Source organism: Emys orbicularis, chromosome 22, assembly GCF_028017835.1.
Source record: "Emys orbicularis isolate rEmyOrb1 chromosome 22, rEmyOrb1.hap1, whole genome shotgun sequence".
NCBI classification, from domain to species: domain Eukaryota; kingdom Metazoa; phylum Chordata; order Testudines; family Emydidae; genus Emys; species Emys orbicularis.
This window is the reverse complement of record NC_088704.1, coordinates 1,538,071-1,609,925: the sequence shown is the minus strand read 5'-3', so window position 1 is coordinate 1,609,925 and position 71,855 is coordinate 1,538,071. Positions and strand designations below refer to the sequence as shown.

The window sequence follows — 71,855 nt, the reverse complement described above, 5'->3', positions numbered from 1 at the left end:
GCTGCTGCTGCTATGTGTTTGTAACATGTTTAAAAACAAACCTGCTTTTTATTACTTTTTTGGCCATGTGCCCAGAACGGGTAAAGACAGAAAACTTTCCCATTCTTTTTGCCGCTTGCTCATTTACTCAAATTGTGAAAGTGTGGCAGTTAAATTTGCTTAGCTGGCAAATGTCGTGGCCTGATGGCACCTTTAGCCCAAGTGTGTTGCTGTCTTTGTCAAAGCAGCAGCGAGATGATGATGATCCCTTTTGGAACCAGCTTGGCACTGAACCATTTGAAACACGCAAAGGTGATAAAAGTTTTCAGGCATTTTTAGGCTCTGTCTACACTACCACTTATGGCAGTATAATGTATGTTGCTCAGGGGTGTGAACCGCCTAAGTGCTGGTGTGGACAGTGCTATCACTGTTCGTTGGGGGTGGATTAATTAAGTCAACAAGAGTGTCTTAGTTTTAAAACCCAGAGAAGCCCCTACAAGAGAATTCTGGTGTTTGAAAAGAAAATGACACGGAGCAATGCAGCCCACCTGGAGCTGGTAACATTGAAAATTTGCAAGCAGAAGGAAAGGCTGTAGAAATAGAGCAGTGTGTGACTACACTCAAAGCTGTGCAAGAAGAAAAAAGCTAAAGATAACGCAAGAGATCTACCACTAACCAAATTCCTTCAGATCCTGCACTGAGGAGAAAATATGATGAAAATGGCAGTCACAGTTTGGGGTTGCTGTAGGTTTGGCTGTGTGTTGAAATGTGGCTGTAGAACACTTCCTGAATTCTACACGGGTAATTGCAGGGAAGCAACAAATGTTTTCTAAAGAACTTTTTTTTAATTTCATCTGCACAACGGTGAAGTTGTTGTGTAAAACTGATTTATTTACTCTCCATCTACTGGAAATGTTTACTGCCTTCTATGTAAGCTTTTTCCAATGGATCGCATGCTTTTACAGAAAGATTTAGCAGTTGGAAAAATCCCAATTGATTCTCTGGTGGTGAGAGAGACAAGCTTTCAAACTACACAGAGCTGCTCTTCAAGTCTGGGAAAGACATTCAGAGTGTCACAGATCTGTGCAGCTCAAAAGCCTATGTCTCTCACCAACAAAAGTTGGTCCAGTAAAAGATATTAGCTCATCCACCTTGTCTGTCTCATATCCTGGGACCAACACAGCTACCACAACACTGCAAACATATTACAGAATCATAGAACTGGAAGGGACGTCGAGAGGTCATCTAGTCCAGTCCCCTGCACTCATGGCAGGACTCAGTATTATCTAGACCATCCCTGACAGGTGTTTGTCTAACCTGCTTTTAAAAATCTCCAATGATGGAGATTCCACAACCTCGCTAGGCAATTTATTCCAGTGCTTAACTACCCTGACAGTTATAATGTATTAAAAACATTTAAATACAAAGAAGCAATATTAATTAGTTCATATTTACTGCCAAGTTTTAAAGAAAGAGAAACCACTGACATGATGGAAGTCACTGGCAAAACACCTGGAACCAGAGTTTGTTGACAAGCTAAACCAGCGGAAGCCTCCTCTGCTGCTACAGAGAGGATATTTTCTTCATTTCAGTTTAGTCAACTAGTTCAGTTCAAGGTTAAGAAACTGATTGGGAGTTGAAAAAGCAGGAAATCTTGTTTTCCACTTCCAATCTATGAGTAAAATGTAGGTGTGAGAGGACAAGATCTACTAGTTCTAAAATCTTGAAAGACATGGGGACCAGAAACAGTGAGTTCAATTTACTAACTACAGATAATACATACTTGCTTAATAAAGCAGTTAGTTTTAAATGCAAAACATGTTTTGATAAACTTTTTATTCATCACTTAAGATAGATAAAACTAACTAATAAAAAAAGATTTTAAAATAGCATTTCTGTGCATTTTTAATTGAACTTGAATTTCCATACAAATAAAGCTGGATAAAAATCACAAGTCAAAAATTAATCATCTAGTAAATAAGCAATGCATAATTCATTATTTTCTAACATCATAAAAATGTAAAAATTAAGAATCTGAATAGGTGTATGTTAAGCTATATCATTGCTTAAATGTGTACAGCTAGCGTATCCTCCTACTTAGCAAAAAGTAATACCAAATGTAATATCAAGACTATATTTAGCTGCAAAACATGTTTTAATGTTTACCAAACAATGAGAATCAGCCTCTCTTTAGGAAAATAACTAAAAAGTACAAATACAAAACATGATTATAATCAATGATTTAAGCTCAATTTAAATCAATCAACCTTGGCTTCAGCCCTGGCACTCTCCCCTTTAGCCCCAGGCCCTCTGTTTATCTATCGCAGCATACATGCAGCCACCCAGCTTTCCCAGTTACAATATCCTTCCCACCCAGGCAACGGAACCAGCTGCCAGGCCTGGCAAAAGCTCAGAAACCGAGGGCTTAGCTTGACCAGTGGCCATTTGTCAGCACATCATCACCCGCCTGGAATGAAGCCAGGCAGGCAGATGGGAGCCCACACATGGAGCGAGGACATCGGCTTTGCTGGAAAGTTTTATGGCGGGGCTGGCACCAGCTCCCGTCTGGGATTTATCCAGCGGAGAACCATAACTGCTCACTTCTGTGGCATTAGCAGTGCTTCCCCAGTCCAAGTCCAGGCAGAGCCATCACTCCACAGATGAACTGCCGAATTGTGAATGCTGGCCCTGGCCCTGGACTGGCAGGGCTATGAGCATGCTGGGTTGGGTAGAGACGGCAGGAATTCCTGCCCAGAGCTCCTGTTGCAGCTCTCCTGGGAAGAGGTAAGGATGTCACGGGCAGCAGTTGCTGCTGCTGCAGGGACACAGCAGGCCAATAGTCTGAGCTCAGGCTTGGGGCCCAGGCCCAAGGCATAGGCTGAGAGTGTGGCTCAGCCAGAGCCCAGAGGGAAAAGGCCCCAGATCAGGGACTAAGGGGGCTAATGCTGGGGTTGCTTGGTGCTGACCAAGCTGGTTGTTTGCCAGCAATAATGATGTTGGGTGAAGCCCTCCCTCCCCAAAATTAGGAGGATGGGGCAGCACCCCATGGTGAGGGAGGAGTGGTTGGAACCCACTGTTAGCAAGGAGAGGAGACCCCATGGTTAGTTAGGCTCCTTCTGAAGGACAAAGAAGTTCTCCACCAGAAGCTCGGGAAATCAGGAATACAGGCACAGCCAAAAATACAGCCCAGCAGTGCACCTTTCCCACCCACACCAATTGTCCCCACCAGTACCTGTGAAGTCTGTCCAAGGTGGGCTCCAGCTTCTCCCCCCACTGCCTTATTCTGCAGCTTATGCAAAATTTATCTTGTGGACAAAAGCAAACAAGAGGCTCAACCTGGAGTGACAGCCCCATCCCAGGGCACTTGCATGATCAATCCCCCCAAAGCAAACCCTCAGGGCCATACACTGCTCACAGGCCAGCAAAGCTGAGCTCTGCAGACAAGCAGGACTAAGGAGCAGTCACAGCTAAGAATGTCCAGTCTGCCGCAGAAGCTGAGCTCAGGCATCGCTATGACAACCAGGACCCAAGCAATCCTCTTGGAGTATCCATGATTCTAGGGGCAGCCCAGTGACCTGGCTCCAGAAAGCCATGTCCAGCCCAAGAGAGGCAGCAGCAGCACACAGCATCAAACACCAAGCTCTCCCCCACTACGTAGGGCCTCCTGGCCGTAAATCTGCAAGGACGATGACATGCCAGGGCGGAGCGGAGAAGATCAGGCAGAGGTTCGAGGGGTATTGGCCTGGCTTGCAATGGGCAGCTCACTGAGAACACACAGCCCTGTGTCACAGAGTGATAACACAAGTCCGAGCCTTGGGACCAAGTAGGGCAGACTCCCAGCAAACCCCAGTATGGGAGTGAGGGAAGAGAGCAGCCTAGGGTTTCTTCTTCACTGGAAAGCTTGTCTCCATAGGATGCAAGCATGACAGTGGAGACTAGTGTCACTGCCTCCTGCTGGGCGACCCAGGCACCTACATGGGTGCAGCTCTTCCCTGACCCTTTGATGGGAGCAGGGAGCACCTAGTTGTGGTGTCGCAATCTTGGAGAGACTCTGGGCCTGATTTTCTTGTACTTACACCGATGCAGATCAGCAGTAACTCCACTCAAGGCCATGGAGTCCAGTGATGTAAAAGAGAAGAAGGATCAGGTCCATCAAAGGGTCGACATGGCAGCCCCCAGAATAAAGAGGGGTGGGTGGGGGTTTCCATGACACTATCAGGCGCTGCTGTCAATGGAAAGAAGTGATAGTGGGATACCTAAACAGTGTGTGGGGTCTCTACTCTCCTGCATCCAATCCATTCCAACCCCAGATCCAGTCCAGGTTTTGTAACCTCCCCCATCTCATCTTGGACCATAACAGGAGCTGGACCAACTTTTGTTGCCAGGCAGAGAGAAGGTCAGGGGTCTGCACCAGGCGTCCTGCACCTACCAACAGGTCAAAGCAGAGATCCAGGGCCCTCTCTCTCTCTCTCTCACACACACACACACAACTGTAGCCACTCCAAACGCCATGTGCCCAGCCAACCACTCCCACACCAACAGCTACATCGGAGCAGCAGTGATTAGCAAGCAGCTTGTCGGTTTTTTCCACCCGTTCCTTGCGTGCTGTATGCAGATGGGCTGGTTTGATTTTATTGACTGATTAGGGGATTATTAGACACAAACAGAAAGAACTGCATAAATAAATATCTGCAAGCAATGGACTAGGGCACTTGGACATTCCGATCCACTTCAGCAATCGCCAGAACTTCTCCTCCTGATTACAGAAAGAAAACCCCCAAACTGCTTCCACATGAAAGATGAGTTTTGATCAAGACCCACAGAGGTATGAGCCACCCACAGACTCTGCCCGCACGTGGTCAGAGCTTAGTAGTGCTTCAGTCGAGAGGCAGCAAGTTTGCACTGGAATGGGCTCTCTAGGGAGATGGTGGAATCTCCTTCCTTAGAGGTTTTTAAGGGCAGGCTTGACAAAGCCCTGGCTGGGATGATTTAGTTGGTGTTGGTCCTGCTTTGAGCAGGAGGTTGGACTAGATGACCTCCTGAGCAGGGCCGGCTCCAGGCACCAGGCAACCAAGCACATGCTTGGGGCAGCACCTGGTAAGGGGCGGCCAATCTTGGGGTGGCGGGGGGCAGCGCAGCGCGGCGCTCGGCGGGGGGGCAGCGCTCGGGGGGGGTTTCCGGCGGCGCTCGGTGGGGGGGGGCGGGCTCCGGCGGCGCGGCGCTCGGCGCTCGGGGGGGGTTCCGGCAGCGCGGCGCTCGGCGGGGGGGGCGGCGCGGGGCGCAGCGCTGGGGGGGGGTTCCGTCGGCGCGGCGCTCGGCGGGCGGTGCTTTTTTTTGCTGCTTGGGGCAGCAAAAAAGTTAGAGCCAGCCCTGCTCCTGAGGTCCCTTCCAACCCTCATATTCTATGATTCTATGCTGCCAGGCCACCTACTTAATCAATCCCCCCCTTCTGTTCCCTCCTTCTGCCCATTTTCAAAGTTGCTCTTCCCTTGGAATGTATTTTTGAAGCCACCCAACTCAAATATGCCAAGATTCCAGGTCTGAACTGTCGGGCTACACAAGGAGCCTAGCAAAAGCCCTGGATCCAAACTCTCTAGTGGGCCAAATTGTAAATGTTCACAGTTTGGACTGTTCTACTGTGAATATTTACAATTTAGCCCATTAGAGAAACAGATATTCAAGTGATGAGCTAGGATCCAAATCCAGGGCTCTTGGCTCAAGGTCCATCTTCCTCACCCACAAAAAACATCTCAGTGATAATAAATAAAACCCCCTTTAACTACAGCTGCAAACAAAGGCTTTCATGTATCAAAATGCAACCCTAAACATGGGCAGGAAAACAAAGAAGGCAACTTTGGGGGGGGAGGGGGAAGTGTCTGGGAAGAGAAGGTCCTTGGGACAGTGACCATCATTTTGTTCTGTATTTGTACAGCACCTAGCACAATGGTGTCCATGACGGGGTCTCTTAGTCACCCCTCCAGCACAAATAAATAAATAAATAAATAGATAGAGGGTTGTGGCACAGGGCAATAGCAAGAATGTCTAATTCTGGGGTGGACAAACTACGGCCCGTGGGCTGGATCCGGCCCGTCAGGGCTTTGCATCCGGCCCGTGGGATTGACAGCCCTGCGCCACTCCCAGGAGCGGCTGGCACCACGTCCCTGCAGCCCCTGGGGGATGTGGAGAGAGGGCTCCGCGCGCTGCCCTCACCTGCAGGCACCACCCCCCACAGCTCCCATTGGCTGGGAACGGGAATTGGCAATGGGAGCTTCAGGGGAGGTACCCTCAGGCAAGGGCAGCGCACAGAGCCCTCTGCCCTCCCCCCATCCTCCAGGGGCTGCAGGGACGTGCTGCCGGCCACTTCTGGGAGTGGTGCGGGGCTAGGGCAGGCAGGGAGCCTGCCTGAGCCGTGCGCTGCTGCCACCCCGGAGCCGCTCAAGGTAAGCGGCGCTGGGCTGGAGCCCGCACCCCGAACCCCTACCCTGAGCCCCCTCCTGAACTCTGCACCCCTCCCGCACCCCAACCCCCTGCCCCAGACCTACATTCATGGCCCTGCATGCAATTTCCCCACACAGATGTGGCCCTCAGGCCAAAAAGTTTGTCCACCCCTTGTCTAATTTAACAGCAAGACCCAGTTTGGAGGGTTTTAAAAAAAAAATGCCCAGATTTATTTTAAATAATAAATAATAATAAAAATAAAAACCCAAGCAGGAATACCTGCCACAACAGGCATCCGACAGGCCCATGGGGACCTCCAGGGGACCTTCCTCTTGCAATGCTGATTCTCAACACCAAACCAGGGAGTTCTACAGAGGACTTCCCAGGACCCTTTGGGGGAGGAGGGGAAGTCTTGCCCCATCTCTCTGGGTGACTGACAGCCCAACCAACCAGGTCTTTTTCCCACCCTCCAGGCTCTAAAGAGCTTCACCCCCATTCCAAGGGTCATAAATGAAAGTGAGCAGGTGGAGAGCAATAATCTCAGGAAGCCATTGAGCTGTAGTGCACTGAGTTGTGCAAGTTACTCTAGAATCCCGTGGGGAGCAGCACATGTGAGCAACCAGAGCTGAACCCTCAGCAGCTGTACATAAGAACATAAGAACGGCCGTACCGGGTCAGACCAAAGGTCCATCTAGTCCAGTATCCTGTCTACCGACAGTGGCCAATGCCAGGTGCCCCAGAGGGAGTGAACCTAACAGGTAATGATCACGTGATCTCTCTCCTGCCATCCATCTCCATCCTCTGACAAACAGAGGCTAGGGACACCATTCCTTACCCATCCTGGCTAATAGCCATTAATGGACTTAACCAGCATGAATGTATCCAGTTCTCTTTTAAACGCTGTTATAGTCCTAGCCTTCACAACCTCCTCAGGTAAGGAGTTCCACAAGTTGACTGTGCACTGCATGAAGAAGAACTTCCTTGTATTTGTTTTAAACCTGCTGCCTATTAATTTCATTTGGTGGCCCCTAGTTCTTGTATTATGGGAATAAGTAAATAACTTTTCCTTATCCACTTTCTCCACATCGCTCATGATTTTATATACCTCTATCATATCCCCCCTTAGTCTCCTCTTTTCCAAGCCGAAGAGTCCTAGCCTCTTTAATCTCTCCTCATATGGGACCCGTTCCAAACCCCTACTCATTTTAGTTGCCCTTTTCTGAACCTTTTCTAATGCCAGTATAGCTTTTTTGAAATGAGGAGACCACATCTGTATGCAGTATTCGAGATGTGGGAGTACCATCGATTTATATAAGGGCAATAATATATTCTCAGTCTTATTCTCTATCCCCTTTTTAATGATTCCTAACATCCAGTTTGCTTTTTTGACCGCCTCTGCACACTGCGTGGACATCTTCAGAGAACTATCCACGATGACTCCAAGATCTTTTTCCTGACTTGTTGTCGCTAAATTAGCCCCCATCATATTGTATGTATAGTTGGGGTTATTTTTTCCAATGTGCATTACTTTACATTTATCCACATTAAATTTCATTTGCCATTTTGTTGCCCAATCACTTAGTTTTGTGAGATCTTTTTGAAGTTCATCACAGTCTGCTTTGGTCTTAACTATCTTCATCACTTTAGTATCATCTGCAAACTTTGCCACCTCACTGTTTTACCCCTTTCTCCAGATCATTTATGAATAAGTTGAATTGGATTGGTCCGAGGACTGACCCTTGGGGAACACCACTAGTTACCCCTCTCCATTCTGAGAATTTATCATTAATTCCTACCCTTTGTTCCCGGTCTTTTAACCAGTTCTCAATCCATGAAAGGACCTTCCCTTTTATCCCATGACAACTTAATTTACGTAAGAGCCTTTGGTGAAGGACCTTGTCAAAGGCTTTCTGGGAATCTAAGTACACTATGTCCACTGGATCCCCCTTGTCCACATGTTTGTTGACCCCTTCAAAGAACTCTAATAGATTAGTAAGACACGATTTCCCTTTACAGAAACCATGTTGACTTTTGCTCAACAGTTTATGTTTTTCTATGCGTCTGACAATTTTATTCTTAACTATTGTTTCGACTAATTTGCCCGGTACCGACGTTAGACTTACCGGTCTGTAATTGCCGGGATCACCTCTAGAGCCCTTTTTAAATATTGGTGTTACATTAGCTAACTTCCAGTCATTGGATACAGAAGCCGATTTAAAGGACAGGTTACAAACCTTAGTTAATAGTTCCGCAACTTCACATTTGAGTTCTTTCAGAACTCTTGGGTGAATGCCATCTGATCCCGGTGACTTGTTAATGTTAAGTTTATCAATTAATTCCAAAACCTCCTCTAGTGACACTTCAATCTGTGACAGTTCCTCAGATTTGTCACCTACAAAAGCCGGCTCAGGTTTGGGAATCTCCCTAACATCCTCAGCCGTGAAGACTGAAGCAAAGAATCCATTTAGTTTCTCCACAATGACTATCGTCTTTAAGCGCTCCTTTTGTATCTCGATCATCAAGGGGCCCCACTGGTTGTTTAGCAGGCTTCCTGCTTCTGATGTACTTAAAAAACATTTTGTTATTACCTTTTGAGTTTTTGGCTAGCCGTTCTTCAAACTCCTCTTTGGCTTTTCTTATTACATTCTTGCACTTAATTTGGCAGTGTTTATGCTCCTTTCTATTTGCCTCACTAGGATTTGACGTCCACTTCTTAAAGGAAGTCTTTTTATCTCTCGCTGCTTCTTTTACATGGTTGTTAAGCCACGGTGGCTCTTTTTTAGTTCTTTTACTGTGTTTCTTAATTTGGGGTATACATTGAAGTTGGGCCTCTATTATGGTGTCTTTAAAAAAGCGCCCATGCAGCTTGCCGGGATTTCACTTTTGTCACTGTACTTTTTAACTTCTGTTTAACTAACCCCCTCATTTTTGCATAGTTCCCCCTTTTGAAATTAAATGCCACAGTGTTGGGCTGTTGAGATGTTCTTCCCACCACAGGGATGTTGAATGCTATTGTATTATGGTCACTATTTCCAAGCGGTCCCGCTATAGTTACCTCTTGGACCAGCTCCTGCGCTCCACTCAGGACTAAATCTAGAGTTGCCTCTCCCCTTGTGGGTTCCCGTACCAGCTGCTCCACGAAGCAATGCCTGGCACCCACCATTACAGTTCTGCACCCAGCTTTTGCTGACCAGAAAGCTTTATGCTGAGAAGTCGATGCACATTTATGGAAAAACCACAAGAAGCTTTAATAACAAGATCTCCAGACTAAAAATTGAAACAAGAGGCCTCAATGCAAATCCAATCCAGATGCATTCCCAGATTTGTATTTTTTTATCATGGACAGTTGATTTGCTGTCACCATGGATGACACCCATGGCAACAGTTTCTATGGAAATACAGACGAGGTCTTGGGTCACAGGTTATGAAGTGGATTGACAGTTCCTTCCAACTGGCTGTGTTCAGGCCAGTGGTTTTCTGATGAATAAGGCTGTCCTTCCAGCGCCCCATTGGCCCCAAGAATTCAAGTGTCTTCAAACAATCCGCTATGGCCTGAAATGTCCTGAAATAGTTATTTTTTTTTTAAAGGCTTTATTTTTTTAAAAAAACAAACAAACCTACTGACAAATTAAACAGCTGAATGAAACCTTGATAACAAATTAAAGAGCTCAGGTCTCCTAACGGCATGCCGATGAGCATCCTCAGAAACTAATCACCACATGCCATGGCAAATAATTCCCCTCCAACCGCTGCTTCAACTTGTCAGGAGAAACGATTGTTAGTCTCTCAAGGCACGTAAGTGCCTTTGACAATGTTACCCCCACTCCCACCCTGCTTCTTTCTGTCTGTCAGCAGGGGGCTTGGCCACTCTGTGGACTGTTTCTAGATACTAGTTGACCAACTAAGTCCCATTGACTTTTAATAGGATTTTGGCTCCTAAGGCTGTTGCATCATCACATTGTGATGCAATCAGAGACAGGGAAAACAGTTTGGTTCAAATACAACCCAGCCTGAAACTCAAATGGACCTTTTTTATATAGGAGACGAGGTGGGTCAGTGAGCCCAGCTGTGACGAAGAGCTCTGTGGAGCTCGAAAGTTTGTCTCTTTCACCAACAGAAGTCTGTCCAATAAAAGATAGCTTGTCTCTCTAATATCCTGGAACCAACAGGGCCATAGCACCGCAAACAACCTTTTTATATGGTCAAGAAAAGTTTGGCCAACATTATTCTCCAGCTGCTCCCCACTGCTGAGCTCAGGCCAGGACTGCAATATGTTAGCAAAGGCTGATGGTGGGATGTTGTCCACAGCTTAACTAGCTGCAGGAAATCTCACTGGAATGCCTTTACTCAGACCTGCCCAGCCCAGCTTGGGAGACATGAGGGGTTGGCTGACAACCTGGGTTCCTAACCTGACCTGCCAGTTTGCCCCACATCTTCACATCACAGCATCACCAAGAAGTGACCAACAAGCATTGTTTCCAGAGACCTTTAGTGTCCTACAAGCCAGACGTGAGGGACAAAGCAGAGCCCAGACAAATTGTGGCACAAGGTTTAGGACAGACGTGGCAACCCCAGCATAGGCTGGGAGCGCCTAATATGCCTAGCACCAAGGGGGCTAAAGGGAAGAATCAAAGAGGGCTCCATATATTGTATCACCCTGGCTTCAAACATAAAACATCACTGATAATACTTAGTCCTGCCATGAGTGCAGGGGACTGGACTAGATGACCTCTCAAGGACCCTTCCAGTCCTACGATTCTATGGATGTGAGTGATTCCTTTGGCCCCGCTGAAAGTCTCTCATCAGTGATGCCATAGTGCAGGATCTGAAGCATCACTTCTGTGCTGTCAGACAGAGGACTGGATTTTCAAAAGGGGCTGAGGCCCAGAACCACAAAAGTATTTAGGCTCCTAACTGCCATTGAAATTGGAGGGACTTAGGAGCCTAAATACCTTTATGGATCTGGATCCAGGTGCCCAACTCCTGCTGACTTAAGTGACTAATTCTCTGGTTGAAAACATCAGCCAGAGATGAACCAAAGAGCCAAAATCCACATGTGGATTCAGATTCCAAAAGCCTCTTCTCTCAAAGTTTAGATCCGGGTTTTGGTTCCCAGGGAGGAAGCCTCTATTTACATAATCAACAGCCATTGGAGGAGAACAGAACATTTCCTAATATGTGAGTTTTGTTTATCTGATTTTTTAAAAAACTGCTTGAGTGAGGCTAGAGGAGCTTAAAACAAAAGAAAACATTATTAGATATGAACCATCTGGGTCCAAGAGAGTCTGCCCCAGCCTGAACCTGTGTGTCTTTGCCTTTGGGTTCACAGAACCAGTCCAGGCTATTGCTATAAAAACAGCCCAACATTTCCAGCTCTTGAAGCCAACTTGGAATCCAGGGCATCCACACCAGTGACATTCAGCAGCATCAACAGCAACTGAACCGCTCACTCAGTTCCCCACCCCTAATGATCTTGAACAGTGGTTCATGGCCATAGGACAGCTGCCCTGGTTCAGGGGCAAGGTGGGTCCATTGACCAGAGACATAGGAAGCCTTGGTATTATGTCCAACATGGTTAAAACCTGAAGACCCTGTATCATACAGCGAGACAGGTTTCAAGATCTGTCTTTGAATGGGGTCAAGATCTCTATTTGAGACAGCTGGAGAGCCCTGGTCTGTGACTGAAGGAAGTGAGCTGATTGAGGGCGAGACCTTAAAACAAGAATTTGAGGAGGAGGATGGAGGTAAGGGTGGAGAGGAAGGGCAGAGGCCCCACTGTGCTGTGGTGGGCTCCGGAGCTGCAGTGGTCTGTGTTCTGGCCAATGCAGGCGGCATAGGCCATGACGTGTGGAATGTAGTTCTGCTCGTGGACTCCATGCAGGAGGTGGGCCATGGGGCCCTTGGCAAATATCGCCACGTCCTCACCCCCGTGGGTCTCCTGGCGCAGGGGCACAGCCGACTGGGCCTGGTAGTTGGCATGAGCTGCAGAGAGAGAACAAACGGCTGTAAGAGACTGGGGAGTCAGACCACCAAGCTGGAGACTGGCACCCACTCTGCACTGAGGAAGGGGCCTCCCCAGCTTCCATCCTCACGTGACAGGCCACCTTTGAGAGGGGGGGAGTTCAGTCTCCATGGCCCATTCAGACCTTGGCCTCTCTGCTGAGGGCACCAACGTGGTGGCCGTTAGTGGCAGTGGGTTTGGGAAATGGACTCTGGCTCACTGGGAATTAGATTGGGACAAGCAATGCATTTTACATGAACCCAGTGGCGTCAGCTGGTCCCTGCCATGTGCCCTCCCGCCCCAGCCGCATCTTGCCATCGCCCCAAACTCACCATAATCCACGGCGGACACATTCTCCCTCTCTCCGGCTACGATTTTGTACCCGGGGCCATTTCCATACAGGATGGAGGTGAAGGGCATTTTATCCACATCACTGTGCATTGGCGCTAGACCTGTGCGGGGAGGAGCATGGTTAGCCTGAGGGATGGTGGCCATCGCTCCTCTGCAGAAGATGTCATGCCTGACTCCAATACTCCAGACCTGCCCATTTCCATAGAGTATTTCTGTTGGGGAGGCATATCTCCAGGATTCCCTAGTTTATCTGCCCCCAGCCCCTCACCCCGATCCTCTCTTTAGCCAAGGACACTGACTGGAGTGTCAGCCAGTGCTGCTTCTGCTATCCTGGGGCTGATCACATGCCCATCAAACAGACCAACCTCAGGTTCCCAAGTGAGAACAGGGAGAGGGGGAGTGGGGCATGAGAAACAATCACTGCAGCCAGTTTTCAGGGGTGAATAACTCAGGAGGTGGCCAGGACTGTCAAAGGTTTGATGTTTTTATAGTCCAGCATAGCCCATGCAGCCATTCCACCCCACTGGAAGCTCATTGGCTCTCCTTGGCTAAGCAGGGTCAGGGCTGGCCAGCATTTGGATAGGGGACCCAACAAGACAACCCCAAGGTGCTGTAGCAAGCAGTGCCGGTGCTGCAGCAGGAGAGTGTTGTCGGGCCAGTGCTCCATGAGAAAGGAGAAATAGGGCATTTTGCTGGGGTAGCTAAACAGCTGCAGTGTTTCAGCAGCTGGGGTGGAGGATGCGAGTCTGGGCTGCAGTAGAGATGAGCTCCAGTACAACTGAAATCCAGGCCTTAAATCCAGAGAGTTTTGGGGTGTTCAGAACTGGGGTTTGGTTCTGGTCCATGGGCTCAGGGATCCAGGAGCTGGATGTTATGATGTGATTAGAAACTCATCCCCAATAACTAGGAGGTGGTAAATTTTCCCCCTCACGTGGAGTCCTTATATTGAGATTGGATGCACTCTAGGTCAGCTACAAGCCATGGGCTCAGATGCAATGCAGGACTCTCTGGGGGAGTTCTCAGGCCTGAGTTACACAGGAGTCAGACTCAAGGATCGTAATGGCCTTACAGTCTAGGAAAGCTGCCAAAGGTTTTGCCCTGATTCTGACACTGGACACATTTCAATCGCTGCTGTTTCAAGGGACATCATAGAATCATATAAGATTAGGGTTGGAAGAGACCTCAGGAGGTCATCTAGTCCAACCCCCTGCTCAAAGCAGGACCAACCCCAACTAAATCATCTCAGCCAGGGCTTTGTCAATCCTGCCAGGCAGCGATGCCAAACAGTCCTCCAGCAGTAACTGGCCAGGTGCCACCATTTGGAGACTGGCGGGTCTTTGGCTTGTGGGGGAAACCAATGGGTTAAACCCTTACCGAAAATGGGATTGCCGCGGGGTGTGTATCCACCAAAGGTGAAGACGTGGGAGTGGTCGGCAGTGACTACGGTCAGTGTGTCTTCCAGTGAGGTCATGCCACCAGCCTCGCCTATGGCTCTGTCCATCTCCACTGCCTCATACAGTGCTTGCTTGGCTTTCCCCTCATGGTGACCATGGTCGATCCTGCCCCCTAGAAAGGGAAAAGCAAGAAGGGAACAACTAGTCGGACTAGAAACCTGGGACTCACCAATAACAGATCACACCATTGGACCATCCTGCCAGAGCTCTTGCTTCCTGCTATCTTGGACCAGGTCAATGGTCTATGGAGTCCAATATCCTGCCTCTCTGCTGCACCTGACCAGTACCAATCCGCTCTCCTGTCCCAACACTGGCCTGTAGTGAGTGCTGCATTGGAAGGTGCAAACCATGTTTACCGCACCTTACGGTGCAGCACGGTGCATCTGAGCTGGTATTTGGAGAACAGATGGAAGGAGCTGACAGGGAGAGAGCAAGGAAAATACATCATTTCTATCAAGCCACTTCTAGGATCACGTCCACAACCGAGTCGTCTCCTGCTGCTTTCCAAGGAACAGACCAACAGCTGACTGAGATACCAGGGCATGCAGCAGACTCGCTATTAGAAGAGGTTTCAGAGTAGCAGCCGTGTTAGTCTGTATCCGCAAAAAGACCAGGAGTACTTGTGGCACCTTAGAGACTAACAAATTTATTTGAGCATAAGCTTTCGTGGGCTACAGCCCACTTCATCGGATGCATGCAGTGGAAAATACAGTAGGAAGATATATATACACACAGAGAACACCCATTGTTTCATGTTCTCTGTAGATAGATAGATAGATCTTCCTACTGTATTTTCCACTACATGCATCCGATGAAGTGGGCTGTAGCCCACGAAAGCTTATGCTCAAATAAATTCCTCTCCTTCCAGGCCAGTAAAGGAAACCAACTTCCCTTGACTGAAAGGTGCAATCAGGAGCCAGCATTACCTGCACTTCAGATGCTAGAAAGGGAGGCTAATGCAGTTAAGCTAGGAGTTTGTGGGCCAGTATCAGACCACTGCTGGTATTTACCCATTTCCAGGGTCTCCCTCTCCCTTGGGAGCCGTGGGCTCTGGGACCCATTGCCTGCATACTAGCCTCTCCCCCCAAAGCAATTTCCATACGTTCCCTTGTAGGGTAAATGGCTAGGAAACTTGCTCAGCTCCTTTCCTGACTGGTGAAGCAATGGTGGGTGCAACAGGGGTGGGTTTTGCCCACTGTCACTCAACTCCAAAACCGTTTCATCACCCTCCCAGAGAGGCACATTCAGGTCAGAAGACAATAGCAGACCTCCAGTAACAGGCCCATGTCCTCAGCACGGGATGCTTCCAGCCCTGAAAAGCTTGGATGGGAAGTTCAGCCCCTCAGGGCACTGGGAGTGGTGGGCGTGTCCCCAGTCTGGAGACCCTGGCTCTCACCTTCCACCAGCAGGAAGAATCCTCGGGGATTTCTCTGGAGGATTTTGATGGCCACCTGCACCATCTCCGTCAGGGAAGGGTCTGTCTGGACATTCCTGTCTAGCTCATACATCATATCTATTGGCTCGAAGAGGCCTGAAAAGGGAGAGGATGTGTCAGCTATGCACCACATTTTGATCTTCACGAGGGCCTCAGATCCATGTGCTACCAATTCCGATTGTACCAACCTGATCACCAAAGTTCTTCCCGGAATAATGATCCCCTATGGGCTCTGATACTCTCCCACCTCTCTCTGCCACCAGGAGCTGGACACACTCTGGCAGAGTAGCCAGGTGCCCTGACCCCCGTCCATTGCTCTGCTCACTAGGCAGCACCACCCTGGATGTATGAGATAACGTGTGTATACTGCAGTATGCATCGGGATGTGGGCTGTGTGGTGTGATGGGGGATGTAACTGAGAAGCAGGTGTGGGGTTCAGAGTAGATTTTCCTCTGAATGGGTCAGCAGCCTGCTATGGACATCATGATTGATTGGCAATCCCTCAATTCGAGGATGTTCTCTACCATGGATTTACTATCGGTCCTGAGATGACTCAAGAGTCCGATCCTGGAATCGCAAATCCGCCCACAGTAGGTACCGACATTTTGTGGCAGGCCAGCTGCCTGCTGGGAGAAAGTTCTTTCTTTTTCCTTCCTTCTTTCTCTCTTTCCAGCTTTGAGGGCTAGGCGCCTCTCCTTGAAGCGGGCCACTGCCTGATGGAAGATATGGTGCCACTGGGGTCAGTTGGTGGTTTGCTCCTCCCAGCTTGTGATGCCCACATCAGTTTTCTTAAGATACACTTTCAGTGTGTCTTTGTAATGCAGAGGTTCTCAAACTTCATTGCACCGCAACCTCCTTTTCACAACAAAAATTACTATAGGACCCCAGAAGGGGGGACCGAAGCCTGAGCCACCCCAAGCCCCACCACCCCAGAGGGAGAGGGGGGGAGGAGGTGCAAAGCCAAAGCCCCACCTCCCCAGGCCAGGGGACCAAAGCCGAAACCCAAGGGCAGGATCTGAGTTACTAGTGTGCCCTTGTTGCCAAGAAGGCTAACGGCATTTTGGGCTATATAAGTAGGAGCACTGCCAGAAGATCGAGGGACGTGATCATTCCCCTCTATTCGACATTGGTGAAGCCTCATCTGGAGTACTGCCTCCAGTTTTGGGCCCCACACTACAAGAAGGATGTCGAAAAATTGGAAAGAGTCCAGCAGAGGGCAACGGAAATGATTAGGGGGCTGGAGCACATGACTTATGAGGAGAGGCTGAGGGAACTGGGATTATTTAGTCTGCAGAAGAGAAGAATGAGGGGGGATTTGATAGCAGCCTTCAACTACCTGCAGGAAGGTTCCAAAGAGGATGGAGCTCGGCTGTTCTCAGTGGTGGCAGATGACAGAACAAGGAGCAATGGTCTCAAGTTGCAGTGGGGGAGGTTTAGGTTGGATATTAGGAAAAACTTTTTCACTAGGAGGGTGGTGAAGCACTGGAATGGGTTCCCTAGGGAGGTGGTGGAATCTCCTTCCTTAGAGGTTTTTAAGGTCAGGCTTGACAAAGCCCTGGCTGGGATGATTTAGTTGGGGATTGGTCCTGCTTTGAGCAGGGGATTGGACTAGATGACCTCCTGAGGTCCCTTCCAACCCTGATATTCTGTGATTCAGCCCAAGCAGGGCTCCTGTAATCTGAGCCCTATCACCCAGGGCTGAAGCCCTTGGGCTTGGGCCCCAGACCCCAGCAAGCCAGCCCTGGAGACCCCATTAAAAAGGGGTTGGGATCCAGTTTGGGGTCCTGACCCACAGTTTGAGAACTGCTGTAGCGTTTCCTTTGACTACCACGGGATCTCCAACCATGGGTTAGCTGAGAGTAGAGGACTTGTTTTGGGAAGCGAGAGTCTGGCATCCGCCCAAAATGTCCAGCCCAGCGAAGTTGGTGCATGAGGATCATTGCTTCAATGCTGGTGACATTGGCTTCAGCGAGGATGCTGGCATTAGTGCAGCAATCTGGCCACTTGACACAAAGGATCTTCCAGAAGCATCGTTGGTGGCACCTCACCAGACTGTTGAGGTGCTGCCGATAGGTCACTCAGGTTTTACCTGTAGGAACAATTGTCTTATAGACCTGGATCTTGGTGTCCTGCCGCAGGTCACAGTCCGTCTCTGTCAACTGCGACGCCCTGTGGAAGGTGCTGACCAAATCTGGCTGCCCTCCAAAATCTATTAAGATCCTATGGCTTCTCCAAGATCAGATGATTGCCACGGTTCTCTGTAATGGCCTTGAGACAGAACCTTTCGTCATCAAAACTGGGGTTAAGCAAGGATGCGTTATTGCCCCAACCCTGCTCTCCATCTATTTAGCAGTCATTTTGGTCAGTTGACATTCAATACAGAGTGGACGGGTGGCTCTTTAATCTTCGAGGTCTCAGCTCAAAGTCTAAAAAGTCTTCAGGGCATCCATTACTGATCTTCAGTATGCTGATGACTGTGCCATCCTGGCACACACAGAGAATGACCTTCAGTCCACACTGGATTTTCTTGCACAATCTTACCGGAGCCTAGGGACTCTCACTCAATATTGAGATGACTAAAGTGCTCTATCAACCTGCCTCAGGCCTTGCACATGACCCACCACAAATCACCATGGAGGGTCAGACTTTGGAGACAGTTGAGCACTTTGGCTACCTCGGTAGCCAACTTTCTCAAAATGCAAAAATAAACAGTGAAATCCAGCACAAGATCCAGTGTGCAAGTGCTTCCTTTGGGAAACTGCTTCGACACGTTTTATTGACATAATACAATGACTGAGTGTAACCATACCCTGCTTCACCAGCAGCACACACACCAACACCATTCCAGACAGGCCCAGAACTTTGCTTGGAGGCCAAGGGGACCTGGTACAGATCAGAGACACACACCCACATTTCCTCTGAGTCTCTGCAGTATTTTATAGGTGCACATTTTCCCTGGGACTCTAGACTTGTGCTTCCACTCTGCACTCGTCCTCCATGCTCACGCTGCCCGCTCACGCACTGCTGCAGCTACTCCAAGCTGCCTCTTTGTCCCCGATCCTAGCAACTGGCTTAGATGTACCAAGTCCCTGCTACATGCAGCAATCGGTGTGACTTGGCTCCACGAGACATAACTGCGGAAAAAGAGCCCAGCGGCTGCTGCTCACCTTGCACATCCATATGGATCTGACAAGGGGAGGAGGTAGGACATGTTACTGGGGTGGAGCAATTGTTGGAGGCTCTATTCCCCCTGCTGGGTCCCCTCAACCCCACCCCCTCATCCAAGGGGATATTTAAGACTGAGAGGATTAGTAGGCCCTGTTACCTACCTGCCTATTTGTGCCATCGATACTGAACAACAGGCGCCTCCAGACAGATCAGCTTCATCCTGTCCACATCACTCCAGCTCCCCATGCTCCGTCTCTCTCAACAGCCTGGGCCCTCCAGGAACATCCAGCCTTTCTCTGGCCTGCTTCCTTGAAGGATGCTGAGTCACTGTGCAGGTGGCAGGTGACCCAGAGGCCCAGGCTGGCTAGGAGGGGGCCGTGCAGCTGTGAACTCAGGTCTGTCAGGAGCTAGCTCAGCTGCAAGCCCAGGGCAGAGGCGGCGGCAGGTTTTTCCAAAGCTACAGGCCAGTGCATGGAGCAGAGGGGTTAATGTGCCCAGGGACTGAGCGTATCCCTTTCACAGGAGTCTAGAAGGGCTGAGCACTTATCCCAACCCATGCTGGGTTCCTCTACACTTGTCCCAGACGTCCACATCATACTCAGATCCTCAGGGACAGGGGCAGTGGCTCTCCTGAGGAGTTTGTCTGACAGACACCTTCTTACAGCAATCTGTTGCTCAGGTTACCCTCCTGCTAAAGTTAAGTTGTGAGCAAGAGGCACACACAAGAGGCCCTGCTCACAGAATTTGGCAAGAACAGGGCTGATATTGCAGAAACACACATTCTTAAGTAGTGCTAGGCACAAGAATATATACAAAAACGTATTCCAGAAAGATACCAGAAAACCTTGATACCAAAACACATTCCTCAAAAGATAACAGGAACACACTGACCCATCCTAAAGATAAGGTCAGGATGACAGCATGATGGATAGAGATGTTTTGATCGAACCAACAGGTACAAGACAATGGGTGGACATCAGAGGGTGGCACCCAGATATGTCAGAGGTGGCACCTAGCCATGTCAGAGGGGCAATATGTAACTTGTTTGTATTGGGGTATAAAGAGGTATCGCTGAGGGGGTGTCGGGGTCTGGCCGAGGGGAGAATGGAAAGTCCCGCCATTCACTGAGCCAGTCCATTGTCATGAGCATACATGTGTTAGTGTACCATTGAGCCAGGGAATTAGCACCGTTTGTCGGCAATAAACCAGACCAAGTTCCTTTGCTGAAAACCGAGTCTGTGGATTTAGTGGGCAGCTCAATCAAAGTCTGCTATCTCTGCTATCTGCGCAGAGCTGGGACAGCAGAGAGAGAGAGAGAACGAGAACACACACACGCAGCCGACATCTGACCATACCTCTCTTTTAGTAACAAGGGAGGGGCAGGGTGGTCTTGGCCCCTTGCCACCCAACTTGAGATTTACAAAACGTGCCTAAGTGAGCTGGTACCTAACTCCCATTGACGTTCACTGGCAGCTAGGTACTTAACTTGCTGAGGAGCATTCACAAATTCCACTAGTCACCTATCTGCATCTCCAGGTGCCTGAACACCTTTGTAAATCTGTCCCCCAGCTCACTGATTTTCACTTAGCTCCCGCGCCTCCAGCCTTTGCTCTTAGATACTCACCTAAGAGGAAGTCCACTTCCATCAGGTTAAGGGACAACAGGTCACTGCGATTCCAGACGTACTGGGAATTCTAGGGGAGAGCAATGGAACAGCAGCTGTTATGTACACTTCCTTATCGAGGGGATTGGAAATAAGACATACATTTATCAGGGAGGGGAATTAACCACTGGAAACAATTTCCCAAGGGTTGTGGTGGCTTCTCCATCACTGGCAATTTTAAAATCAAGACTGGATGTTCTACAAGATATGTTCTAGTTCGAACAGGAATTATTGTGGAGAATTTTTCTGGCCTTTGCTATGCAGGGAGTCAGACTAGATGATCACAGTGGCTCCTTCTGCCCTTAGAATCTAGACGCCATAGGTATTTCCCAGATACGGTATTTGCCATATGTATTGCACACACAGAGAACATCTGCCATATATCCCAGATATATGCATTGATATCTGACCAGACAACTTCACAGTCATGAAAATCAGGCAACTTTGCCCTCTTTAACACATATTTATCTTGTATCTTAGTAAATGTATTTTATTGTGCAATGAATGTTCATCATAATAAGGATCTTAAATTCATATAGCAACTTGGATCCCAAAGCATGTCACAAACTACAGATATTGTAAGCTCTTTAAGGCTGGACTATCATTTTCTATATGTTTGTATGGTGCCCAGCACAATGGAGTCTTGACCTGGTTGGCCTCTAGGTGCTACTGCAGTATAAATGTTACACAATAGACACACAGCTACATAGAGCAGCATAGAAATGCAGCCACTCTGAGGTGGAGGGCAACAGTCACAAACAACACAACAGTGGTGTGGGGGATTTTTTGATCAAGAAGTGAAATCGAATCTTTAGTTTCTTTAGAAAATTGACTGGACCTTGTATTCCGAGGACTCCTGTGGAAAATAAAACAAATAAAGCACCCAGGACGTGCTCCTCAGAGTGCTGGCCTAACTCTGCTTCCAGTGACGTCAGTGATAGAACTCCCCTCCACTCCTGCTGAATAAGAGGTAGGCCAAAGTGGAGCACTTTTTAAACATCCCACCCATAAAGTTTAAGCTCAGAGCAAAGTTTTGCAGCCCTGGTACAAGGCTCAGAACATGCAGAGGCTTTGGCTTTAAGGCACAAGATTGGGATTCAGGTTTGGATCCTACAGCACTAAAATCCCACTAGCCATTCTCACAAGGTTTTGGCCCAAAGCAGCAGAAAATAAATGTAACAAGATCCCCAGCAGTTGAATAGCATGAGGCTGTAGTCTCCTCAGAACTAGAAAACTGAGCCCTCTTGCGTTTGGTTCTGACCTAGAACCAGGGGGTTGGAGCTAAGGCTAGTGAGGGTTGATAGCAACAATGCCCATAGATCTGCCAGTGCTGTAGAGAGAGGGACTTCTGGTCCAGAACCTGAAATCAGATCCAGGTGGGTGGCCCCCTGTACCTGTGCTGACCATCATGTTGCTTATAGGAGCTGCCATGAGCAAACAAACCCTTGTGTCTCCTTCCCCTCCACCCCCATCTCAGCCTCAGAAACTAAATGATGGGGAGAACCTCAAAGGTTTGAAGGTTCCATTCAGTTCAGATGCTTCTCCCACATGCCTTGGCCTAGAGAGGCTTTGCCATGAGAATTCCTGGTTTGGGCTGAGCCAGAAATACCCTGAGCTCAGCCTCTTGCATAAGACAGGTTTCAGGGCTAGTTCTGGCCAAAGCCAGCACTGAGCAGTGTGAGGGGGGAAAGGATACAAATGTTGTGCAAACTTTGACCATTGGGCAAGGTTCCAGTTTGGGTCACGCCAAGATTCAGGCCAGCTCAACCTTCTTCAGTCACAGCATGCTTTACGCCTGCTCCCACCATGCCAAGGGAAGAGAAAGTTCCTTCCGCTTGACATCACAGAGGGATTTTAAACATGCCTGGGGACAATCCTGCTCTTCTGGCTCTAGCCATTGCAGACGGACTGCGACCCCCTTCCTTCCTCACCCAGTTTGGCATCTCTCCAGATTCCCTCTGCTAGCCAAGATACCCCAGAAGAGTGACTGCCTGCTCCTAAATGGCCGGGCAACACCAATGCCGCTAACACAGAACCTCCCCTTTGGGGGCGCGAGCAGCAGAAGAAACAGAACCAGGACACACCAGCTGGTCTTAGTCAAACTCAAATGTTCCATGGTTTATGTCCCAGCTAAATCATAACCAATGGAAGAGAAAAGCAGTTTCCATTGGATACAGAATTCTCCTTTGTTCCTTCCTATGAGCTGCCATGCAGCATTGCCATGGGCTGTTAAATGGCCATTGAGTGCCACCCCAGAGATGGCTGCAATTCTGTTGCAGCAAAGCAACTCCTGAGCATACAGGCCAACAGCTGGTAAACCCCCCTGTGGGATCCTTTGTGATGAAAGGCACAAATGTGAGAGGGTGAGCACAACTGAACCCCAAAAGAATAACAGGAACTGCAATAAGAAATAGAGTGCTATGGAGAAGGGAGGGGTATGGTCAGACCAGCAGCATCACTGATATTCTTCAGACTAGAGGCTACATTCATTCTCAACTCAGATCTGATCAGTTGGGATGGGGGTGGGGGCATGGAAGGTCTTCTCTCCCTGAACAAAGCACCATGCAGTGGCAGCCTCCCCTGGCTAAGACCTGGATGTGCTTCCTTCCTGAGCCCATCCCAGCTGCTCCAAGGGCTGCTCCCGATACACGGAGCAGTGCTGTCTCCTTCCCAGTGCTACAACAAGTGCTAGTGGCAGCACTTGCTGGAGCAACAGAGGAGTTCAGGGCTCAGGCTTGGATCAGGGCGTGAGTTGGTGTGTTTGCAGAGCTCCCCAAGGTTGCTGCAGGGCTAGTTTCAAAGGTCACTCCAGAGGGTCCAGGGATTTTCAGTTTCCCACACACAATATCATCCCTTAGACAGGAATAACCATCCCCATTTGTCCTCTGCTGACTCCTGTTTTCACTCTAATAGGCAGCAGGTTTAAAACAAATAAAAGGAAGTTCTTCTTCACGCAGTGCACAGTCAACTTGTGGAACTCCTTACCTGAGGAGGTTGGGAAGGCTAGGACTATAACAGCGTTTAAACGAGAACTGGATCAATTCATGGAGGTTAAGTCCATTAATGGTTATTAGCCAGGATGGGTAAGGAATGGTGTCCCTACCCTCTGTTTGTCAGAGGGTGGAGATGGATGGCAGGAGAGAGATTACTTATGTTCTCAGTGGATGCAACGTGGGCACTTAAAGCTGAAGTCAATTATAAATCTAACTTCCATCAACATCAAAGCCATTCAGACGACCAGGGCTCACTACAGTCTTCAGGGGTTCAACCGCCATCATTTCCAGTCTCTCTCCCTCATCCCCCCAGCATCCCCACCTAAGCAGGAACTGAAATCCCAGGCCTGGTCTACACTAGAAAATCAAGTCAGCTTAACTACATGACTCAGGGTGTGAAAAATCCACACCCTTAAGCAATGCAGTTAAGCTGACCCAAGTCCCTGTGTGGACAGTGCTAGTCAATGGACGAATGTTGACCTAGCGACTGATTCTTGGGGAGGTGGATTACCTGCACCAGCGGGAGAACCCCTCCTGTCAGCACAGAGTGTCAGTGCCGCTGTAGCATTTCAGGTGTAGACAAGCTGCACACCGAGAAGTGATAGAGTTTGAGACCGAGCTCTCAATCCCAGAGCAGCACATGCAGGAAATTCCAGACAACACAGCTCAGAACTGGGTTTGTCAGGATATCTGCTAGGGAGGCTATATTAGGACAAAGTCAGCTTTCAACACTGGGGATACTATCTAGTTAGGCAGCGGAACATACAAAGAGAGGCAGATTGATCCAGTGGCTAGGACACTGGCTTCAGAGGCCTGGGTTCTACACCAACCTCTACTGAGTGACCTTGGCAAGTGGCTTCACCCCCTCCCACCCTTTATCTGTCTTAGCTATTTAGTCTGCAAGCTCTTCCTGTGTGTTTTTTCAGTGGGGCCTTGACCTCAAGACTTCTGGAATATAAATAAAAACCATACAGGTGTCTAGGGTCTTCTGCAAAGATTAGCTCCTAGCCTGGGTATGAGAGGTGACTGGAAAAACTGGGTGGAAGCCGGCAACAACCCTCTTTGTAATCAACAGCCCCCCATTGACATTCCAGCAACAAAGATTCTATGGTTCTAGCAGCCACATAGATATCTAGAGAGACAGCAAAGTGCTGATGGGACAAAGTCTCTGGCCAAGAAAGGTCAAAGGCAGCTGGGCTCATCTGTGTCACTCTAAAGAGAGACAAGGTGGGTGAGGTAATAACTTTTATTGGCCCAATAAATCAGAATAAAACCATAAAACAGAAGTGGTCCAATAGAAGATATTACCTCATCCACCTTGTCTCTCTAATATTCTGGGACTGACACAGCTACAACAACACTGCATACTCTAAAGAGAAGTACTTTTATGCTGAAACTCAGGAACCTTCTTTTCTTTCATTAGTGCCCTGGGTGTCCAGATAACAGTTTCTTAGAGCACCTTTCATCCTGAAGAACCCTCAACGGTGGGTCAGGAGCTCCCAAGCTGTAATCCTGGCTCCATTGCTGACTCACTGTATGATCCTGGGTGAGACTCATCACCTGTCTGCCTCAGTTTCCCGTCTGCTCCCTGTTGATGTCTGTAGGACACACAGCTCCTCATTTGGATGGAAGGTGCCAGACAGAACTGCAAACACTCCCCATTCCTGGCAGGCACTGTGGAGGTTAGTTACTGACTGTGCGGGGCTTTGAACAAGGGAAGTGCTACATCAGCAGGATCATTTCCCTATCTTTTAACATGAGCTTGAACCAGAGATCCCTGAGTAAAGAATCTTTAAACCTGCAGCCCCTCTGGCCTTGATCCTCTCCCCAGACATCTCCCTCCCTCCCCTTTACCTTGTCTTTAGGTTTCTTATCTCTCCAGACATCGATGAGGTTTTTGCCATCCAGACGAGTGCCCCTGTACTTGTCATCATTCTGGTATTCCACATCACTGGTGTTCTTTGGGAACATGTATTTCCGGCCACCTCCCATGATCACCTAGAGCAGGGCACAAAAAACAATCCAGGTTCCATTCAGCCACACCAGAGTATTGCAGAGATCAAGCATGTTAACCAAAGGGTTAAACAGACACCGGTTTTTAGTTCCCTCTTTGTCCCTGTCTCAGGGCTCTGCTCTCCATCAGTGTGTGGACAGAGACATACTTGCAATCTCACTGGGATGCAGCATAGTCTAGTGGAGGGATCAGGAGGCCAAGAACTCTTGGGATAGAATTCCAGCTCTGTGACCTGGAGCAAGTCACTTCAACTCCCTGCACGTCAATTTCCCCCCGGTCTATAAAATGGGGCTGATGATACTGGCCTACTTCTCTGGATGGAGGGCGTAAGGCTTAATCAGTTACTGGGCTAGACCTCAGTGTAGCACCACAATCAGTTTACAGCAGCTGAGAATCTGCCCCCCTATCTGTTGTACATTAATCAGAGCGCCTCAGACCCCCACTCACAGGGTCACCAGGATTAAGACGGCTGCTAAAATGCCATCCGCTGTCATGTGACTTTTACAGCCCTTGGGACTTAACACTCATGAATGCAATTGTTGAAATAGTAACGGACACCAGCACAGCTTGCCCAGCGGGCACAGGCGGGCAGAACAGGAAAATGCACCAAACCACTGTCTGCAGATTAGCTGGCGAGGGTGTGATGGCAGCTGGTCTCTTTCTCTCCCCCATTCTTGCAAAAATAATCATTAGAGGAATGGATCAGTCCTGTCAGTCCAAGCTCTGCCACAGGAAAGCAGGCCCCAGGATTTCCCTGGCTGGTGGGGAAGGCTGAATCACAAGCCTAGACTTTAGCCTTCTGAATATTTAAGTATTTGGACTGACTGATCCGAATGGCCCTTGTACTCAATGGATTCTTGACGTGAATGCAGAGAGACCAGCACTAGCTAATGAACCCGGTAGCCTGGCCCAGAGCACCCAACTCACCACGACCTCCGGCTGTTGCTTACAGGACACCCGGGTCACGTACAGTGACCACAGCTAGGGTGACCAGATGTCCCAATTTTATAGGGACAGTCCTGATATTTGGGGCTGTGTCTTATATAGGTGCTAATTACCCCTCACCCCTGTCCCAATTTTTCACCCTTGCTATCTGATCACCCTAACCACAGCAGATTCTTGTTGCAAGGTGCCAGCCAGCTGTGGCCTGGAATGGGGATATGGCTCGCTGCAAGGCTTGGGCTTTATTAGACATTATTCCTGGACTCTATGCAAAAACTCCTTGGCAGCAGAAGTGGCAGGAGTACACGGAGCACTGCTGGCTCGAGCGAATGCAGGCTGCAAAGCCCCATTGCTGCTCTCTATGAGCCACGGCTGGGAATAGCATGTGCTGCCTGCCGTTGCAGTAGCCTGTTCTCGTTCCCATCCCACGGGTCCCAAAGGGAGGAGAGGGCATCACAAATGGACACGCCCTCAAGCAATATCCATCCCTGCATGGCATGTCCCTCAGTGCCCACACACGGCTTACGCCTGTGGTGCTGCTGCCACAGCGCTGGGAGGCCTAACCACTGCAGGCCCAGCCTTGCGCAAACAGGCATCGCCTGCCTCAGGGTGCCCCAGGGACTCTGTCTGCTTATGAAAGGGGCACTCATGGCGCTGAGCAGGAGTATTCGGGAAAGGGACCATATTTGTTTTTGCTTCTCTTGTGTATTTGGATTTTTTTTAAATGACTATTTTAAAATGAAAGAGGAACAGCCAAGGAGGGGGCGGGAAAATAATCCACTGGCTTGGACAGATCCTGGTGTCCTCCTGACAAAGGGGAGACATTCTGTAGCACCTGGTCTGGGGATGCACAGACGCAGCTGAAAGCAGAATTGAGCCTAGTCTGTTAAAGACACTGGGTGAGAGCTGGCTCCAATGGTGAGAGCAGAGCCCTGGGCCAGCCCAGCTGGGTTCCATCCTCATTGTGCCCCAGGCCTGCTGCCAGAATGGGGGTCTTTGGCAAGTCTCTTAGGGCCAGATTTGCAAAGCAGACCAGGGTAGCCCTGAATCACAGGCCAAACCACAGCCCTGGCTCGTGGCCCTTCACTGTTCGGAGGAGAAAGGCTGGATTTGGTTCTGAACTACAGCTAATGGGAGCTGCAGGGGCGGCACTTGCGGGTGCAGGCGGCGCACTGAGCCTCCTGTCCCCCCACCCCCGCAGGGACATGCCAACCGCTTCCAGGAGCAATGCGAGGCCAGGGCAGGCAGGAGCCTGCCTTAGCCCCCCTGCACTGCCGACCAGGAGCCGCCCATAGTAAGCGCCTCCGAGCTGGAGCCTGCACCCCACACCCCCTCCTGCATCCCAACCCCCTGCCCCAGCCCTGAGCCCCCTCCAGCACCCAAACTCCCTCACGGAGCTAGCACCCCATGCCCCCTCCTGGACCCCTGTGCCCAGGCTCAGCCTGGAGTCCCCTCCCACACTCCAAACCCCTCGGCCCCACGCCCCAGCCCAGAGCCCACATGCCCTCCCGCACTGGTGACAGTAAGTGAGGGTGGGGGAGAGCAAGCAAAGGAGGGAGAGGGGATGGAGTGAGCAGGTCAGGGCCTCGGAAAAGGGGTGGAGCAAGGGCGGGGGCCTCGGGGAAGGGCAGGGGGGTGGGGCAAGGGTGTTTTGGTTTATATGATTAGACAGTTGGCAACCCTAGCTGGCGCTGAGCAAGTCCTGCAAGCAGAGCAGAGGGGACATGAGCCTCCGGAAGTGGGGAAACGCCAGGAAGGACCCCTGCGGGGAGCCCAGCTGCAGGAACCAGCCCCACTGCACTGGCTGCATGGTACCAACTCTATCAATGCCAGCTCAGGTAACACTAGCAGTGAAGCCACAAGAGCCCAGAGGACAGCATGGGGGGGTCCTCCCCCATGGTACCCTGGTGCACCTCGAACAACTCCCACCCGTGCTGCTGCAGCTACACTGCTGTTACTCGATCTAGCTTACCTAGGTCTACATATGCTGCAATCACACCTCCCAAATGCAGCGGACAGAGACTCATAGCGTGGTGTCCTCCCCCTGCACTCAACAGATGCCAACAGCATCTACACAGAGACAAAGGGTCTAAGTCTCCTCTCGCTCCTGGTGAGTATCAGGCATGTCTCCACTAAATCAAGGGATTCACACTGGTGCGGATGTTGGAGATGGAGCCAACCCTCCCAGTGATGTGAAGGGTAACAAGAAGGGTTTCTACAGGTATGTTAGCAACAAGAAGGTGGTCAGAGAAAGTGTGGGACCATTACCGAATGGGGGAGGCAACCTCGTGTCAGTGAAAGCTGAAGTACTCAATGCTTTTTTTGCCTCGGTCTTCACAGACAAGGTCAGCTCCCAGACTGCTGCCCGGGGCAGCACAGTATGGAGAAGAGGTGAGCAGCCCTCAGTGGTGAAAGAACAGGTTAAGGACTATTTAGAAAAGCTGGACAAGCAGAAGTCCATGGGCCGGATCTAATGTATCCAAGGGTGCTGAGGGAGTTGGCTGATGTGATTGCAGAGCCATTGGCCATTATCTTTGAAAACTCACGGCGATGGGGGGAGGTCCTGGACAATTGGAAAAAGGCAAATGTAGTGTCTCCTTTTAAAAAAGGGAAGAAGGAGAATCCGGGGAACTACAGACCAATCAGCCTCACCTCAGTCCCTGGAAAAATCATGGAGCAGGTCCTCAAGGAATCCAATTTGAAGCACTTGGAGGAGAGGAAGATGATCAGGAACAGTCAGCATGGATTCACCAAGGGCAAGTCATGCCTGACCAACCTGATTGCCTTCTATGATGAGATAACTGGCTCTGTGGATATGGGGAAAGCGGTGGACGTGATATACCTTGACTTTAGCAAAACTTTTGATACGGTCTCCCACAACATTCTTGCCAGCAAGTTAAAGAAGTATGGATTGGATGAATGGACTGTACGGAGGATAGAAAACTGGCTAGATCATCGAGCTCAACGGGTAGTGATCAACGGCTTGATGTCTAGTTGGCAGCCAGTATCAAGAGGAGTGCACTAGAGGTTGGTCCTAGGGCCAGTTTTGTTCAACATCTTCATTAATGATCAGAGGTGGGCAAACTACGGCCCGCGGGACCCTCCTACCCGGCCCCTGAGCTCCTGGCCCAGGAGGCTGCCCCCTTCCCCCGCAGCCTCAGCTCGCCCCGCCACCGGCACAATGCTCTGGGCGGCGGGGCTGCGAGCTCCTGGGGCAGCGCAGCTGCAGAGCCCGGCCTGACCCGGTGCTCTGTGCTGCGCGGTGGTGATGGCGTGGCTGGCTCCAGCTGGGTGGTGGGGCTGTAGCGCCGCCAGCCACCGGTGCTCCAGGCAGCGTGGTAAGGGGGCAGGGAGTGGAGGGGGGGGGTTGGATAGAGGGCAGGGGAGTTTGGGGTGGTGGTCAGGAGGTGGGGGTGTGGATGGGGTCGGGGCGGTCAGAGGGCAGGGAACGGGGGGCTGAATGGGGGCAGGGGTCCGGGGGGGGCAGTCAGGAAGGAGGGGGGGTTGGATGGGGCGGTGGGGGGCAGTCAGGGGCAGGGGTTCTTGGGACAGTCAGGGGACAGGGAGAAGAGGGGGTTGGCTGGGGCAGGAGTCCCGGGGGGACAGTCAGGGAACAGGGGAGTTGGCTGGGGCAGGAGTCCCGGGGGGCGGGGTGGATGGGAGGGGAGCGGGCCACGATGCGGCCCTCAGGCCAAAAAGTTTGCCCGCCCCTGATCTGGATGATGGGATGGATTGCACCCTCAACAAGTTCGCAGATGACACTAAGCTAGGGGGTAGGGATAGGGTCCAGAGTGACCTAGACAAATTGGAGGATTGGGTCAAAAGAAATCTGATGAGGTTCAACAAAGACAAATCTGATGAGGTTCAACAAGTGCAGAGTCCTGCACTTAGGACGGAAGAATCCTATGCACTGCCACAGGCTTGAGACCGACTGGCTAATTGGCAGTTCTGCAGAAAAGGACCTGGGGTTACAGTGGACGAGAAGCTGGATACGAGTCAGCAGTGTGCCCTCGTTGCCAAGAAGGCTAACAGGATATTGGGCTACATAGTAGGAGCATTGCCAGCAGATCGAGGGAAATGATTATTTCCCTCTATTCGGCACTGGTGAGGCCACAGCTGGAGTACTGCATCCAGTTTTGGGCCCCCCCACTACAGAAAGGATGTGGACAAATTGGAGAGAGTCCAGCAGAGGGCAACAAAAATGATATGGGGGCTGGGGCACATGACTTATGAGGAGAGGCTGAGGGAATTGGGGTTATTTAGTCTGCAGAAGAGAAGAGTGGGGGGGGGGGGTGAATAGCAGCCTTCAACTACCTGAAGGGGGGTTCCAAAGAGGATGGAGCTCAGCTGTTCTCAGTGATGACAGAACAAGGAGTAATGGTCTCAAGTTGCAGTGGGGGAGGTCTAGATTGGATATTAGGAAAAACTTTTTCACTAGGAAGGTGGTGAAGCACTGGAATGGGTTACCTAGGGAGGTGATGGAATCTCCTTAGAGGTTTTTAAGGTCCGGCTTGCAAAGCCCTCGCTGGGATGATTTAGTTGGGGTTGGTCCTGCTTTGAGCAGGAGGTTGGACTAGATGACCTCCTGAGGTCTCTTCCAACCCTAATCTTCTATGATTCTATGGGCCCAGAGCAGAGCCCTAGATCTGAACAGGTCTGACTGGCTAGCACCTCAGACCCCAAATCCAATGCTGCACCTGAGCCGCATCTCTGGGCATTTGCTTTGAAGGTGTTTTTATTTGCTCATTATTATTTTTAGCCCAGGCACAGATTTCCCTTCTCAGAAGGTGACCTGTAAAGCTGCAAAATCAACAGCAAAAATATTAAGGGAAAAAAGCCTGCTGCCCCCGTGTAATTATTTCCCACCCAGGCCAGAGTTAAAATAATAAAACACGTGCTCGTTAAACCACAAACTAACAGGCTTGGCTGTTTGATTTGGGGTTATTTTGATTTGGGTTTATTCCACAGCCTGGTGCTGGCAGGGGGTGGAAACTAGAAGGGCTGATTTTATTTTATTTTTTGCACAAGGGCTGCATTAATGAGACTGTGCCTCTGTGGCAGGTACCTGCTCCGCTACAGCTGCCCCGGCCGACTTGATGCCTCCCTTGTAATTTTCACATCCTTTCTTTCCGTGCCCATAAGACACTTAATGATTTTGTGGCCTCGTTGGCAAAAAGCACATTGAGCGGCCACACCAGTAGCTAGACCTCTGTGGTGGCAGAGAGTGTTCTGTGGCATCAGGGAATCAATGGGCACCAGAGCATGGCCCTTTACTTCTAGTGCCAGTTGCGATCTGAAGGTCAGCTTGGGAGACGACTTACTCACATTTCTTTCCCCTTTCTCCCCCCAGTCTTTCGGCAGCCCAGAATTACAGCCTTTCACAAGCTGTCAGGAAAGTGGTTTCTTCCAAAGAAGAAAGCTAATTCAATCCCAGACCACAAAATCTGGGACAGATCCAAGCTGCCAAGATTTTCCAGGGGTGCTGGGATCCAGCATTTGCGTTCAGCCCCCATCTCCACTCCACTGTAATGCTAATTGGAGCATGAAACAAAATCCACAGGGTCCATATGTTACTGGAAATCAGACTACTCATTTCCTGCTTCTAACGTGTTTTTCTCGGTGGCGCAAAGAGTTCTTATGCCTGTAACACTGAGACCACCATTCGGGATAAAATTAGATCCAGCCTGAACTCAAATCTCCACCACAGGCGGATTTAGCTACGTAACTATTACACTTCTGTTTTCTGTGTCTACGTTATGTCTGAGGCCTCTGCTGCCTGAAAAGACTGGCAGACACTTTGGGCCAGATTTGCAGAAGAGCCCAGTTCCCATCTAGGTGCCAAAATGAAGTGCCAGATTTTCAAAGTTACTCAGCTCTCAATGAAAACCACAGAGAACTCCCCTCTTTACTGAGAGCAATGGAAAATCTGGCCATGTGTGCTGCATTCAGCGCAGGCTGGTCCAGCCGAGATTGGCCCTGTGTTCCCTCATGGACACTTTATTGTGGTTTGTTCCTGATTTTTATTGCTCTCTTCATCTACAATAAAGGTTAACCTGGATGAAAATATCTGGAGTAACACAGGTAAACCCAAACTTCAGCCAAAGTAGAAGACAGGTTTTGGGTTCAAAAACAAACAGTTTGGTAAATGTTTTTTTCCCTTCAGTGCTCAAATCTCTGGCCCCAGCAGGCTCAGAAAAGCAACCAAAAGGATTCAGAGAAACATCCAGAGCAGCCAGCACTGAGGTTCACCCACTGCCGATAGTAGAGGAGCATGCTGGATACCAGGAGTGTATCTGAGCAGTTCTCATGGCACAAGGTGGTTCTCAAAGCTCTGTTCACACGAGGAGTCTCAAACAGACACAGCTAAGCTTCCCCTGGCACCTGGAAAAGGTACTCTGAGCCATGCTCCTGCAGTACCTAGGCATGTCCATTAGTAATTATTTGTGTAATAGCCCAGCCATGGAGCAGGACCCCACTGTGCTAGGTGCTGTACAAACACAGAACAGAAAGATAGGCCCTGCCTTACTCATACGTGCCACAGTAACTCAGGTCTCACTTGCTCAGCCAGCCAGGCCACTGTTAGGATGGGATACTTCCCACAAAGGCCCACGTGCAGTAGGAAGTGGTGAAAGTGATCGAGCAGGGGCCACTCTTTGCTCCGGACCAATGCCATAGTGAGAGGCGAGTTTGTAAACAAAAGCTCTCTGACAGCAGCTTTGCACAATGTTTATTGTGGTTTCTCCTGCCTTGAACCTGGAATGCAGATGAATGATTAGCTGGATTTGAAGGTTTTCTGTCCAAGCCTGTCTACCCTCTGTCAAAAAGCTGTTCTGTAATTTCCTATAGACAGGTGCTCCTCAATAACGCGTCCTGACGCCTACCTCTACACCTCGTATGCGCTGCGGGACTATTTCTCCTACAGTAGAAGCACTCCACTGTCAGAAGAGACTGTTTGTCATACCTAAAAGGGAAGGGTAACAGCCCTCCTGTGTACAATACTATAATCCCTCCTGGCCAGAGACACCAAAATCCTTTTACCTGTAAAGGGTTAAGAAGCTCAGGTAACCTGGCTGACACCTGACCCAAAGGACCAATAAGGGGACAAGATACTTTCAAATCTTGGTGGGGGGGAAGGCTTTTGTTTGTGCTCTTTGTTTTGGGGGTTGTTCGTTCTTGGGACTAAGAGGGACCAGCCATCAATCCATGCTCTCCAAATCTTTCTGAACAAGTCTCTCATATTTCAAACTTGTAAGTAACAGCCAGGCAAGGCATGTTAGTTTTATCTTTGTTTTCTCAACTTGTAAATGTTCCTTTTGCTAGAGTGTTTATCTCTGTTTGCTGTAACTTTGAACCTAAGGCTAGAGGGGGTTCCTCTGGGCTCTTTAAGTTTGATTACCCTGTAAAGTTATTTTCCATCCTGATTTTACAAAGATGATTTTTACCTTTCTTTCTTTAATTAAAAGCCTTCTTTTTAAGAACCTGATTGATTTTTCCTTGTTTTAAGATCCAAGGGGTTTGGATCGGTGTTCACCAGGGAATTGGTGGAAGAGTCTCCCAAGGCTACCCAGGGAAGGGAGTTAGCACATTGGGAGTGGTGGCAGCAAAAGCAGATCTAAGCTGGTAGAGAAGCTTAGAGGTTTTCATGCAGGTCCCTACATCTGTACCCTGAAGTTCAGAGTGGGGAAGGAACCTTGACATGGTGGCAGAGCGGTGGGATCATTTTAAACCAAAAGCCAGTAAGATTTTTTTTTCTCCTTTCTAGCTGCTTGGAGAGCAGAGCTGAAGGTAGATGCATATCTTCTCTCTCCTTGCCTGAAGGCAGAGGTGTTAAGTTTTTTTAACAAGGGTCTTTGTTAAGAGAAGGTTTCAAACTGAGCAAGCAGACAGCAAAAGGAATTTACAAGCTGAAATTTTTTTTTCCCCCTCTCCTTTCTGCCTCTCGGATATAGCTAATTAGAAAGTCTCTGGCCTGGTCTACACTAGGAGTTTATGTCGAATTTAGCACCGTTACATCGAATTAACTCTGCACCCGTCCACACCACGAAGCTATTTAGTTCGACATAGAGGTCTCTTTAATTCGACTTCTGTACTCCTCCCCAGCGAGGGGAGTAGCGCTAAATTCGACATGGCCATGTCAAATTAGGCTAGGTGTGGATGGAAATCGACGGTAATAGCTCCGGGAGCTATCCCACAGTGCACCACTCTGTTGACGCTCTGGACTGCAGTCCGAGCTCGGATGCTCTGACCAGCCACACAGGAAAAGCCCCGGGAAAATTTGAATTCCTTTTCCTGTCTGGCCAGTTTGAATCTCATTTCCTGTTTGGACATCGTGGCGAGCTCAGCAGCACTGGCAACGATGCAGAGCTCTCCCTCAGAGATTTCCATGCAATCTCAGAATAGAAAGAGGGCCCCAGCATGGACTGATCGGGAAGTCTTGGATCTGATCGCTGTGTGCGGCGATGAGTCCGTGCTTTCCGAGCTGCGATCGAAAAGACGGAATGCAAAGATCTACGAGAAGATCTCTAAAGCCATGGCAGAGAGAGGATACAGCCGGGATGCAACGCAGTGCCGCGTGAAAATAAAGGAGCTGAGACAAGGCTACCAGAAGACCAAAGAGGCAAACGGACGCTCCGGATCCCAGCCCCAGACATCCCGTTTCTACGAGGCACTGCATTCCATCCTAGGTGCGGCCGCCACCACTACCCCACCACTGACCGTGGACTCTGAGGATGGGATATTGTCGACGGCCGCTTCCTCGGACATGTTAGCGGACGGGGAAGATGAGGAAGGAGATGAGGAGGACGAGGCAGTCGACAGCGCTTACAACGCTGATTTCCCCGACAGCCAGGATCTCTTCATCACCCACAGAGATCCCCTACCAACCGTCCCCAGCCGTTAACCCGGACACAGAATCAGGGGAAGGATCAGCCAGTAAGTGTTTTAAACATGTAAACATTTATTTTTAACAGAACAGGAATATTAAGAATATTAACAATGGGTTGTGCATGATTACTTTGCCCTAGGCGCTTAACGGTTCAGTCCTTGGCAGTGCAACTACTGGAAAAAAAAATCTAACAATGTCCGGTTTAGCATGATCGTTCTGCCCTAGCCGCTCTACTGTTTAGTCCCTGCCAGTGCAGCTACAGTAAAATCCGGTCTATATGTCCGGGGATAGAGCTGAAATCCTCCAGGGACATTTCCACGAAGCTCTCCTGGAGGTAATTGGAAAGCCTTTGCATCAGGTTCCTGGGGAGAGCGGCCTTATTGGGTCCATCCCCGTGGCCCCCCCCTAAAACCTATAAACCAAACCACATTCCAAAACTCCCTTCTGTAAACCACCCTTTCACTAACTAGGATACAATGCAGGCAGAAGCCCAGCAGCAGAGTGGGGGCTATCCAGTTTATTGCACCGACTGTTGCATGTATGATTACCTGCCCTGTGGGCGGGTGGCGTATGTGTGCAGTCGGTGCAAGGAGCTCCTGGCCCTCAGAGACCATGTACGGACTTTGGAGGCCAGGGTGGCGGAACTGGAGGAGCTGAGAGAGGCAGAGAGTTATGTTGATGAGGCTTTCCGGGACACTGTAGAATTGTCCCACCTCCGCTTAGACAGCACCTGTGCTGTTAAGGAGGAAGAAGGGCCCAGGGAAGTAGAGCAGTCAATGGGAGCAGAGGGAAACTTTCCCGTAGTTGGGACCCTCCTTCCAGATGGTTCTGGGGTTGCCTCTCGCACTGAGGTTGCCTCTCCGGGGGAGGGAACTCCAGTTTCTAGGAAAAGGCAGGTGTTAGTAATGGGAGATTCGATTATTAGAAATGTAGATAGCTGGGTCTGTGATGACCGGGAGAACCGTATGGTGACTTGCCTGCCTGGTGCGAAGGTTGCGGATCTCTCGAGGCATCTAGATAGACTTATGTGTAGTGCTGGGGAGGAGCCGGTGGTCGTGGTACGTGTCGGTACCAATGACATAGGGAAGGGTAGGAGAGATGTCCTGGAAGCCAAATTTAGGCTGCTAGGGAAGAGACTGAAATCCGGGACCTCTATGGTGGCATTTTCAGAAATGCTCCCAGTTCCACGCGCAGGGCCAGGTAGGCAGGCAGAGCTTCAGAGTCTCAATGCGTGGATGAGACGATGGTGTAGAGAGGAGGGGTTCACGTTCATTAGGAACTGGGGAAACTTCTGGGATGGGAGGAGCCTATACAGGAGAGATGGGCTCCACCTAAACCAAAGTGGAACCAGACTGCTGGCACTAAACATTAAAAAGGTTGTAGAGCAGTTTTTAAACTAGGAGATGGGGGAAAGCCGACTGCTGCAGAGGAGCGTGTGGATCGGACACAGACTTCTCTTAGGGGAGAGTCTGATGATAGAGAATCTCCAGGTTATAGTCAGGAGCAGAGGACTGAAAAGTATAATGTAAGGGCCGGATCAGATGATAAACAGTCACATAAAAAAGAATCTGGCACATCAGAAAAAGGCAGGCTAATAAACAGGGACAAGTTTTTAAAGTGCTTGTACACAAATGCCAGAAGTCTAAATAATAAGATGGGTGAACTAGAGTGCCTTGTGATAAAGGAGGATATAGATATAATAGGCATCACAGAAACCTGGTGGACTGAGAGCAATCAATGGGACACAATCATTCCGGGGTACAAAATATATCGGAAGGACAGAACAGGCCGTGCAGGGGGAGGAGTGGCACTATATGTTAAAGAAAGTGTAGATTCAAATGAAGTAAAAATCTTAAGCGAATCCACAGGTTCCATAGAGTCTCTATGGATAGAAATTTCATGCTCTAGTAAAAATATAACATTAGGGATCTATTATCGACCACCTGACCAGGACAGTAATAGTGATGATGAAATGCTAAGGGAAATTAGAGAGGCTATCAAAATTAAGAACCCAATAATAGTGGGGGATTTCAATTATCCCCATATTGACTGGGAACATTTCACTTCAGGACGAAATGCAGAGATAAAATTTCTCGATACTTTAAATGACTGCTTCATGGAGCAGCTGGTACGGGAACCCACAAGGGGAGAGGCGACTCTAGATTTAATCCTGAGTGGAGCGCAGGAGCTGGTCCAAGAGGTAACTATAGCGGGACCGCTTGGAAATAGTGACCATAATACAATAGCATTCAACATCCCTGTGGTGGGAAGAACACCTCAACTGCCCAACACTGTGGCCTTTAATTTCAAAAGGGGGAACTATACAAAAATGAGGGGGTTAGTTAGACAAAAGTTAAAAGGTACAGTGACTAAAGTGAAATCCCTGCAAGTTGCGTGGGCCCTTTTTAAAGACACCATAATAGAGGCTCAACTTCAATGTATACCCCAAATTAAGAAAAACAGTAAAAGAACTAAAAAAGAGCCACCGTGGCTTAACAACCATGTAAAAGAAGCAGTGAGAGATAAAAAGACTTCCTTTAAAAAGTGGAAGTCAAATCCTAGTGAGGCAAATAGAAAGGAGCACAAACACTGCCAACTTAAGTGCAAGAGTGTAATAAGAAAAGCCAAAGAGGAGTTTGAAGAACGGCTAGCCAAAAACTCCAAAGGTAATAACAAAATGTTTTTTAAGTACATCAGAAGCAGGAAGCCTGCTAAACAACCAGTGGGGCCCCTTGACGATGAAAATACAAAAGGAGCGCTTAAAGATGATAAAGTCATTGCGGAGAAACTAAATGGATTCTTTGCTTCAGTCTTCACGGCTGAGGATGTTAGGGAGATTCCCAAACCTGAGCTGGCTTTTGTAGGTGACAAATCTGAGGAACTGTCACAGATTGAAGTATCACTAGAGGAGGTTTTGGAATTAATTGATAAACTCAACATTAACAAGTCACCGGGACCAGATGGCATTCACCCAAGAGTTCTGAAAGAACTCAAATGTGAAGTTGCGGAACTATTAACTAAGGTTTGTAACCTGTCCTTTAAATCGGCTTCGGTACCCAATGACTGGAAGTTAGCTAATGTAACGCCAATATTTTAAAAGGGCTCTAGGGGTGATCCCGGCAATTACAGACCGGTAAGTCTAACGTCGGTACCGGGCAAATTAGTTGAAACAATAGTAAAGAACAAAATTGTCAGACACATAGAAAAACAAACTCTTGAGCAATAGTCAACATGGTTTCTGTAAAGGGAAATCGTGTCTTACTAATCTATTAGAGTTCTTTGAAGGGGTCAACAAACATGTGGACAAGGGGGATCCGGTGGACATAGTGTACTTAGATTTCCAGAAAGCCTTTGACAAGGTCCCTCACTAAAGGCTCTTACGTAAATTAAGCTGTCATGGGATAAAAGGGAAGGTCCTTTCATGGATTGAGAACTGGTTAAAAGACAGGGAACAAAGGGTAGGAATTAATGGTAAATTCTCAGAATGGAGAGGGGTAACTAGTGGTGTTCCCCAAGGGTCAGTCCTAGGACCAATCCTATTCAATTTATTCATAAATGATCTGGAGAAAGGGGTAAACAGTGAGGTGGCAAAGTTTGCAGATGATACTAAACTACTCAAGATAGTTAAGACCAAAGCAGATTGTGATGAACTTCAAAAAGATCTCACAAAACTAAGTGATTGGGCAGCAAAATGGCAAATGAAATTTAATGTGGATAAATGTAAAGTAATGCACATTGGAAAAAATAACCCCAACTATACATACAACATGATGGGGGCTAATTTAGCTACAACGAGTCAGGAAAAAGATCTTGGCGTCATCGTGGATAGTTCTCTAAAGATGTCCACGCAGTGTGCAGAGGCGGTCAAAAAAGCAAACAGGATGTTAGGAATCATTAAAAAGGGGATAGAGAATAAGACTGAGAATATATTATTGCCGCCCTTATATAAATCCATGGTACGCCCACATCTCGAATACTGTGTACAGATGTGGTCTCCTCACCTCAAAAAAGATATTCTAGCACTAGAAAAGGTTCAGAAAAGAGCAACTAAAATGATTAAGGGTTTAGAGAGGGTCCCATATGAGGAAAGATTAAAGAGGCTAGGAAAAGAGAAGTTTGGAAAAGAGAAGACTAAGGGGGGACATGATAGAGGTATATAAAATCATGAGTGATGTTGAGAAAGTGGATAAGGAAAAGTTATTTACTTATTCCCATAATACAAGAACTAGGGGTCACCAAATGAAATTAATAGGCAGCAGGTTTAAAACAAATAAAAGGAAGTTCTTCTTCACGCAGCGCACAGTCAACTTGTGGAACTCCTTACCTGAGGAGGTTGTGAAGGCTAGGACTATAACAATGTTTAAAAGGGGACTGGATAAATTCATGGTGGCTAAGTCCATAAATGGCTATTAGCCAGGATGGGTAAGAATGGTGTCCCTAGCCTCTGTTCGTCAGAGGATGGAGATGGATGGCAGGAGAGAGATCACTTATGTTCCTCCGTAGTAGGAGACGTTTCCGCGCCAGGAGACAAGCAAGTACTCCGGGATCATTGCCTTGCAGAGCATGGCGGCATACGGCCCTGGTCTTTGCAGGCTTTCCCGAAGCATCCTTTCTTTCTCCGTCTCTGAAATCCTCATCAGAGTGATGTCGCTCATGGTGACCTGCTTTGAATTAGGTAGGGGAATGTTAGTATTGGGACTGTTTGCCTGTTCCTTTACAGAACTGTAACCGGCGGTTTACAGCCACGCGGTGGAGGCAGGAGAGGGGCAGCATACAGGGATCTTTCCCTGGGACAGCCGCGAGGGGGTGGGACAGGGGCAGAGTTCATGCTTGCCGGATTGCTGGCAGCAGGGACTGGCATTGCTTTCAACGTGAAAGGAGGCCAGTGCTATTATTAAAGTTTTAAGCAGCCACAAGTCTACGGCTTACCATGTCTGCCTGCTACACAAATTCCGGTGTCCTGCCCCGCTTCTCTGATCTGCACTGCAAGACCCCAGGCACTGAATGCGAAGGCCGAAAATTCGACCTTGTCCTGAGTGCGCATGTGATAGGTGCTGTGCATGGTCTTGTTCACAGAGAAAGACTATGTTCTTTGTTCACAACTAAATTTATCTTTCTGAGGAATTCACTCCCTTTTTCCCCATCCCACAGCTGCGACTGTCTCCCGACCTAGCCTGGCATCACACTCCCAGAGGCTAGCGCAGATGAGGCGTAGGAAGAAGAGGACACGGGAGGACATGTTCTCGGAACTTATGGTTTGCTCCCGAGCCCAGGCAGCCCAGCAGACCCAGTGGAGGAAGAACTTGTCCCAAATGCACCAATCACACATGGAACGGGAGGAGAGGTGGCGGCAGGAAGACCAGCAGGCAACTCAAACGCTGCTTGGACTAATGAGGGAGCAAACGGACACGCTCCGGCGCCTTGTGGATGTTCTGCAGGACCGGAGGCAGGAGGACAGAGCCCCGCTGCAGTCTCTCTCTAACCGCCCTCCCCCGCCACCAAGTCCCATACCCCCCTCACCCAAAGTCCCAAGAAGGAGGGGCGGCAGAGTCCGTGAAAACTCTCACTCCACCCCTGCAGACTGCTCAAGTACCAGAAGGCTCTCATTCCCCAAAATTTGATAAGTCCTTTCCTTCCCGCCTCACCCAAGCCCCCCTCCAAGTTTCATCCCCCAGTTTCATGTGTTGTTGCTAATAAAAAAGACGTTTCTGTTAATTACTGTTTCCATCATGTTCTTTTACAGGAGAGTCTGTCTGAAGGGGAGGAAGGGGGTTGGTAATTGGACAGGACAGTCACCTTTACCAGGGTACAGAGGCGGGGGCAGGTTCAGCAGCAGGGCACACACACATTGCAGTCACTAGTTACCCTGGTCAGTCTGGGAGGTGGTTTTCATGTTCTGTGTGTGGGGGGGGGGTATGTGACTTTGTGGCGGGGGAGGGCGGTTAGAGATCTTATGCAGCCACGCAGCAGGGGATCTGTAACCGTCCTCCCCCTGCCACAAAGTCACATAGCCCCCACACACAGAGTCCCGAACAGGAGGGGTGGCAGGCTCCGTTGAAACAACCAGTCCACCACTGCGGAGCCTGTCATTCCTGGAGTTTAGAAGCGTCCTTTGCATCACTACACTACACCTGCTCCCCACCACAGTCTGCGTCCCAGGTTCAACACTTTACCGAGAAAACAGTAATAAAGAAAACGGTGTTCATTAACAAAATTCAAGTGATTTTATTTTTAAACGTGTGTTGGAAGGGGGGGGAATGGGGTATGTAACTGGAGAGGATAGTGAATATTTACTTGGTAAAGAAACGGGGTCAGGTTCAGCTTCTCTGTACACAAACTTAATAGTCACAGGTTACCCTGCTCACTCAGGAACCTGGCTTTCAAAGCCTCCCGGATGCACAGCGCGTCCCGCTGGGCTCTTCTAATCGCTCGGCTGTCTGGCTGGGCGTAATCAGCAGCCAGGCTATTTGCCTCAACCTCCCACCCCGCCATAAAGGTCTCCCCCTTGCTCTCACAGAGATTGTGGAGCACACAGCAAGCTGCAATAACAATGGGGATATTGGTTTCGCTGAGATCACCGCGAGTCAGTAAGGTTCTCCATCTCCCCTTGAGACGTCCAAAAGCACACTCCACCACCATTCTGCACTTGCTCAGCCGGTAGCTGAAGAGTTCTTTTTCAGTGTCCAGGGTGCCAGTATAGGGCTTCATGAGCCAGGGCATTAGCGGGTAGGCTGGGTCCCCGAGGAGGACTATAGGCATCTCCACATCCCCAAGAGTTATTTTGTGGTCCGGGAAGTAAATACCTTCCTGCAGCCGTCTAAACAGACCAGAGTTCCTGAAAACACGAGCGTCATGAACCTTGCCCGGCCATCCGACATTGATGTTTGTAAAACGTCCCCTATGGTCCACCAGTGCTTGCAGCACCATTGAAAAGTAGCCCTTTCGGTTAATGTACTGGCTGGCCTGGTGGTCCGGTCCCAGGATAGGGATGTGAGTTCCATCTATAGCCCCACCGCAGTTTGGGAATCCCATCGCGGCGAAGCCATCTATGATGACCTGCGCGTTTCCCAGGGTCACTACCTTTGAGAGCAATAGCTCAACGATTGCGTTGGCTACTTGCATGACAACAACCCCCACGGTAGATTTGCCCATGCCAAAGTGGTTCGCGACTGACCGGTAGCTGTCCGGCGTTGCAAGCTTCCAGAGGGCTATGGCCACTCGCTTCTGGACACTCAGGGCTGCTCGCATCCGGGTGTCATTGCGCTTCAGGGCAGGGGACAGCAACTCACAAAGTTCCATGAAAGTCCCCTTCCGCATGCGAAAGTTTCGCAGCCACTGGGATTCATCCCAGACCTGCAGCACTATGCGGTCCCACCAGTCCGTGCTTGTTTCCCGGGCCCAGAATCGCCGTTCCACAACATCCACATGACCCATTGCCACCATGATGTCCTCGGCGCGGGGTCCCATGCTTTCTGACAGGTCTGTGCCACTCTCAGACTTCAGGTCCTCACCGCGCTGCCGTAGCCTCCTTGCCAGATTTCTCAGCATCTGCCTCTGGGAAAGGTGGATGATAAGGTGCGAGGTGTTGACAACAGCCATAACTGCAGCGATGGTCGCAGCGGGCTCCATGCTCGCAGTGCTGTGGCGTCCGCGCTGTCACTGACCAGAAAAGTGCGCGAACTGATTTCCCGCCGGCGCTTTCAGGGAGGGAGGGCGGTAGTGACGGTTGGATGACGACAGTTACCCAAAAGCACCCTCGACACATTTTTTTACCCAGAAGGCATTGGGGGCTTGACCCAGAATTCCAATGGGCAGCGGGGACTGCGGGAACTGTGGGATAGCTGCCCACAGTGCACCGCTTCCAATGTCGACGCTTGCCCCGTTAGTGTGGACTCACAAAGTCGAATTACTGTCCTTAGTGTGGACACACACGTTCGACTTTGTAATATCGATTCCACATATTCCATTTAAGTAAAATCGAACTACTCTCGTAGTGTAGACATACCCTCTGTTACCTAAGCAGCCCTGAGCTGAGTGCATCCCAGTTTCAGTGAACTGCAGAGGGGTGTGGCCCAGCACAAGAAAGCCGGAAAATGACTACCAGTGAAGCAGCTAACAAACTAGAACTGGCCAGACTAGAAGCAGAAGAAAATGAAAAGAAATATCAGAGACTGCTCGAATTAAAAATACTCGAGAAAGAAGCTGCTGAGAGAGCTATGGAGCAGAAAGAAAAAGATGGAGGAGAAAGAAAAAGAGAGGGAGGAGAGAGAAAAAGAAAGGAAGCATGAACTGGAGTTGGTAAGGGCTAGGCAGGAAATACCATCCAACCCTAGCAACCCCTCTCCAGGTACCGCTTCCCATCCCAGAAAATTCCCCACCTACAAGGCAGGCGATGATACTGAGGCCTTCTTAGAAAATTTTGAAAGGGCCTGCCTTGGGTACAGCATCTCTACAGACCAGTACATGGTAGAGCTGAGGCCGCAGCTCAGTGGACCCTTAGCAGAGGTGGCGGCTGAAATGCCAAAGGAACACATGAACAGTTATGAACTTTTTAAAAACAAGGCCAGAATCAGAATGGGAATAACACCCGAGCATGCCCGTCGGCGGTTCAGAGCCCTAAGGTGGAAACCAGACGTGTCATTTACCCGACATGCCTACCACATTGAAAAAAAAATTGTGATGCCTGGATATCAAGAGCAAGTGTTAAATCTCTGGAAGATCTGTCTTTCCTAGTGAAAATGGAGCAGTTCTTAGAGGGTGTTCCTGAGGAAATAGAAAGCTACATCCTAGATGGGAAGCCCAAAACTGTAACCGAGGCAGGGGAGATTGGAGCCAAATGGGTGGAGGTGGCAGAAAAGAAAAAAACTAGTAGCCGTTGGGGCGAATATCAGAAGGGGAAACCCGAAACAAAACCCTATCACCGGGGGCAACCCAAGGCCCCACAGACATTCCAAGGAAAACCCCAGACGCCTTCTCACCCCACCACACCAGTCTCCACCAACCAACCTCGCCCCAGTGATACCTTAGCAGGGCGATGTTTTAAATGTAATGAACTGGGACATATAAAGGCCCACTGCCCCAAGAACCCCAACTGATTACAGTTCATTACACCACAATCACACCAAAGATCCCCAGGCCCAGATGCCTCTCAAATACCCTTGGAGCGAAGGGAAACCTTAAGAGTGGGCAGAAAGAAGGTTATCGCGTGGAGGGACACTGGGGCACAAGTGTTGACTATCCACCAATCCCTAGTGGACCCCAAACTCATCAACCCAGAGGCTTCGGTGACAATTCAACCCTTCATGTCACACACTTTAACCTTGCCTACAGCCAAGTTGCCTGTCCTGTACAAGGGCTGGTCAGGAATGTGGACTTTTGCAGTCTATGACAATTATCCCATCCCCATGCTACTGGGGGAAGACTTGGCCAACCATGTGAAGCTAGCCAAGAGGGTGGGAATGGTCACCCGCAGCCAGGCTAAGCAAGCTTTCACACCCATCCCTGTTCCTGAGCTGTCCCACAGGGCCCCCTCTGTGTTACCAGAGACCCAAACAAAGGTGGTGGAACCGGATCCCCTGCCAACGACTGCAACAGCCGTAGTGGAGCCAATCCCAGAGACCCAGCCAAAGCCAGTCCCAGAACCGGAACTGGCAACGCACCCAGCACCAGAACCATTGCCAGCACTGAGTCCAGCGCTTGCAAACCCGTCTACAACTCCAACACCAGAGGGCACCAGCGAGCCTGAACTGGCAGAAGCAGCAGATAACCCTACCCAAGAGGCTCAGCCAGAGCCTGAAATACCACATAGTGCACCAGCGGACAGCGGTTCACAGTCAACGGAAACAACCCCATCACCTGCCTCGCTTCCTTAGGGACCAAGCCCAAGTCCACAGTCCAAGGAGGAACTGATGTCTCCAGCATCAAGGGAACAGTTCCAGGCCGAGCAGGAAGCAGATGACAGCCTTCAGAAAGCTTGGGCGGCGGCACAGAGCACCCCACCGCCTCTCAGCTCTTCTAACTGATCCCGGTTTGTTGTAGAACAAGGACTTTTATACAAGGAGACTCTTTCTGGTGGACACCAGGAAGACTGGCATCCTCAAAGACAGTTGGTAGTTCCAACTAAGTACCGGGTAAAGCTCTTGAGCTTAGCCCATGATCATCCCAGTGGCCATTCTGGGGTGAACAGAACCAAAGACCAGTTGGGGAAGTCCTTCCACTGGGAGGGAATGGGCAAGGACGTTACTAATTATGTCTGGTCTTGTGAGGTGTGCCAACGAGTGGGAAAGCCCCAAGACCAGGTCAAAGCCCCTCTCCAGCCACTCCCCATAATTGAGGTCCCATTTCAGCGAGTAGCTGTGGATATTCTGGGTCCTTTCCCAAAGAAGACACCCAGAGGAAAGCAGTACATACTGACTTTCATGGATTTTGCTACCCGATGGCTGGAAGCAGTAGCTCTAAGCAACACCAGGGCTAAAAGTGTGTGCCAGGCGTTAGCAGACATTTTTGCCAGGGTAGATTGGCCCTCCGACATCCTTACAGATTCGGGAACTAATTTCCTGGCAGGGACCATGAAAAGCCTGTGGGAAGCTCATGGGGTGAATCACTTGGTTGCCACCCCTTACCACCATCAAACCAATGGCCTGGTGGAGAGGTTTAATGGAACTTTGGGGGCCATGATATGTAAATTCGTAAATGAACACTCCAATGATTGGGACCTACTGTTGCAGCAGTTGCTTTTTGCCTACGGGGCTGTACCACATCCCAGTTTAGGGTTTTCACCATTTGAACTTGTGTATGGCCGCGAGGTTAAGGGGCCATTACAGTTGGTGAAGCAGCAACGGGAGGGGTTTACGCCTTCTCCAGGAACTAACATTCTAGACTTTGTAAGCAACCTACAAAGCACCCTCCGACACTCTTTAGCCCTTGCTAAAGAAAACCTAAAGGATGCTCAGGAAGAGCAAAAGGTCTGGTATGATAAACATTCCAGAGAACGGTCCTTCAAAGTAGGAGACCAAGTCATGGTCTTAAAGGCGCTCCAGGCCCATAAAATGGAAGCGTCGTGGGAAGGACCATTCACGGTCCAGGAGCGCCTAGGAGCTGTTAACTATCTCATAGCATCCCCCACCTCCAACATAAAGCCTAAGGTATACCATGTTAATTCTCTTAAGCCCTTTTATTCCAGAGAATTAAAGGTTTCCCAGTTTACAGCCCAGGGAACAGATGACACTGAGTGGCCTGAAGGTGTCTACTACGAAGGAAAAAGTGACGGTAGCGTGGAAGAGGTGAACCTCTCCGCGACCCTTGGACATCTGCAGCGGCAGCAGATCAAGGAGCTGTGCACTAGCTTTGCGCCAATGTTCTCAGCCACCCCAGGATGGACCGAACGGGCATACCACTCCATTGACACAGGTAATGCTCACCCAATTAGAACCCCACCCTATCGGGAGTCACCTCATGCCCAAACTGCTATAAAACGGGAGATCCAGAACATGCTACAGATGGGTATAATCCACCCCTCTAAGAGTGCATGGGCATCTCCAGTGGTTCTAGTTCCCAAACCAGATGGGGAAATACGCTTTTGCGTGGACTACCATAAGCTAAATGCTGTAACTTGTCCTGACAACTATCCAATGCCACCCACAGATGAGCTATTGGAGAAATTGGGATATGCCCAATTCATCTCTACCTTACACTTAACCAAGGGGTACTGGCAAGTACCACTAGATGAACCCACCAAGGAAAGGTCAGCCTTCGTCATCCAGGCAGGGGTGTATGAATTTAAGGTGCTCCCTTTCGGGCTGCGAAATAAACCCGCCACCTTCCAAAGACTTGTAGATGGTCTCCTAGCAGGATTGGGAGAATCTGCAGTTGCCTACCTCGATGATGTGGCCATTTTTTCTGATTCATGGGCAGAACACCTGGAAAAAGTCTTCGAGTGCATCAGGCAGGCAGGACTAACTGTTAAGACTAAAAAGTGTCAAACAGGCCTAAACAAACAGAGTGACTTACCTTGGACACCAGGTGGGTCAAGGAACTATCAACCCCCTACAGGCCAAAGTGGATGCTATCCAAAAGTGGCCTGTCCCAAAGTCAAAGAAACGGGTCCAATCCTTCTTAGGCTTGGCCAGATATTATAGGCAATTTGTACCACACTACAGCCAAATTGCCGCCCCACTGACAGACCTAACCAAAAAGAAACAGCCAAATGCAGTTCAGTGGACTAATGAGTGTCAGAAGGCCTTTAACCAGCTTAAGGCGACACTCATGTCTGACCCTGTGCTAAGGGCCCCAGACTTTGACAAACAGTTCCTAGTAACCACAGATGCATCCGAGTGTGGTGTGGAAGCAGTTTTAATGCAGAAAGGACCGGATCAAGAATTCCATCCTGTCGTGTTTCTCAGCAAGAAACTGAGAGGGAAAGCCACTGGTCAACCAGCGAAAGGGAATGCTACGCCATTGTGTACGCGCTGGAAAAGCTACGCCCATACGTTTGGGGACAATGTTTCCAACTACAAACCGACCATGCTGCGCTATAGTGGCTTCATAGCGCCAAGGGGAATAACAAAACGCTTCTTCGGTGGAGTTTAGCTCTCCAAGATTTTGATTTTGAAATACAACACATTTCAGGAGCTTCTAACAGAGTGGCTGATGCACTCTCCCGTGAAAGTTTCCCAGAATGAACTGGTTAAAAATTGTTCTTGGAATGTGGGACATATTGTTAGTTTTTATATAATCAGTAGTATGTCTAAAGGGGCATGTGTCTTATTAACTCTGTTTTCTCCTAGAGCTCCAGGAAGAAATCACAGCCAGTGTGGAACTGGCTGTCCAACACTATCTGTGATTTGGGGGGCATGTCATAACTAAAAGGGAAGGGTAACAGCCTCAAGCTGGTAGAGAAGCTTAGAGGTTTTCATGCATCTACATGAAATCTGTACATCTGTACCCTAAAGTTCAGTGTGGGGAAGGAACCTTGACACGGTGCATTGAAACTCCTACTTCTGCATGAACAGGACTTGCATTTAGGGCCAAATTCTGGTCCCTGTGAAAGGGCTTGAGAGAACAGATGGATCCCATGACCCCTGAAGGTCAACAGACCAGGGCTTGGTCAGACCAATGTGGAGAGAGAGTTCCTAGTACATAATAATCCAATCCGGAGATGACAGAGGCCTAGATCACTGTGGAAAGGACCAGATCCCCTCATCGCCCTGTACCCAAGGGCAACAAAGGGGACTGATCAGTGCTTAGAATCTGAGACACAAAGCCTTGATTTGGAAGCACCAGCAACTGTCCCCAGAAGCCTCAGAGCAGCCAAATCCAGCCAGCCAGTTCTGACAGTCTCCTCACTGAGATGTTCAAACAATGGGACAGAGAGTGAATCCTCCAAAAGGCATAAGTGTCACATAGGCCCCTGGCATTGGCACCAGCTGGAGGCTGTGGCTTCCTCCTTGTTCCCCTATCTACCACCTCAGAGTTGAAGCAAAAAGGCAGCCATTTTGCTGAGCCGAGTGGCAGAGACGGCCATCTTGCTGAAAAGCCAGTGCCTTTGTGATCCTGACAGATGAGAGTGCCCAAGATCAGAGGTTGTAATGAAGTTTCTAAGTTGCTTTGATGGCCCTTGCAGTTACAGACCCCTGGCCCAGACACCCTTTATCTTGAAATACCCCACACCAGCACCCGAGCTTACAGAGATGAAGGCCCAGATCATGGGACACATCCAAGCTATGAGCCCTGCCGAGAAACAGCCCTTCTCATGCGGGTACTCCCACAGGCCTAGCTTCCAATGTTCTTTTTGAGAGCAGAGGTGGCCTTCTATCCCCCCTCCAGGTGGCCCCCTGGATGGCCCACCACCCCCTCTTAGCCTTTCAGGAGGGGACCCAGGTAGCCCACACCAGCCCTCCAGGCACCAGCATTGACATTTGCTTTATTAAGAGTCACACAGAAGGCTGGCAGATCCCCAAGAACGTTCACTTTCTTCCCACTCAGTCCCTGCCATTTTCATTGCCAAAGACTCACACAATCACTTCACGCCTTTGCCATCAGGGAAGGAGCCATTAGCCCAGGACAGGCTGGTGGATCCCAAATGCTCCCTGGGAAGCAGCAGACACCAGCTATTAATCCACACGGAAGCAAAGCTGGAAGCTCTGGGAAGGACATCGTTGTTCTGCTGATGCTCCAGGACTACTTCACTAGGGCCCGATTCTGAGACACGCCAAGCTTATTAGGGATGGAGGGTGCCCAGCACCATGTCGAGCTGAACTCTCAGCCAACTCCTTTCACTTGCCACAGTCCCTGATTGAGCCCAACTTGCAATATTTGCCTCTGCTAGATGGCTGTTGGATCCCCCCATCTGCCAAACTAACTGCCTGGGACCCCGGGCCAAGAGACAGCCCCACCAGATGCCACCTTGCTGCCAATATTGCTGCCAGAGGAAGGCAAGTTGGGTAGAGCAGAGCCAGCACACAACTTAGGAGTGGGACAGGGGAACTCTGTGATGGGTGAGCTCCACCAGGATGCAGAGCAGTGTCTGCAAAGCAGGCAGTTTTCTCCGAGCCCAGATAAGTCAGTTGATCCTGTGTTATTAATCTGAAAGCCTTTAATTGTCAGTGTTCCTTGGATTGCTGTGTGGGGCCTAGTCAGGCTTCCCTTCGCTCCTCTCTTGCTTCCTAAGCCATCGTGGCACACCACAGTGGGTCCGAGGGTGAGACACACAGCTCATTTGGCTAATAAGTGTAGAGCTCACGGCGTTTTGGGGAGGCTTAGGTGGTACTTTTCCCATGTTGCTCCCAATTTCCTCACCCCAGCCCTGCCCCCCCCCCCTCCAAACAAGAGGGCTAGCTCAGTGGTTTGAGCATTGGTCTGCTAAACTCAGGGTTGAGAGTTCAATCTGTGAGGGGGCCACCTAGGGATCTGAGGCAAAAATCTGTCTGGGGATTGGTCCTGCTTTGAGCAGGGGGTTGGACTAGATGACCTCCTGAGGTCCCTTCCAACCCTGATATTCTATGATTCTATTAACCCCCACAGCGGGACACCAAAGACAGAGCAAGATGTAGATATTAACTTGGATTGTCAGGGACCAGCTTATATTCTGTTGCACTGGAATCCTAGGTCTAGGCGCTACCACAATACAAATAACTAATCACTCTCAGAGGAAGGTAATGTGGCAAGGGAGTCCTGCCCAGATTGGAACACACCCCGTTGCTGCCAGGGTCTTCTCCTTCAGCCTGCTTTACGAAAGCCACTGAAATCTACCTGGTCTCTTAGGGCTTGTCTATATGGCAGCTGTTTGAAATGGGACTACATCAAGGTGCATTAGGTACCTTTCAGTTCACACCAGCAGGGTCTACATGGCGCAGTTAAAACATGACACGTTAGCACACACTACAATTCACGCTCCCCATACTCTGCACTGCGCTGCTGTGTAGATAAGCCCTTAGACGCCATTAGGGCAAGGCACGCTGGTTTGGATAAGGTAAAAGCCAACCTAACCTTCGTCCAAATCCAGCCACGGAGGGTGAAGGAAGTGCAAATAATTTCAGTGTTTCTTATTTTTGCAGAGCCTCTCCTTCGCAGGCGGAGTTGGGATTGGAGGGGCTGAACTGGGGCAAGGGCTATCAAGGCAGTGTAGCACAGTCACATACAGCACTTTCCATGCAGAGATCTCAAAGTGTTTTGCCACAGTAGGAAACGGCCATTATCCTTGTTTTACAGGCGGGGAAACTGAGGCACAGAGAGGGAAATGGTCTTCCTCAAGGTCATCCAGCACAAGAACTTAAGAACATAAGAACAGCCATACTGGGTCAGACCAAGGTCCATCTAGCCCAGTATCCTGTCTTCCGACAGTGATCAATGCCAGGTGCTTCAGAGGGAATGAATAGAACAGGTAATCAAGTGATCCATCCTCTGTCGCCCATTCCCAGCTATTGGCAAACATAAACATAAGTATGTGCATAATCTACTGCAAGCAATGTCTCATTTTGATAATTCACATGGGCAGAGCTTAGCAGATCACCATCTTTTCTTCCCACTAATCTGACCCTACTACAAATTTATCCCATATTTTCATAGACTCTGCTCTTCCCCAGGAATCAAGGGTAGAAAGTGAAACAATTTTTTGAGAGGGGTCAGGGAAGTTCCAGAACTCCTAATTCTAAAACTGACAACCAGTTGGTCACCCCCCCCCCCCCGATTTGCTCTGACATATTGCACAGCTCCAAAGTACACAATGCTGACACGACTTGAGTGACAAGAAGATTTAAGTGAACTCTCCAAGGTCCAAAGTAAAAGCAAGCCAAGATACAAGTATACAGAGGAGTGTTTTTCAGTTGCCATAGTTTGTTAGTCTCTCTCTGGAGAGAGAGAGACTGCCAGTGATTATATTACACCAGTGCTCAGGACAACAGTAATGTACAAATCCAGCTGGGAAAAGCCCAAGTGCAGAACAGAAACAGTCCTTTACTATCACTATAAGGGGCAATACCCTGCATCACCCTCACTGAAAGCCCTTGCCCCAGTTCAGCAAGTCAATGGCAGAGCAGGGAGCAGAGCCAAAGTTTGCTACCTGCCAGGATGGCGCCCTTCCTATTGCACCATGCTGCCTCTCATGACAAACCCTGTTCCCAGACATCTGAAGCTTAGCAGAAGTAGCCACATTTCTGGGTGTTGATCCAAACTGACCAGCCAACCCTTCTAACTTTCATAAAGCCATAGGCCTAATCCTGCCCTCTGCTGGACAGGTATGGCAGGTAGCCTAGGGTACCTCAGCCAGAGCAGGGCAGGGCTCCCTTCCAGCATCTTCCTGAGCACTGGCACGTGGTGGGGCAATGAGTGGTCAGACTACCCCTGCCCCCTGGGGTATCCCAGCTTGGGGGTGTGGTCCAAGCCCTTGGCCTCCATGTACATGCTACAGCAGGCAGCATCTGATACGCACTAGTCTGGCTTGGAGTAGCAGGAGAGATGGCAGAGTCCCTTCCCCACAGAGCTGGCTGAGGGCTCCCCAGCTTTGTCAGCCCCACCCCTGGCAGAGCTGAGTGCGAGCAGGGGTTCACCCACTGAGAGGCAAGAGGCCTAGGAGCTTACCTAATCCACCCCCCAATAATTGTGTTTTGTCCAGTCTGGTTTGAAAGTTGCCCAGGCAACAGAATTTTCCAACAGCCCCCCATGGGTATGCAGCAGGGTATGAACCCACAACCTCCAGCACTGCAGAACATACTTCTACCTCTTGTGCTAAAGGAGGAACTCCATTAACTGGCAGCAGCAGCAGGTTGTTTCTTTCTATGTGGCCCAGCCACCAACTGGGGTTGCAGAACACATTTTACCTGTGTTGCAATTTCATAGTCTAATCAATGCTAGCTCCCACGGATACCAGCCCTCACCATATTATACCCAGCCCCCCAAGTCATTCCTCCCCGACCGCAGGAATATAATGCTATTCATCCACCGCTCTGCTTTTCTTCACACTGTACCTCGATGTCTGGGATGTTGTCAAAGAGCTGTTGGGCGATATCTTTGCAGCCCTGCTGGATGGCTTCCGGGGGCATCTCGTTATCAGAATACCAGTCCCTGTTAGCAGAGTGGGCATAGGCAGCACTGGGAGTGGCGTGGTTTACCCGTGTGGTGGTTACGATGCCCACAGACTTGCCTGCAGCAGGAGAGAAGGGGTTAACAGTTGGATGAGTGAGTGGGGAGCGTGATATGTGGTTTGATGGTTAGAACTATAAAGGGCCTGATCCCGATCTTTGAGTGTAATCATGCTGTATTGACACCTGCGTAGGAGAGAACACCACAAAGCATTCTGGGATGCTATCATGCAGTGCACCCTCCGCTGATCATTTTCCCCTTGCTCACCGTCATGTTGGAGGGACATGTTTTCTAGCCACAGCCCTAAAGGGGGCACTGTAGGACAGGACAGGAGATGCGGATTTTGCTGGGGAAAATGTCCCAGGTATTTCCTTTTCAACTGATACACGGAAGGGGACACTGTCCATTAGTTTAGGATGAAACTTCACATTGCTTTGGTTCAGGTGTCCTCGGCACGTCAGTTGTTTCTGAGGTTGGGGATGTTTTTTCCCCAACCCTTCTTTGGAAGGGGAGCACATCCAGGAAGTCCTGCTCTAAGGGACAGGAATGTCGGAAACAAAGAATCCATGAAATGAATCAACTTATCCTGGCCATGCCCCTATCCTGCCCACCCTCCACTCTGGCTGCTGGCCCAGCCCAGACAGCTGGTCTGTATCACACATGACGCCTTACAGCCCTGCCCACTTGCTCACCTGCTTCCTTCGCCCACTTGAGAATCGATGTGACCTCATTGCCCGCTGTGGTATTGCACTGAGCGCGGGTCACGGCTGCGCTCACACCCACCGTCCCCTCATTGGCCTTCACCCCGCAGAGATAAGCGGTGGCGGTGCCTGCACTGTCTGGCACCTGGGCGTTGGTGTTGTAGGTCTGCAAGGATGAATGGCAGGGTTGAATGAACAAGACCAGCATCAGCAACCTCCGTCACAAGACCTTGGCCACTTGCCTTTCCTCCCGAGAACCCACATGGAGGAAACAGCCCCAAACCTCCCAACTCTACATACCAGGGACTGGTCTGCTGATGGCCTATGGGGAAAGAAGCTGGGGCGAGTTAGGAGAAAGGCAATGAACATATACTGGCTTCAGGAGGCTGGTGTGTTATATGACTAGGAGCTGGATTCAAGCCCCCAGGCAAAGAACAGATCACAACACCGGCTGCCTTCGGGGCAGCCCTGATGCAGGCTTCAAGCCCAGATTCCACGGCAAGGTTTCTGGTGGGGTAAGGCACTCGGGACGGGCGTGGGAAAGCAGGGACACTCCAAGCAGCTGGCATTCAGTGGGTGTGAAAAAGGAGTGGAATCTCTCCTGCGCCTTGGCGTGGACGTCTGCTAACGAGAGGAGCCGAGATAAGGAAAGGAGTGGGTTGCTTTGTCTAGCATTCTCCTGGGTGCTGCTTTTCTTCGATTCCCTCCCATCCATCCTCTCAGCATGCAAATTACACTGGTTTTGTGAACAAATTTGTGCAAGTTTCACTACTTTGCTCCATGCACCATGTATACAACTTGCACCGCTACAGGCCACAAAGCTGGACTGGGCCCAGAGACACTGCCACTCATGCCAGGTCTGGATTCTGCCCCATGGCAACTCAAGGGTTGCAAGGAGACTGCCCTGAGTCCCATTCCAGAGAGATGCTCCCATTCCCAACGAGGCCTGGCAGCTCTCCCGCTCTGTGCCCTGTGATTCTTCCCCCCCACCCAGCCAGCTTTGGGGCATTTAACTGTTGCTTCAGACACAGACCCTGACTAGCCAGGTGCCCCAGCCTCCCTGTGGGCCCCTTCCAACCCTGCCGAGTCGGCGCCAAGACTCCCATTGCCCTTGATGGGATGGGGCCCACCGGTGACGTCAGGATGCCAGGAAATTGATCCAACTGCCAACCTCTGAAGCGTGCAGGGGCAACTTTGGGAGATGCCCATGTTCTCAACCCTTGCACTTGCTAGCACTGATATGACCCCCTTGCCCTCCACCCACTGATGGCTTTCCCCCTCACCCGGCTGAGCTCAACGGTGAGCAGGAAGGGAAAGATTGCCTCAAGCGCCTCTGGGGGTGTGCCAGTGCCTTCAGGCTCGACTCCCACAGCAGAAGAGGGAGCTGGCACATCACCCAGCTGCCCACAATCCCCATTCACCTGCACAGACCCTCGTGCTATCACCTATGCCCGCAATCCCTGCCTTTCAGCTCCATGCATATTTTAACTCAGTCCAGAACATTTTTAGCCTGCCTCTGGGCAGAGACACTAGGCAACACATATTTGATCCTATTCAATTAAAAAAAAAATAAAAAAAAAATATATATATTTTTTTTTTTGCAAGTTTTCCTCCAAAGCAGGTCCTCCCTCACCCCCCTGCCTCATGGCAAACAGCTAGCTGGCCTTGCCCTGCACTCCACTGTGGTGAATGTACTATTGACACAAGCATGGATCGAATCAGGGCTTCAGTTCAGAGCAGGGAGGCAACAGCAGGTGTCTCAGTGCCAGGCCATCCACCCATTGCCAGCCGATGGGCTGGGTGAAGAGCACAGCCCTGCAAATGCTGGTGCCAGGATCCCTTTTCCCACCCAAATGCCAGGGACTTGTTTCCAGAGAGAAATGAGGTGGCATTTTAAAGTTTGTTTTTAAGAGCAGCTCGTCTCTGCAGTGTTTTACCCTAACAGCGGCCACTCTGCAAATGAGGCCCTGGCCCCTGTGTATTAGGGACTGTGTGTTCAAGGGCTGAGCTTCCCAGACAGTCTGGGTGGGGTGCCATGAAGCTCATGTCATGCACAGACGGTTGGAACTGAACTTAGAATAAAGCAGATCTCTTGTAAACTCTGTGTGACCACTGATCACCACAGCCCCCCACTCCACAGGCTCTTTTTTTTTTTTTTTTTTTCTTTTCATTCTTTCTTTCTTTTTCAATGGAGATATCCTATCTCCTAGAACTGGAAGGGACCTTGAAAGGTCATCGAGTCGAGTCCAGCCCCCTGCCTTCACTAGCAGGACCAAATACTGATTTTGCCCCCAGATCCCTAAGTGGCCCCCTCAAGGATTGAACTCACAACCCTGGGTTTAGCAGGCCAATGCTCAAACCACTGAGCTATCCCTCCTGGTCCAGCAGAGCAATGGGTTGAGCAGCTCTCTTGGCTTGGTGGAGAGCAGTTCAGTTATAAGGAATCAGGGAAATAAACTCTTTGTATTCAAGCTGATTTTCAAATCAGCCTGAGGGATTTGGATGCTCAGAGTCCCATCCATGACATAACTAATGCAAACTGGACACCCCAATTCTGGAGGCAGCTTGAAATTCTCAGTTGTCATTTTAAATCAGAGATATGTGGGTATGTGCAAATCTGAATGCAACCCTAGCTGTGCTGACCCCACCATACATTCACATGCGCGCACACACCTGGCAGCCTCAGGATCAGTTTTAAAAGTCGATCTTGTGATCAGAGTGCAAATGCAGAGGGTTTTTCAGGAGTCTGCTTTCCCACAATCTAACCTTTAAAAATTGCCCTTGAACAAGAGCCCTTTCAAATGTCAAACTTCCAAAAGGCATCAAAGTTAGCCCAGCACCTCCATATTCTCTGCCATAAATCTTTTCCTGGGATAAATAAATAAATCTGGCCCTGGGAGGCCAAGACACCTGTGTAAATCTGGCATTAATCCCTATGCAATTGCAATCACTTGAATGAACCCAAACAAATGGAAACTGAATGTCTCTAAGAGACGCCTTCCTGGCCGAGAGGAGCTGCCCTGGGCGTGCATGTGTCAGTCAGCTGGCACAGATCTTTGCCTTTGCCAGTGGCCTATTTGCTGCTGGTTTGATTTACAGCACTCATCAATACCTGCTAGGCAGATGGCACTGGGGTCACTGAAATTGATTCTGCCTCGGGTGTCAACAAAGGGGCAGTCTCATCAACAGGCCCACAAAAAGGGGTTAGTCTCCCAGCTTCTCTTCCCACCCCTCCCCCAGGGAAGCTGGCGAGAGCCAAGGACAGAGGAGTCCCTAGCCCCTGAGAGAAGTAATTTTGAGTGGGAGGGAAGGACTGGTGGCGAACGCCCTTCAGGCGACCCAAAGCGACCAGCTCCCAGGAGAAAAGTGACAGTTCCATGGCCGTGGCAGATGCTTTATCCACAGTTACCTCTTTCTGCACCCAGGCTGAAACAAATTGAGCTGCTTCCACTGAGCAACTGGGGAAATGCAGCTGAGGCCCAGAGATGGGGCTCTGATACTAGGCAGGGTGTCATTTTAAATCAGAGATCCATGACATAACTAATGCAAACTGGACACCCCAATTCTGGAGGCAGCTTGAAATTCTCAGTTGTCATTTTAAATCAGAGATATGTGGGTATGTGCAAATCTGAATGCAACCCTAGCTGTGCTGACCCCACCATACATTCACATGCGCGCGCACACCTGGCAGCCTCAGGATCAGTTTTAAAAGTCGATCTTGTGATCAGAGTGCAAATGCAGAGGGTTTTTCAGGAGTCTGCTTTCCCACAATCTAACCTTTAAAAATTGCCCTTGAACAAGAGCCCTTTCAAATGTCAAACTTCCAAAAGGCATCAAAGTTAGCCCAGCACCTCCATATTCTCTGCCATAAATCTTTTCCTGGGATAAATAAATAAATCTGGCCCTGGGAGGCCAAGACACCTGTGTAAATCTGGCATTAATCCCTATGCAATTGCAATCACTTGAATGAACCCAAACAAATGGAAACTGAATGTCTCTAAAAGATGCCTTCCTGGCCGAAAGGAGCTGCCCTGGGCGTGCATGTGTCAGTCAGCTGGCACAGATCTTTGCCTTTGCCAGTGGCCTTTTGCTGCTGGTTTGATTTACAGCACTCATCAATGCCTGCTAGGCAGATGGCACTGGGGTCACTGAAATTGATTCTGCCTCGGGTGTCAACAAAGGGGCAGTCTCATCAACAGGCCCACAAAAAGGGGTTAGTCTCCCAGCTTCTCTTCCCACCCCTCCCCCAGGGAAGCTGGCGAGAGCCAAGGACAGAGGAGTCCCTAGCCCCTGAGAGAAGTAATTTTGAGTGGGAGGGAAGGACGGGTGGCGAACGCCCTTCAGGCGACCCAAAGCGACCAGCTCCCAGGAGAAAAGTGACAGTTCCATGGCCGTGGCAGATGCTTTATCCACAGTTACCTCTTTCTGCACCCAGGCTGAAACAAATTGAGCTGCTTCCACTGAGCAACTGGGGAAATGCAGCTGAGGCCCAGAGATGGGGCTCTGATACTAGGCAGGGTGTGTGATGAGAGGAGGAGGGGGGGGAGCAGGTGCTGGAGGGAAACCTTCCCCCATGCCCCAGGGAGAAACACAACCAGTTGAAGGTGCAAGAGCCAGGGCAAAGCACAATCCTTGCTGCCCCTCCCCCCAACCCTGCAGCAATGGACCTGGGATTGTACCTCCTTTAGGTAGGGTTACCATATGTCCGGATTTTCCCGGACATGTCCGGCTTTTTGGTCCTCAAATCCCCGTCCGAGAGGAATTTCCAAAAAGCCGAACATGTCCGGGAAAATAGGGAGGCATGGTAAGGGGACCCCGAGTGCGAGTGGCTGCAGCAAAACTTACAACTCCCGCGATCTGCCGGGGTGCAGAGGCAGAGGCAGCGGCGGCATCCGAGCGCGCAGCCACCTCCTCCCCGGGCTCCAACTTTCCCAGCTCCCGCCACTCTCCACCGCGGCGGGGGCCGAAGCAACTTCCCCAGTGCAGCAGCAGCTGGAGCCCGGGGGGCGGGAGGGAGGAGGAGGGGGAATGCGGGGTGCTCAGGGGAATGGGCAGAGACTTTGGGGAAGGGGTTGGGAAGGGGCGGAGTTGGGCCGGGGCCCCCGTGGAGTGTCCTCTTTTTTCAGTGTTGAAATATGGTAACCCTACTTTAGGCATTGCTGTGCTCCGCATTGCGAGGCCTAAGTGACTTAGGCTCCCTTTGGGATTTAGGCCCCTAAATCAGTTAGGGGTTGCAAGTTTGAGCACAGGAACATGTACATTCCTTTAAAAGCTGAGCCACAGTCATTCCTCTACCTTCCCTCACAGGCTGAGCAGCATCACAGTGTCCCCAACAGACACGTCTAAATGCCCCAGCCTGGCCGCAGCTATGAAATCCAGAGCAGGACCGATTCCTGTAGATTCTCAGCCACACACGTTGCCTCACCCCAGCCAGCTTGTAGAGCCTGCTCCCACCCCAAACCATACCCCAGCAATAGCCAGGCAGGCAAAAATAACTGGACTCACCTTGGACAGAGCCACATAAGGAAACTTGTCCATTTCCAGCAGGGATTCTTCCCCCTTCATGTTCTGCAGCTGTCCCTTGAGGATACGAGCTGCTGTGACTGTGGAGACTCCCATGCCTGCAGTTGGACAAAGTGAGAATGAATCACATGGAGCAGTGACCTGTGCCCAACACTGAAGAATTGCAAAGCGCTGACTTCCTGAAAAGCTATTGCAAGGGATCAGAAAAGCCAGTCCAACCCACTCGCCAGCAGCTTCTCCACACAGCTGTCTCCAGATCAGATACAGACTAGAACATTAGTTGCAACAATGATTCCTCTTTTTTTGTGGGAGCTTGGCTCCCCTAGCCCCAAGAGGAAAACATCAGGTGACACATTAGAATTAACCATGCTCATGACACAATAAACCCTTTAACTGCTGGATTAAAATAGAACAATGCACAATATCATTTATTTTGCTCTTCATCCCATTTCTATTCCCCTGAAAGAAGTCCAGGGCTAAGGACCATTGTCCCAACCCATAGCTGTTCTACACATTAAAAGCAATCTATGCAAAACCATTTCACCCTTCCCAATATACGGTTCCAGTTCATCAAAGACTTTGGGGTATTAGGTGCTTCCTCTCTTCCTGCGTGGGTTCAGACAAAACGGATAGAAGGCCATTCCTTCAATGTGAGGATGCACAGAAGATGGGCATCAGCTTTCTCCAGTGACCATCTCTCAGCTTAAAGGAGTCCCTGGAAATCTCCACATTGGGACAGTTTCTTAGAGAACCAGTCACATAGGACTAAGGACAGCAAGGGAGCTGCTCTCATCTAACTGTTCTGGTAGGCAAGGGGACCTATTCCTGGTCTAGGGGACAAGGCACTGGATTATGAAGAAGGCACGAGGGATTCTATTCCTGGCTCTGCCATTGATGTGTTCTGTGACTTGGGTACATCTACACAGCCAGTGGCACCGCAGAGCAGTGAGCCTCCAAGACCACACCACAGACTAGGGCTTGTGCTATGGTGTAGACCTACTCCCTCCTTAGACTTCAGAGCATGAGCTCCACCCGAGCTGCAATGTCTACACAGCTATTTCTAATGTGGTAGCACAAGCCCAAGGCTGTTGACTCGGGCTCAGAGGCAGGTCTGTCTAGACCTACCTTTTGGTGTCTGTTTGCCCTCCCCTCTTTTATCTGCAATGGGTGCTCTTGTAATACAAACTCTGTTGCTGCATTCACCTTCATTCTTGTGGTAGCTCAGTGACATTTTTGTAGCTGGTATTTCTTTTATAACCATGAGCTCTGAATCTGCAAGTTGCACCATGGATGCCCACTAACTTCCATGATGCTCAGAGAGATGGACCAAGTAAAGGCCTGGGACCTAGCACATTACAGTGACTTATGGTAACGTTTTTAAAAGCGTCTACTTAACGTAGGAGCCTAAGTCTAAGTCAATAGAAATGGGGGCTCCTAAGAGCCCAAATCACTTCTGGAAAATGGGACTTAGGTGCTTTTGAAAATGTTACCCTTGACTGTGCAATTATGGAGCAGACCTGACATTTTGATTTTTCTTTCTTCTTTTGTTTATTAGAAAAAGCACAGCCCAGGATTACTAACAACCCCACATGTCTTACACCAAGACCGCAGAAGGATATTCCCAAGCATGGGTCTAAATGGGAACAGCTGTCCCTGGCAGTGCCTGGGGCATGGCATGCTGGCACTGGTTCTTCTGAACCAGGCTTTCCCGGGCTGTCTAACCACATGGCAGCTAATTGAAAGGTTAGATAAACTTGGCACCCCAGCCCTACTGTTGGTGGTAACAGGGTTGGCTTTTGGAAACCCAATGGTTCCCAGCATCTCTGGAATCAACCTCTCCTCTCCAACTTCAGCTGGCACTGTGACTCAAAGAATCATAGATTAGGGTTGGAAGAGACTGCAGGAGGTCATCTAGTCCAACCCCTGCTCAAAGCAGGACCAACCCCAACTCAACCTGGGTCACTGAACTCCGGGGGGGTGGGGGAGGAGCATCCATGTCCTGGGAAAGGGTATATTTGGGTAATGTGGCTTTCAAAAGCTGGGAGGAAGGAGGTCAGGTCAGCCAATGGGAGCTTACTCTGATGACATAATGCCTCCCACTGGTGGCGAATGTTTGATAGTGTGACGTCACAGTGAGTGCAACATCAGCACAGTTATCGTTGCGCTGCATTCCACAGCCACTCAGAGCTCTGCAATTGTAGCAGGGCTACAAGCATAGGCCCCTGTGGTTGAGCCAAATGATTTGTGTCTAGGGTCTATGACACAATTCAGTGGTCCTTACCTAGGCCAGGTGAGGAAGGGTGACCCCTTTCTGCTTTAAGCAAAGGAGGGGGAGTTGCCATCTCCAGCCTCCTTACTCCAGCCCGGTAGAGGACACACTACTGCTCCTCCTCCACCCCACTGACACAGTTACCACTAGGGAGCCAGCGTTAGCCATAGTGAGTAGTGTTAGGGAGAGAGGCCCAGACCCTCTAAGGTGTTTAGGCTCCTAACTCCCATTGTGGATCTGGGCCACAGACCAGTGCAGTCCCAGCCAGTGGAGGACTCAGACAGAATCTACTGGGATTTATGAACCTCTGACCAGGGGAATTACGGGAAATCTCACAAGAAAGTTTGATGGTGATATCACCACCCCCAATTTCCAGATCTGGGCAGCTCCCAATCCAAACTGACCCAACCCCCCCTCCTGAGACACTGGGGTTGACCCAGGCCACTCCAGCCCCATGCATGCTGCTCAGGCAGCGGAGAAAAGCACTCACCATCGCCAAGAAATAAGACAATGTTCTTGGCCACATTGGTGTTGAGCTGCTGCAGCTTCAGGGCAATTTTCAGTGTCTGCTGAGCCTGATTCCTCCAGTACTGTGGATTCTTCTCCTTCTCTGAAAACAGAGCCACAGCAGGGTAAGAGCACAGCGGCCAGAGAGAAGAGTCAGGTCTACACTGCAGAGTTCGGTCAACTCAAACATCGCTCCAGGTGTGAAAAATCCACCCCTCAGAGCGACGGAGCCGACCTAACTCCCAGTGTACACGGCTTGACAGAAGGCTTCCATTGGACAGGTGCACTAACTACAGCAACAGGAGAGTCCCTCTGCCCAAGAGGAGCCAGAGGGCGGACAGCCTGGCTGGGATTATAGAGGGGGACTACATGGGCGGTAGCCCTGAGCCATGACACTCAGAACCTCTGGGATAAAAAAAAATAATAATAATCAGATCCTCGTGTGCCCCGAATTATGGGCACTTTTGAAAGCTTGATCTAAGTAATTTGCCCCATGGTGACACAGCAAATCAGGCAGAGCCAGAAACAAACAAAAACAAGCAAACAAACAAAAACCAATTACTCACCTCTCATAACTGTTGTTCTTCAAGATGTGTTGCTCACGTCCATTCCAATTAGGTGTGTGAGGGTGCCGCGTGCACAGTCGTTGGAAAGTTTTTCCCTTAGCAGCACCCGTCGGGTCGGCTGTGGAGCCCCATGGAGTGGCGTCTTCATGGCGCTCAAACATGACCCTGCGCTTCCTCAGTTCCTTCTTGCCGGCTACTCCGACAGAGGGGAAGGTGGGCGGGTTTGGAATGGATATGAGCAATGCATCTCGAAAAACAGTTATGAGAGTAACCATTTTTTCTTCTTCGAGTGATTGCTCACATCGATTCCAATTAGGTGACTCCCAAGCCTTACCCAGGCGGTGGAGTTGGAGTTAATGAAACGCTGATTGCAGCACCACTCTACCGAGTGGTCCCTGGCATGCCGGACAATGGCGTAGTGAGAGATGAAGGTATGTACCGAGGACCAAGTTGCTGCCCTGCAGATTTCTTGGATTGGGACCTGGGCCAGGAATGCCGCTGACAAGGCCTGGGCCCTAGTGGAGTGTGCCGGGAGAGCTGGGGTCAGCACTTTGGCCAGTTCACAATACATGCGGATATAAGACACAATCAAGGAGGATATTCTTTGAGATGAGACCAGGCAGCCTTTAATCCGGTCCACCACCGCTACGAATAGGTGGGTCGATTTTTTGAATGGCTTAGTGCGCTCGATGTGGAAAGCTAGTGCTTGCCGAACATCGAGGAGTGTAGCTACTACTCTCGGGTACTGGCATGAGGCTTAGGGTAAAGGACAGGCAGGAAAATGTCCTGGCTGCTGTGGAAATGCGACACCACCTTGGGGAGAAAGGCCAGGTGCAGCCTGAGTTGCATCTTATCCTTGTGGAAAACAGTGTAAGGCGGTTCTGAGGTGAGGGCCTTTAGCTCAGACACCCTTCTCACAGACATGATGACCAGGAAAGCTATCTTCCAAGACAGATACAGGAGGGAGCAAGATTTCAGAGTAGCAGCCGTGTTAGTCTGTATCCGCAAAAATAAAATTTGTTAGTCTCTAAGGTGCCACAAGTACTCCTGTTATTTTTAGGAGGGAGCAAGTCGCCAATGGTTCTAATGTGCCCCCACCCCATGAGCCATGAAAGGACCAGGTTAAGGTCCCACGCGGGGACAGGCTGCCAGATCTGAGGATATAGGCGGTGCAAACCTTTGAGGAAGCAACCAACCATAGGGTTGGCGAAGACCAAGCAATCAGACACACCCAGGTGGAAGGCCGAGATAGCAGCGAAGTGTACTGTTATGGAGGGCGCCACCAGGCCTTGCTTTTTCAGATGCAGGAGGTACTGCCTAGGAGGACCTCCCTTACTTGTTCCGATCACAGAAGTTCCATGGGGTTCAGTCATGAAGCTTCTAAGCTGTGAGGGGGAGGGACCTTAGGTCAGGATGACAGAGGCGACCGTGGTCCTGAGTAAGTAAGTCGGGGAGGAGAGGCAACGCGACACGTCCACTGACAGCTCCAGTAGTTGTTGAGGCCACGCTGGAGCTATCAAAATTACCTTTGCCCCCTCCCTGCGGGCTTTGAGCAGGACCTTGTGCACAAGAGGGAACGGGGAAAGGCGTAGAGCAGGCGACCTCTCCAGGGTAGCAGGAATGCATCCGTGAGGGAGCCTGGGCTGCGACCCTGGAAGGAGCAGAACATTGGGCACTTCCTGTTGTGGCGGGTGGCAAACAGGTTGACCTGGGGAAACCCCCACCTTTGGAAAATGAGGTGTATGACATCCGGCCGGATGGACCACTCGTAAGTGTGCAAGGACTTGCTGAAGCGGTCTGCCAGTGGTCTGAACTCCAGGTAGAAAGAATGCTTCCAGATGAATGGAGTGGGCTATGCAGAACTCCCCCAGCCGAAGGGTCTCTTGGCACAGTGTGGATGAATGGGCTCTCCCTTGCTTGTGGATGTAAAACACAGGGGTGGTGGTGTCCATTAGAACTGCTACCCTTGTAGTCTGGCTTGGAAGGCCTGGGAAGCAAGGAGCACCGCCCTCAGCTCCCTGACATTGATATGGAGGGAGAGCTCATCCTGTGACCACAGGCCCAGTGTCTGGAGGTCCCCCAGATCCGCACCCCATCCCATAGCTGACGCGTCTGTAACCAGGGATAAGGAAGATTGAGGGTTGCGTAAGGGGACTCCTCTGCACACCGCTTGGGGGGGTCAAGCCACCAGCGAAGTGACGTGAAGACCTGCCCTGACACCGTGACCACTGAATTCAAGCAGTTGCACCCCGGGCGGTAGGCCATGGTGAGCCACGTCTACAACGGTCTGAGCCGGAGCCTGGCATGCTGGGTCACATAAGTGCAAGCAGGCATGTGGCTGAGGAGACTCCGGCACCCCCTTGCTGTTGAGGTTGGGAATTGATGGAAGCTTTGAATGAGGTCGGTGATGGCGCGGAATCAGGACTCCGGTAGAAGGGCCTGTACCTGGACCGAGCCTAACACTGTCCCAGTGAATTCTATTCTCTGAGTTGGTTCCAGGGATGACTTTCCCAGGTTGAGGAGGAGACCAGCTGCTCGAACATGCACCTGACCAAGCAGATTTGGGACTGCACCTGTACTCTGGTGCAGCCCCTGAACAGCCAGTCATCGAGGTGGGGTATACCTACACCTGCCGTCGACAGAGGAAAGCAGCCATGACCGACATGCACTTGGTGAACACTCAGGGGAGCTGTTGAGAGGCCGAATGGAAGGACCGCGAATTGATAATGTTCATGGTTGATCACGAAGCGTAGGAAACGCCAGTGTGTGGGACAAATCACTATATGGAAGTACACGTCCTTCATGTCGAGGGCAGCATACCAGTCTCCCGGATCCAGGGAGGGGATAATGGTGCCTAGGGAGACCATGTGGAACTTCAACTTCACCATGAATTTGTTAAGCCCATGCAAGTCTAGGATGGGTCTGAGACCCCCCCCCTTGGCCTTGGGGATTAGGAAGTTGTGACATTCTATACCTTGGGGGAGCATGCTGTAACCCCCATATTCCTCATTTTCATATAATCGTGATCTTGCATATAAAGCATGCCTTGTAAGGTATCAGGGTAAAGGTTATGATCTGCTGAAAGTCATTTCTCTATCCATATATGTATATCATTAATGCATATGAAGTTATGAGAATTGTGGTGTATGGTTGTCACTAAAACATGCTGTAAATTGGGGAAAATCAGTCAAATATTAGCTCCCCAGAGGCAACAGCAAGGAAAGTAACCAACACCCGGGCGGGGTATGAACCAACCTATCAACAACCATTGTCCAGCAAGGGAGCTACAATGCACTGACTCACCTGCATGAGGCCCCACCAGGGGAATTGCTCAACCTTGCTGGGAGAGACTCAGCAATACTCCACAGACATGCCTGGACTTGTGTTCTACAAGCACATGGACTGAGGGTATAAAACAGGTAGAGTGGACACATACTGGGCCCTTCTCCTGCCCCCACCTATGCTGCAAGCAACCAAGACACTGAGAAGAAGACAAGACTCCAACACAGGAGATTGGCCCAGGTTTAAAGGACAAACCTGTATATTAAGGACTGCAATATCCAGTGGAGTGAGAAAAACTGTTTAATCTAGTTGCTGCCCAGTCTAATAGGGTTGAGAATTTAGACTGCATCCTTATATTTTCTTTTCTTTTGGTAACCACTCTGACCTGTTATGCTTTAACTTATAATCACTTAAAATCCATCTTTATAGTTAATAAATCTGTTTATTCTACCTGAAGCAGGGCATTTGGTTTGAAGTGTATCAGAGACTCCCCTGGGGATAACAAGCCTGGTACATATCAATTTCTTTGTTAAATTGATGAACTTATATAAGCTGGCAGTGTCCAGCAGGTATAACTGGACACTGCAAGACGGAGGTTCCTAGGGTTGTGTCTGGGACTGGAGCTATTGGCTAGTGTCATTCGGCTGCAAGTATCGAGGAGCAGCTTACATGCCAGAGGCTGTGTGTGAACAGCCCAGGAGTGGGAGTTCTCATAGCCGAGCAGGGCAAGGCTGGCTCCCAGAGTCAAGGAGTGGAGTGGCCTAGCAGCTCACCGGTCCGGATAACATCAGAGGGGAATGTCACAGGAGTAGAATCCCTTGCCCCATAGCTCCTGAGGAACCTCCTCCACTGCTCCCATGGCGAGGAGTGCCTGCACCTCCTGGATAAGGAGTTGCTCGTGAGATAGGTCCCGGAAGAGGGATGGGAGGGAGGGTAAGAGCAGAACTGGAGAGAATATCCCGCTTCCACTGTGTGGAGGACCCAGCAGTCTAAGGTTATTTGGGACCAGGCATGGTAGAAGTGGGATAAACGATTCAAAAAGTGCAGTGAAGGATCTGGGGATGAGTCTGATGCACCATCCTCGGGCGTCCCTTCAAAAGGCCTGCTTGGAACCCGACGATGGTTTGGTCGGGCCCTGGCCTTGTCCGGAAGGGGGGTTGGAAGGCTTTCTGCCGTTCCTGCCCCTCCGTCTGTAAAAGTCCTGCCACGGCCGAGGAGGGTAGGAGTGCTGCTACTGCTGGGGCTTGAAATGTTTGCGTTGGGTTGCCAGGGTGTGCATAGTCGCCCTTGAGTCCTTTAGGCTATGCAGCCGAGAGTCAGTCTGCTCCGCGAACAGGCCCGCCCCATCAAAAGGCAGGTTCTGCATGGTCTGCTGGACCTTGGGCGGTAGGCCCGAGGCTTGCAAGCAAGAGGTACACCTCATGGCAATACCTGAGGACAAGGTGCACGCCGCTGAGTCCGCAGCGTCCAGTGAGGCCTGTAAAGAGGTCTGTGCCACCACCCTGCCTTCCTCTACTATCGCCCCAAACTCCTCCCTGGACTCAGACAGCACAAGCTCCTTGAACTTGAGCATCGAGTTCCAGGAGTTGAAGTTATATCGGCTCAGAATTGCCTGCTGGTTGGCAGTCTTGAGCTGAAGCCACCCCCTGGAGTACACTTTACGGCCAAACAAGTCCAGGTGCTTGACCTCCTTGGACTTGGACACAGGGGCCTGAGTGTCTGTGTCCCTCCCCTGACACCAGGGAGTTGGAGCGGTGCTGGGTCGATCCTGCTGGTTTCGGTGCCAGGGAGCAGCAGTACCGCAGGTCTCTGCCAGAGTCCGTCCACGGTGCCGCTTCCACCACTGCCGCCGGGGCAGTACGCACCGAAGAACTCAGTGCCAGATCCTGCCATGCCGAAGGAGGCTGAGGTCTAAGGAGCTGCTTAAGGCAAAAGTCTCGCTCCTTTTTGGTTCTAGGGCAAAACCCTTACAAATCCTGCACCTATCGGCTTGGTGAGCCTCCCCCAGACACTTGAGACAAGCATGGTGGGGATCGCCCGTTGGCATGGGCTTGGAGCAGGACTTGCAGGGCTTACATGCCCAAGTCCCAGGGGTTTAAGTCCTCCCAAGGAAAAGCGGTTGGGACCGAGGGTAAACCCCCATCCCAACTGCTACAAACTACTACTAAAATAAACTACAATAAAACTAAATAAAAGGCGAAAGAGAAACAAGAGCTAGGGAACCGTGGAGAACTTGCTGAGCAAGAAGCCACAGTTCCAACAACCATCACGGGCGGTAAGAAGGAACTGAGGAGGCGCCGGGTTGGCAGGATCATATATTGAGCGCCATGAAGGCGCCACTCCAGGGGGCTCCACAGCTACTAAGGGGAAAACTTTCCAACGACTGTTCACATGGCACGCACACACCTAATTGGAATCAATATGAGCAATCACTCGAAGAAGAACCTAGGGTTCCTGACTCCCAGTCCCCAACTGTCACCACAGTGCTCCATCCTTTAGCAGAAGGAACCAAGCCCCAAAAAGCAGCAACAAGAGCCTGCCTCCACAGGTCTGGATGTAGACATGAGAAGTAACGAGTGTTCTCTGCATGTCTTTAAGGAAGCCAGCAGCATCTGCCTGCACAGCCTTCTCCTTGCTATACTAACTTACGAAATCAGCCACCCTTCAGGGATGTCACCTGGGGACTGGCCATTTTCCAGGGTTTGGGGCATTGTGCATGGGACTAGGAGAGGTTTCTAGCCTGTGGAATGAAGCTCAGAAGAGGATTCTTGGATCAAGTCCCAGTTTCTTGTCCCTGAGCAGACTCAGAGTCCTGGGGACTGGTGTCCCAAGGATGGACTGCCCTTTGATCTCTGACCAAAGACCAGAGATGGGAGACCCTAAGGGAGGGTCTGCTGGAGCTTTTTCTCTTTCCACAGCACTATGAAGGAAGCATCCAGCACTACTGGGTCCCAAATAACAACAGTATTCATTAATTCCTTGTTTCCAATTCTGGGTTCGGGTGTTTTGCTTAAAGCCCCAGCTGCTGGAATCCTGGTACTGCACGAGAATCTTGGCTTTTAAAAACAAACAAACAAACAAAAAAACCACAACCAAAACACCACACAAAGCAAATTTCTAGCCCTCCTGGTTGCATGGAAAAGTTTGAACATGAAGCAAATGTGACCTGAAAGCACAAAAAAACAGAAGGCAAAGAATATTTTTTAAATCTCATAAGCTTTAAGCCAATCTCATGATTTTCACAGGGCCAGACTCAAGCTTTTGAATGTTTGGCATCAGTAGTACAATTTGCCTAGCTACACACGTCCAGCCGCTCTGGCTGGTTTCTGGCAGCTCCTAAAACACACACACAGTGGGCACCACAAGAGGGCTAGCAAACTATTTAAAGGGCTACAATCTTATTCCTAGCCACTACAAATTCATTCGCTCCTGGGCCAGAAAGGTCATCATGGTGGGTGCTGGAAGGTAGCAACGATGCAGAGAATCCCTGCATGAAGTGGGGACCACGAGACTCAAACACTTAGGGGGCAGGGGGAGTCCAGCAAGAAGAGCTGGTTGGGGCTACACAGCCCAGCAGTGGTTTCCCAGACTCCTCCGACCTGGTCCCTTCGCCTGCCCATTGTTCTCTACTCCAAGTCTGGAAGGAGTTAATGCTGCCGTCTCTGTATGTTCCACCACAAGAGAAAAATAGAAATCAAGAAGTACAAGCTGGGCTATAGGGCAAAGGCTTGGCTGGCAGGGCCAGGGCTCCTTTGGTGCTGGCCAGCCACCCGACAAACTCTAGGAATTACCCACTCTCTATAAACCTCATCCCTATTGGGCACACGGCAACTTGTCACAAACAAAATGAGGGAGGATCCAAAATGGATCGGTCTGTGCAGTTCATACCCCACACTCCGGTTTTCAGCTTGGAATTGCCTCTGATTTTTCTGGCTGGGGCTAAAAACAGCCAAAGCTCTGTTTAATCCTGAATTCAAAAGGCTGGATAAAAGCAAATTTGCTTTCTGGCAGCTATGAAAACACTGGGATTGTTTAGTCTCCAGAAGAGAAGAATGAGGGGGGATTTGATAGCAGCCTTCAACTACCTGAAGGGAGGTTCCAAAGAGGATGGAGTTCGGCTGTTCTCAGTGGTGGCAGATGACAGAACAAGGAGCAATGGTCTCAAGTTGCAGTGGGGGAGGTCCAGGTTGGATATTAGGAAACACTATTTCACTAGGAGGGTGGTGAAGCACTGGAATGCGTTACCTAGGGAGGTGGTGGAGTCTCCTTCCTTGGAGGTTTTTAAGGCCCGGCTTGACAAAGCCCTGGCTGGGATGATTTAGTTGGGAATTGGTCCTGCTTTGAGCAGGGGGTTGGACTAGATGACCTCTTGAGGTCCCTTCCAACCCTGATATTCTATGATTCTATGATTCTAAGGCTCACCAATTATTTAAAACAGTGGTTCTCAACCTTTTTTCATTTGCAGACCCCTAAAAAATTTCAAATGGAGGTGAGGACCCCTTTGGCAATGGATCGTCTGTATCTAATAGCTGATTTCTGTTCAGTCAGTTTTCAGTTTAAATCTTTCGTGGACCCCTTGGACATAGTCCATGGACCACAGGTTGAGGTATCTGCACACCACAGGATCTGCACACTGCCCCAAGCGCCGACTCTGGCTGTAGTTCCTGGCCAATGAGAGCTGCAGGGGTGGTGCCTGGGGGCAGCGGCACGCGGACACCTCCTGGGCCCCAAGGTAAGCGCCGACCCCTTGGCCCCCTCCTGTACCCCAACCCCCTGCCCCAGTCTAGAGCCCACACCCACACTCCCTCCCAGAGCTTGAACCCCTCACTCTCTCGCGCACCCAAACCCTGCATCCCCTCCCGCACCCAAACTCCCTCCCAGAGCCTGCACCCCAACCCCCTGCCCCAGCCTGATGAAAGTCAGTGAGGGTGGGGGACAGCGAGCGACAGAGGGGGGGAGATGGAGTGAGCAGGGCCTCAGAGAAGGGGCAGGACAGGGTCGTGGTCTCAGGGTAGGGAAGGGGCAGGTGGTGGGGCAATGGTCTTTGGGTTTGCATGATTGGACAGTTGGCAGCCCTACCGGGTGGGCATGTGGAAGCCCTGGCCGTGCCAGAAGAGTATGCCCAGCAGCACAGCCGGCAGCTCGCTGGGCACCAGCCATCGCACACGCAGCACCATCCAAAAGTCAGGTGGACCGCGGGCGTGGCTTGTGTGTGCGTGGGGGCCCATTGACTATTCTGCCCTGGGGCCTGGAATTGCTGTTGTCGGGCCTGGTCACTCTCCCAATGTGGGTGAGTGGACAGCCCTAGCTGGCTCGGACTATCAGCTCCCAACCAGATAGGGGCTCAAGCCACAGGATTTCAATCCAGATCTCACACACACCAAAGATCATGGAGTGTTTGGATCTGGCTTCTTTGTTGGTATCCCGTTAAAAACCAACGGAGCTCTTTGCTGACATGAGAGTCTGGATACTGAATGCCCAGAGCCGGGGATTCTCAGACCCGGGGCTGCCTCTGCTTTTAATTCACTGATGTGGACCCCCATGTAGATCAGAGGGCAGCACCCTTTGTAGTGCGACCCCTTAGCACACCAGGGCAAGCAATGCCACCCCCTTTTCCCATGTTGGGCTCCACCCCATGCTAGGGGTGCTGCTAGGGTTGCAGCAGCACTCCCAGCTTGAAATAACAATAGCAACCAAATGCTTTAGAGTTTTGTTCAATGGCTTCCACTATAAATGTTGTTCCAGCACCCCTGCCCAGAAACAACAAGGACTGTCCCCATCTCTCTAGCCTGCGTTCTCTCCTTTCACAAGTCCCTGATCCAGTAGAGTGAGTCTCTTGCAGGCAGCACTTTCCAATTAATTGCTGCCATTGATTTATGTTGGCCTCTCCCAGGCCAGGATCCAATCCCAGAGCCATGAACTGGCCCTGAACCCCCAAGCACTGGGGCCTGAATTCTCACACATGCTGCTGGCAGGGGCTCTGCTGAGCCAGGACTCTGATCCTCCGCCCCTGACTAACCGTCAGACAAAAATGCCCTGGGAAGTGAATTCAGATGCAATCACAGAAGAATCCTTTCTGAATATCATTCGTCAAGTGTTTTCTCCTGT

At 50.2% G+C, this 71,855-nt stretch overlaps 1 protein-coding gene across 1 annotated transcript; it reads right to left on the bottom strand.

Annotated features, from left to right (window-relative positions):
* Window positions 1-12,130: 12,130 nt before the first annotated feature.
* Window positions 12,131-62,613, bottom strand: ALPL (alkaline phosphatase, biomineralization associated). Its single transcript, XM_065421219.1, is given in 11 exon segments — window positions 12,131-12,399; window positions 12,751-12,870; window positions 14,144-14,335; window positions 15,620-15,754; window positions 20,451-20,520; window positions 25,337-25,480; window positions 52,785-52,960; window positions 53,592-53,766; window positions 59,106-59,221; window positions 61,883-62,002; window positions 62,466-62,613. Coding segments are annotated over 11 exon segments (1,665 nt in total).
* Window positions 62,614-71,855: the final 9,242 nt, after the last annotated feature.